Source organism: Petaurus breviceps, unplaced genomic scaffold, assembly GCF_028583685.1.
Source record: "Petaurus breviceps papuanus isolate PSGF00001 unplaced genomic scaffold, PetGlider_PUasm1.0 188, whole genome shotgun sequence".
Taxonomy (NCBI): domain Eukaryota; kingdom Metazoa; phylum Chordata; class Mammalia; order Diprotodontia; family Petauridae; genus Petaurus; species Petaurus breviceps.
In genome coordinates this window covers 41119223-41191311 of record NW_027185804.1, presented here as the reverse complement: position 1 = coordinate 41191311, position 72089 = coordinate 41119223, and the positions used below count along the sequence as shown (strand labels likewise).

Below are 72089 nucleotides of genomic sequence, written 5' to 3'. Positions count from 1 at the left end.
AGACTTTCCTTGGATACTGTTTACTGACTGAGAAATTGTAAATTTAATAGTGATCTAGGGGTGAAGGGTCTATGTATTTTCTAATGATTGAATAGTGAATAATGAGGGATGATTGATTGACTAAATAATTGTACTTAGTGATTGATGACTGAATAATTAGTTTGTAACCTAGTATGCCCCATGAGTGGAAAACTTAATGTAAGGTCAAGCACTAGCAGCTTTTCAGAAGAATGCTACTGTGAACAGCTTTTAAGGTTATGATTACACAGAATAGTGAACACTATTCCATAACGAATCAAAGCAAAACATTCACAGAAATCAAGGTACAGCATTCAGAACATTATAACTTATCACAGATAATCAAAACACAGCATTTGCCACAACTTATCACAGAAAATGGCCACATAGTGTCCACTACAGAGAACAATCATTTAGTAACTCAAGCATTCACAAAATCCTTAATTCAATCACAAAGTACAATAGTCAAAGTTTTCCAGAAGACAGAGATGCTTCCCTTAAGGGAAAAAGTCCTGAAGGTTCTATGGGGACAGGGGCTTGGGAAGGGAGAACGGAAGTTCCACTTCCTGTGAGAGAGTGACTGGGGGGTGCTGGCTGAACTAGATCAGACTGCAAGACTGGGGGATCTGGCTGGCAAGGGGGGAAAGCAGCTGCACCTGAGGAGTGGAAGAGGTCAAAAGAGGAGATACCTCTATGACTGCCTCAGGGGTAGGGCCTGAGGGCTGAGTGGGTATTGCCTAACCGCAGACTGCCTCAGTGACCTGAGCAGGAGTTGCTGAGAGAGGAGGGGCTGGGGCCAAAGCCATAGGAAAGGGATCATTTAATTGGTCCCTGTTGTCCCTCTGTGGAGGGGCTCTAGCTTCAAGTATCTCACAGTCTTTCCTGAGAACCTTGTTCTGAGAAAGTTCAACAAAAGCCATTAAGTAGGTAATTTCTATCCATCTTCCTTCTCTGCCACAGTATGATTCTAACTGTAAGAGAGAATTCTCTTTTAAAGTCCCCAAAACAGGCCATGATTCATCATCATTTAGGCTATACCTAGGCCAAACAGTGTTGGGGAAAAAAAAAAAACTTTTCCTTTTTAAGATCTCCAAAGAAACTAAATTTTTTCCAATGTTGTAAAAGATAACCCAAAGGCCAACATTTGGGAGCTACAGGCATAGGGCCTAGAAGTCCCTTCCTCCATAAAGGAAGATTTGAGAGTTAGCCTCGAAAAACAAACAAAAAACATCCCACAAAAAAGTACCTAAAGTTTTCCCAGTTCCTTATCACCGAGAGAATTAAAAGAATATGGCTTACACTTCTAGATGGGGTATCTGTCCTTATCTCCCATTCTTCAGAATCTGTGCACATGTCCATGTTCTCCAGAATAACCAGATAGGACCGACCAAAAACCTCAGGTCAGACTGGGCACAAGTCTAGCTTTCTCATCCCCTCCCTTCCCTTCCCCTCCCTTCCCCTCCCTTCCCCTCCCCTCCCCTCCCCTCCTCTTCTCTCTTCTCACCACATGGTGTGAGATGGGGTCTAATATACAGAAGGTTGTGGGAGGAATCTAGGAATGGTCTAGGGGAGGACTCTTCTGGAGGAGTTCCCAGAGCCTGTACCTCAAGGACTCAAGGAGAGCTCTAGGTGGCTCCCAGAGCCCATACCTCATCAGCTAGTAAGTGTCAAGTGTCTGAGGCTGCATTTGAGCTCAGGTCCTCCTGACTCCAGGGCCTGTGCCCTATTAACTGTAACAACTAGCTGCCCCAGTGATATCTGGATTTTGAAAAAGGAAAAAAAAGTTTGCCATTATGTCGCTTAGTGTTTGACAAACATAGTGGTTGATCTGCTTCCATATCAAGTTTATTTTTGTAGACTTGTTGTTTCAGGAAGGCCCACCTTTTGTTACTTTGTAAATAGGCAGTGGGTCATAAAGTTTGTGATATTCTCTGACCCTGGAGAAGGCTATATATACCTCTGAGGTGGTTTTTTTCTTTGTTGCTCATTTATGGGAAGAGTCTTGTGATTTGGCCAGATGAGATTCTGGGTAACCATTGAGCCACCATGCTTTGAAAACCCAGATGTTGGTGTTCTCTCACTGTAACTAACACTGTATGTATGAAATGGTCAGGCCACTAGAAACCCTGTCTGTTGGTCTGTTGAATTGTGTTATTTTCTCTGTCTTTTTTGGCTGCTTGTGAGTTTCTGGCTGCATTTCTGGTTATACTTTCTGAAGTTATGGGTGCTGCCTTTTCTCCTGAACTAAATGAATGATATTTATGTATGATTAAAGTACAATTGTTAACCCTTTTGAGTTGCTTCTTTTTAGAAAAGCAGATCAAAGAACCTATGCTAGCAGTCATCCGGGGTATGCTAGGGTGCTTGCTGTTTCAAGAGACAAAATGGAAAAGCTGGCACTTTAAACAAAGCTTATTCAAAGTAAAAGACATATTGTTAGTAAAAATACAATTTATTCATTAATCATCTATGATAAAAGTATTATATCCAAAATAAACAAACAATTGACACTCCTATAAGGTCAAGACAAATCCCTATATAGACAAGCAGTAAAGGAATAAGAATAAAATGTTTCTAAGAATAGAAACTAAATAAGAAAAAAGAAAATGCAATCTATAGTATCTCTTTATGCTTACCAAAATGTTAAAGACTGTTATGTGGAAATTTAAGTTTGGAAGGCAAATGCATTGATTTAACCATAAAATTATTCATCCCTTATGCAAAACATTTTGAATTAATGCAACAAAATTTTTATTTTTCATGTATCTTGAGCAAGTTATCCCACTAATGGATTATAGACTGAAAATGTAAGTGACAAGAAGAAAATTTTCACAAAAAATCATGGGTATTATTATTACACTTATTAAAAACATGTTTATTCTTATGTTTGGCTTTCAATGTTTATCAATTACTTTTCAATCTAGGTTATCCTTCTTGCTTGTTTAGATTCCTGGAACTTCTACCCCAAATCCTCTTTGTATGCCATGGTCATTGGTATTCTGGATAATATCCCACATTGCAAAAATATTTATCTGTTACTTAACTTTTCTATAATGCACTAATGATACAAGTATAAATATTGCTAAGCTCATATTATTCAAGCATCCAGACTCTTAGACTTACAATAGGGCTTTCCAGTATTCACAGAGGAAGTATTCAGCAGAGATGCATCTGGGAACCAAGGTCTCCTGATTCTATTCCCAGAGCTTTAAGAACATAACCAGTGAGTCCCAGGACTCCAAATGACTATATAATGTAATGATCTTTGACTCAAACTCATTTTTGGAAGCAGCCAAACTGTTTTTCATTAAAAATGAAAAGCGGCTTGGAGGAAAGCTTTTCTTTCAGATCAGAACAGGACAGGAATCATTTGTACCAAAAGAGTTCTAGTGGATTTGAAAAGAGTAAGCATTGTAGAAAGAAGCTGACATTATTGCCAGGGTCAGGTTATGGTGCAGAGGTTATTATTATAAATGGATATACCTATTTACTTTGATTTATTGTTTCAACAGTCTTCACCAAAGAAATATGATTAATTTATTTCCTCCCACCTGAGAAAGGTAAGCATGAAATATTTTACTGTTACAATCTAAACTTCTCTGGCATAGACAATGTTTGTTTGAGATCCAAGTGATCTCTCAGATCTTTGGCATTTCTAAAATCTTTGATTCTCTCAAGGGTTCAAAATTCAGAAAAGAGAAAATAAGCATTCACATAGCACCTTGGTTTGAATCTGCTTGATATGAAAAATAAAAATGTTTCTTTGCATATTTCATATTTAAATCACTCTAGTATAAATGAATATACCTACAATGCTCTCTGAAAAGTGGAAAGTCCTTTATGCATATCTAGGATTATTGTATTGATATGTCTGTGATTAAAGTTCACAGTTAATAATTGAGAATTTCTTTAAATAATTTTATCTTATCGAGTTCAAAGGAAAATATTTAAATGCAAAAATTAATGAAGTAAGTAAAAAGAAATCAGAATTTACTAAGAAAATTTAGACAACCTTCTTTCTTAAAGTTTACAACTTCCTGGTAGAGGAGAGGTCATTCCTAATTATTTTCCTGTTTGATTTTAATGATTCTTCTAATATAATTAAATTTTAAGAGATCGACTGCCTTAGTCTCACATGTAAAATTTAGCCCTAAGTGTTTTTGCCAACTTTACCTTAACCCTGAGAAATCTCAACAATAAGACCACAGCTTTCTTATAGATTCAGTAAGCTCCTATTGATTATGAGTCACTTGCTGGCATGCAATATCTCCCTATGTCTATCTGTCTGTCTGTCAACCATCTGTCCGTCTGTCTGCTGAAATCTAAAGGGATTCATAGAACAGAGAATATTGAAATGAGATGGGAATATAGAGATTATTAGTTCTAATTACCTAATTTTTATAAATGTAAGAAAGACCCAGATTTCAGAAATTAGAAAAGCTGAAACTGGAAAATAAGTATAAAAATTTACACTGAATATTTTTTTATATTTTTAATATTCACACATAATATTTTTAAAAATATATTGATGTACTCTTTATTTGATCTGAGAAAATCATGGCAAGGGACTTTTACCATCATATTTCATTAATGAGGAAACTATGGCACAGACAAGTTAGGAAATAAAGCTTAGGCTGCACAGATTATTACAGAGATAACATTAGCACTCAGGACTACTGATTCCCAGGTCATCAGGTCAATGTTCTATCCCCAATACAGGAGATATTGTATACATAGGGGAGGTTGGGGATACATAATTGCATGCATAAGCAAAGGACTTCTGTGGAATCAATCATTAATACAAAATCATGCTGAAGTGAGCCTATGTTTTGACCTTGCTTGATTTTGTCTTTGAGCAACCAACTTTCAGGAAAGTACCCAGGGGAGGGGATCCTGCAGGAATCTGCATTTGCACTAATAATATCTCCATAGCACTAAATCCATCTCCTCATAATGGCTACATGGCATACCAGATAATGAGCATGCTCACTAACCTGTCCCTCATCTAAACTGTGAACCAATCACAATATAAAGGAAGGAGGGGAGAAGGTAATGTCCCATCTCCCTTTTTAAAAATACCTATTAGTATCATCTTTCTATAATTACAAAAAAACATCAATAAGAGCTTTCTCCATTTGAATCCTGTGCTGATCTTCACTGATCAGCCCACCAATGTGTTTCTACCTCGGCATTTTAAAAATAACTTCTTGAATAATTTTCCCTGAGCTTTGCCTCTTTAATCAGGGTGAAGGCCTGAACACAGAATTTTCCTTTTAACAGACTCAAAGAAAGAAAGGGAAAAAGATAGTATGGAAATACTAGGTTAAAAACAAGAAAACCAACAATTTTTAATAAAAAAAAATATATGATTTTGTTTCCTTATTCATTACTCTTGATACTTTGTCATGCATTCAGGGACTTAAAAGACCCTCCTGCCACTCTAACTTCTTGGGTCATTTCACTGACAGGATATAACAATGGTTTCCCTCAAAAGTAATTTTCAAGGTATTACCTTCACCTTCCAAATCAATGCTTATCAGAACCTACCCACTTAATGTCCCATTCTCCCTGTGCGATTTGGCAGCCAATTTTGGGTTTTCCCAAATGACAACCAAACTCATTTAAATATTCTATGGGGTAAAAAGAGGGAAAATTAATCAGAATGTTATTGCTGATAATGAGCTTCAGTTGATGAAATAAAGTAATATTTTTGAATAGACAAACAGAGGTTAAATCATTTATTTTTATAGTTACAAAGCTAATAAGTGTCTTAAGTCAGTCTTGAACTCAGGTTTTCCTGAGTCCACAGTTAGTACTCTGTCACTTGGTTGCCTCTATAGAATACTATTGCTAAATGTGAAATTTTATATTCATGGGAACTTTCCCTCAAATAGGTTATATGTGTGCATACATACACATGTATATGTATGTGTTTGGGTGTGTATATATACACAAATGTTTGTATATATCTACATACACATACATACATATATATGTATAGACATACACACAGATGCATGCATGCATACACACACACATACATAGAGTTGCTGTGTGAAAGATAGCTGAGACTTATTCTATAGTGTTCCAGGGAAGTGAATTGAACTGCTTCAAAAGGGTAGAAATCACACATTCTAGCTGACGCAATGAATACACAATTTCAAGGGAGAGGAACTGCTTTTGTCCTTATCTTTTCTTTGAAGATATTTAACAAGCTGCCTTAAGGAGTTACTGGGTTCTCCTTCACTTAAGGGTTCTGAATTAGCTATAGTTTCTGGAATGAACACTTGTTAAAGTCAGATTGAGATTTTATGCATCTATAACCATTTATATGTTCAAAACATTCCCTTTTTTGGGCTTCTTTCATAATCCATGATTTTCTTTCAACCCAAATATATACGACTTGAGTCTAAGTGCTAACTTTGAAACTAATCCAATTATTGTCTCCATAAAAATCACAACAATAATAATTTATAATTCATACTTTGATACTTTCTTCTGTTCCTCAATCTCATTTATGTTTTGCTTCTCATGATCCATCTCTAATTCTCTCCAACAGGAATCATGTTGAGTCCAGAAAAGAATCAGAGTGGTGCAATTGTGTTCATCCTCTGGGGATTCTCTGATTACCCAGACCTCCAGGTGCCCCTCTTTTTACTGTTCCTCACCATCTATGCAGTTACTGTGATGGGGAATGTGGGCATGATTGTGATCATCAAGATCAATCCCAAACTCCACACCCCCATGTATGTTTTCCTTAAGCACTTGTCCTTTGTGGATTTCTGTTACTCCACTATAGCTACACCAAAACTGCTAGAAAACTTAGTTGTGGAAGACAGAAGTATCTCCATCAAAGCCTGCATCACCCAGTTTTTCTTTGGTCTCACCTGTGTGATAACAGAGATGGTCATGTTGGCAGTGATGGCCTATGACCGCTTTGTTGCTATATGTTATCCTTTGTTGTATACAGTTTCCATGTCCCCAAAACGCTGTGCCCTGCTCGTGACTGTGGCATATTCTTGGGGCATAGTTTCTTCTATTCTAGTCACCTACTCACTTCTTGTACTGTCATTTTGTGAGACCCAAATCATTAATAACTTTGTATGTGAATATTCTGTCTTCCTCTCTGCTTCCTGCTCTGATACACACTTCAGTGAGACAATGCTTTTTATCTTTCCAAATCTCAGTGCAGTTTGCACCCTCATTGTTATCCTTACATCCTATGTTTTTATTTTTGTCACGATCCTGAAAATGCATTCAGCCAGTGGCAGATACAAAGCTTTCTCCACTTGTGCCTCCCACTTCACAGCTGTTACCATCTTCTATGGGACCATCCTCTTCCTTTATTGTATCCCCAATTCCAAAAGCTCATGGCTTGTAGTCAAAGTGGGGTCTGTTTTTTATATTGTAGTCATTCCTATGTTAAATCCCTTAATATACAGTCTAAGGAATAATGACGTAAAGGAAACTTTCAGGAAACTAATGAATCTCAAAATCATTTCTCAATAAGATAATTACATGAACTCTATGACTGCTGGCTGAACTATTCTTTTTTTGTTTTAAAGCAGTCGGGGTTAAGTAACTTGCTCAAGGTTACACGGCCAGTTATTTCTGGGTGTGGTGCTGAGTATCTGAGCCTGGATTTGATCCAGGTCATCCCGACACTGGAACCGGTGCTCTTACTCCCTGAGCCACCTGGCCACCCCTGGCTGAACTATTCTAATGGAATTTATGGTGGTTTTTAATTAATTCTCTGAATCCTATTCAGTTACACCCTTCTCTGGTGGTCTCTCCTGCAGTTTCTACAACCATCAGAAAGGCAGTCAGAAAGTTCTTAGGCAAATGAAACAAGGATATTTGAAATGAGAAAAATCAATGCCAGAAAACAATTACAATATACTCCATGATGTAGCATGAGCTTCAGGACCTTTCACTGAAGCTCTTTTGACAATTTCTTGTAAAAACTAAATCTACTGATTCTACAAGAGTGGATGCATGTTTTCTTTTGCCTTTTTAATCTTCAAATTTTCACTACTTCATAGAAAAGAATGGAACAATAATCTAAGGTGGGAACTAATGGGATGAGCCTGTGACTTTTGTAGGCCTGCCAGTAGCAAACACCTTGATGAGTGACCATATTCACTATTGGAAAAGAATAATTGTCACTCACACCTGTAGCAACTCAATGGCATTCTAAAATTCTTACAAACCCCATTTTAGTCCTATACAGCCCCATGTACTTTTTTCCTCAATCACTTACCATTTTGTGGATTCATGTTACTCCACTTTAGTTGTACCCAATCTCTTAGAAAACCTAGTTGTGGAAGACAAAGATTTCTTTTGGAAACTGTATTGCATGGTATTTTTTTTCTTACTGCTACCAGTGTGTTGACAGAAGCTTAATAAGTGTTGCTTCATTGGTTCATTTTTAGTGTTTAGACAAAAATTCTTGGCTCCCCTGTCTTTTAACATGAGAAACTCATCATAGAAATTGGCTTCCAATTTATTTTATTTTATTTTTAAGCAATTGGGGTTAAGTAACTTGCTCAAGGTTACACGGACAGGTGTTTCTGGGTGGAAGCTAAGTTTCTGAGCCCGGATTCGATCCCCCAGGTCATCCCGACACTGGGGCTAGTGCTCTTACTCACTGTGCTTCCTGGCCGCCCCCAATTAATTTTTTAAATTTTTAATTAATGGAATAAAACAAGATTTTCTGTGACCTAGTATAATAAAATTATGATTGCACATGAAACTGGAAATCTATTATATACATCTTGTTATTCCGTTTTTATATATATTCAATTACCGTGTAATTTTTTTCTTTTTTCACCTTGAACTCCTGACCTAGATATACCTACCATTGAACACAAATATGTATACATATATATACACTTATATGTACATATACACATGATTTGTCTGTATATATAAAATCATTCTATTCATACTTCTAATTATCATTCTTCCTCTGAATATAGATAGTGTCTTCCTTCATATGTCCTCTGCAGTAATCTGGTTATTTTTAATAATCAAAATTAATTAGCTACTAAACTTTATTAAAATGATATCACTACTACTGAATACAATGTTTTCTTGGTTCCACTCATTTCAATTTTCATGATTTTATGCATGTTTATCCACATTAGAATTGCAAATTTATCAACCTCACTTTCTCCTCCAGAGTCAACAAAATCTAGTGACAAGAGAAAAGTCAAGATGACTGGTCATGGTTTGAGATTTGGTTGAATAAGAATAATTTTAAAGTAATTGATAAATGTTCGATACCAGTCAACATTAACAGTAGGAAAATGAAAGAGTTTAGAAAGCATCCATATAAAAAACAAGTAATAAAATAGAGGGTTCCTTGTTTTGAAGGCTGCTTTAGAAAAGTTAATATTTTTTCATCATATAAGAGGAAGAGATTGGAGAACATTTAATTTAAATTTCTGTTAAACGTCATTTCATGGAGCATTAGTTTACTATATAGTAAGATAATTTAAAAGAGGCACAGCATCTCTGTTTGCATGGGAGAATCCTGTATTCTTATATACTAGCACTACAAACAGAATACCGTCTTCAGATCTGAGTGCCTCTTAACAGGAAGGACATAAATAAGTAGGAAAGTGTGCATAGTTAGGAGATCTACATGAAGAAGATGCTCCAATTCTTGCCAAATAAAGATTCGTAAAAGAATTTTGGTATGAGCATGCTAGGAAAAGAAAAAAAACTTAAAGTCCTTACTAACTGTCTTTGTGAATCTGAAGGGTTAATAAATCAAGCATTCGAAAGCTATTATTATTTACCTACTAAGCAGTAGGTTCTTGGTTAGAAATTAGTTTTACTAAAACTAAAAAAGAAACCTTCCATGTCTTCACAGATGTTACCTTCTCTCTTGGAAATGACATTGGAGACATCTTGAAGACAACAAATACATATATGTATAACATAACTCCTAGAGTTGTGAAAGATGATTTTGGGGAGGGAAGGGGGTATTTGAGCTGACTTTATAAGGAACTAGAGCTCTCGAGATGTGAAAATGAAAACAGAATATGTTATGGCCCTGCAAGACAACCTAGGAAAAGGCCGTGAGATGGGCAATGAAGTGACATATGTGTGTAATAGCAAAAAGGTCAATTTGTACAGGTAATAGGGTTCATGAAAAGGAATAATGTAAAGTAAATCTACAAAGCAGGATGAAGTTTCAATGCAAAGATTGTTGAATTTAAATACGGCTGTTTCTTTTTTGATGCTGAAGATAACAAAGAGTTACTGGAATTATGGAATAAAATATCACATGATAGGATTATGCTTGAGGAAAATAGTACAGCAATTACAGAAGAGTGATTGTCACCTCTGGCTTTATGGGACCCCTTCTCTTTCTCTATTTTGTCCCCAGTTCTAAAATCTTATGGCTCATAGTTACAGTGATTTCTGTTGTTTACACAGTGATAATTCCTATGTTGAACCCCCTCATATACAGTCTGAGGAACAAAGATGTGAAAGAAGCTGTCAGGAACTAATGGACACTAGGATATTTTCTTTCCAAAACGATTTGTTGCTTTGGTAAATCTGGGATTAAGTTCTTGGTGACTCCAAAAACTCTGAAAGCCCCTAAGTTGTTGAGCAGTGGCTATTTTGCAATGGGAGAATGAGTTTAACTATTAGGGGATCTCTATAAACCTGTGAAATTCAAGGTCTGGCAAAGAGAGGTACAGAGTGATACACAGAGACAGAGAGAGACAAAGAGAGAAAGAGGCAGAGAGAAAGGCATAGCAATTGAAACACAGAAAATGAGACAGATAAATAGTCAGGGCTCAATCTACTTGTCAATCTCTTTCTCTCCTCTTTCTGTCTCTGTCTCTCTCTCCCCCTGTCTCTCTCTCTCTCTCTCTCTGTCTCTCTCTCTCTCTCTCTCTCTCTCTGTAATGAAATTTGAAAATTCCTTTGTTTTGCTAAGCTAGGAGTTACTTAGCACCTTGCTTTATGTTAAGCCTCTTTTAAAGAAAAAGACGCATGTACCCCTGTTGCTGATGTAACAGGAAGGGACCTATCAGGGAGGGCCTACACCAAATTTAAGGAACAGCACAAACTGTACAGTCAGAACTTCTTGGGAAGAGCACCTGAAGACTGGGTTGCTGCTGCTGGACTGGAACTTCCATGGAGAAAGTCATTTTGATTTTGAGAATGGGAGAAAGTGATTTTGATTTTGATAATGGTGCAGCTGAAGACTTCTGAGGGCCAGCTGGAGCTGCTGAGGACTTTCAAAGGACAGCTGGACCTGCTGAAGTCTGAGGAAGCATGACTGTGGTGCCAGTATTTTGTACAAATGTTGTTTTGCCTTTGTTAATGAGTATGACTATTATTGTGGCCTCATTAAGCCTTGTCTTCCTAGAAACAGACTGTGAAGGACTTGGGTGGACTGCATACTGTGAGCTCCAATGTGGTGCAGGAACTGCATGGAGAGCTTGACAAGGAGCTGGGAGCTGTCTACCTTTGAACTAAGGTGGCAATTGGTTTGATTTGGTCAGGAGCTGGGACAAAGGATGAGGAATCATGGAAGCTGAAAGCATGCTCTCTGTCAAGAAGAAAAGACCTCTCTGTGGGTACTGAGTAGTGATGAAATTGCAATTTACTTGTGACCAAGGGGTCAATAGCCTGTGTATTTTCCACTATCCCTTAAGAGGATAGTGACTGATGACTGAGTAGTGACTGATTTGTAACTTATTGTGCCCCATGTGTGGAGGACTTTGACCTTTTGTACTTTATGATTGAATGATTGACTTACTAAGTGATGGATCTACTAAATGTTTGTACTTTGTTCAAAATTATGTGACCACTATGGTGAAATCTATGTGGCCATTTTAGTGATAAGTTGTTGAGTTATGACATGGTGAATGCTGTATTTTGGTTTTCTGTGATAAGTTATAACATTCTGAAATATGTACCTTGATTTTCTGTGAAGGTTTTACTCTGATTTGTTGTTTAATAAATAGGGTTTTCAGTATACTATATAATTAGAACCTTGAAAGATGTTCACAAAAGTCATCCTCTGGAAACCTGGTTGTGCTTGGCTTTACACTCTTTCATTTAATTTTCTCTTGCCTCTTTATTACTAGAGCCCTCTGAGATTATCTTTCATTTATACTACATACTACAGTGTGTATGTGTGTGTGTGTGTTTATGTTTATACATAATAGACAGCTAGGTGACACAATTGATAGAGTGATGGCCCTGGAGTCAGGAAGACTTCTTTCTGAGTTCAAATATGATTGAAAACAATTACTAACTGTGTGACCCTGGACAAGTCACTTAATTAGGCATCTGTTTCCTCATCTGTAAAATGAACTGGAGAATGAAATAGCCAACCCCTCCAGTATCTTTGCCAAGAAGACTCCAAATATGATACAGAAGTTTTGATCATTACTGAATTGACTGAACAAAACAACAACAATATGTGTCTATAGATATTTTTATATGTCTGCAAATAGAAACTGACTGAATTTTGGCCTTTATTTACATTTTCAGTACTTAAGATGGGGTTCAGCATATTGTAAGAGCTTAATAAATATGTGTGGATGGACAATAACTTAAATAATGAATGAAGAAAAAAACGTATGAAATTTGGAGAAGAAAAAAATGAAGTTAAAGGAGCATGCAGGATTTTGGAAAACTTTCCTCTTCTCTCCTCTTCTCTCCCCTAATCTCCTATTTTCTCTCTCCAGCATGAGACCCTCTTATTTCCCCTTTTCCTCCTCCATTCCTTATTAATTTCTCACACAATTTGATTTGATTTGCATTTTAAATAAACAATTTCAAACATAAATTATTATCAGTATTATTATATCTAGATCACTAACTTCTTTGCTATAAATGGCTTAGTTTTTGAAATCAACTCTTCTAAAGTAGATTGGTATCTGAACTGTAACTTAAAATATTAAAGAGATTTCTAGACTACTAAGAGATTCAGTGGTTAATCCAAGGTCACAGAAGAGTATGTGTAAGAGACAAGGTATTCCTTCTGACTGATCTTTTATCTATTAAGAAACATTGCCTTTCATCAAGGGAACATTTAATTCCTTTAAATGACCTGTAATTGTCATAATTTAGGTAAACCTACCTTTGTTTCACTACCTATGTCCTTCTCATTGTACTATTCTGTTTTTCAGGATTTACTTAATTTTTTTTTAACTTTAGCCATGATGATCTGTGACAGAAATCAAGAGTGCTGCTGTCATATTCATTCTCTTGGGATTCTCAGACTACCCAGAATTCTTAATAGTTTTCTTTTTTGTTTGCTTGGCCATATATATGATCACTGCTATGGGGAGTCTTGGAATCACTGCAATCATTATAATGAATTCCAAATTATACACACAGAGATACACACATGCATGTATATATGTGTATATATGCACATGTATGTATGCATATGTATATATACTTGTATATATGTGTATATGTGTATATTATATATGCTATATATGCACACACATATATATTATATATGCTATATATGCACACACACACACATATATATATATATATATAAAATTTCATTTTCCTTAAACACTCATCCTTTGAGGATTTCTATTACTCCACTGCTGTTACACCAAAGCTTTTGGAAAACTGAATATTAGAAGATAGGACAATATCTAGCCCTACTTGCATCACAATTCTTCTTTACTACTAACTCTGTGCTTTGAATAACCCATTCATGCTTCCAGTGTAAGCCAAAAAAAAAAAAGAAAGAACAAATACAAAATCAAAAAGCTCACCTGGAAAATAGATCCCATAGAGAGAATATAAGGATTATTGGTCTACTGGAAAGCCATGATTTAAAAAAAAAGAGCCTGAAAAATGCCCTGAAGTCCTATAAACAGAGGGTAAAATAGTCATTGAAAGAATCCACTGATCACCACCTGAAAGGGATCCCAAATTGAAAAATACAAGGAACATTATAGCCGAATTACAGACTTATCAGGACAGGGAGAAAATACTGCAAGTAGCCAAAAAGAAACAATTTGAATATCACAGAACTACAGTCAGGATCACACAGGAATTGAAGCTTCTACATTAAAAGATCAGAGGGCTTGGAATATGATATATCTTAAAACAAAGAAATTTGGACTACATGCAAGGATCAACTACCCAGCAAAATTGAGCAACACCTTTCAGGCAAGGAGATGGGCATTCAATGAAATAGGCACTTCCAGACCTTCTTGATGAAAACACCAGAGATCAATGGAAAATTTGATTTTCAAATACAAGACTCAAGAGAGACATAAAAAGGTAAACAAGGAAACACACACACACATACACACATACACAAACTTGCTATTGAACAAGAGCTAACTGTTTACATCCCTATATGGGAGGATGATACCTCTTAATCTTGACAATTGCATAATCATTACAACATTTACAGGGGATATATGTAGATAGAGGGTGTGGTTATAAATTAACTGATATGATGTTAAAAACCTAATTAAGGTGTGCAAAAGTATTTTAATGGGAAAAGAGGAAAGGAGGAGTCAGAAAAGGATAAGTTACATCACATGAAGAGGCACAAAAACATATTAGAATAGAGGGAATGAAGGGAGGGAGATGAGCACTGTATGAGCTTTACTTTATTGGTTTTCATTCAAGGAGTGAAGAACAGTTAAGAATAGGAATCTAATGTGAAGAGACACAAAAAACTTTTTGTAGGAGAGGAAAGAGGGGAGGGAGAAGAGCATTTTTTGAAAATTACTCAAAAAAATTTTAAAAAAGAAAAAAAATTACTCTCATCTAATTTGGTTCAAGGAGGATTTACAATCGCCGTCGGCGATATGGATATTGTGTTGGTTCTAAATCATGATTCAATAAAAATTATATGTAATAAAGGGCCATGGAAAGATAATCTAATTTGTTAAATATAGAAATCTAACTTGCTGTATAAGCCATACAAGGGGAAAGGGGAAAGAAACAGGTGGGTAGTTAAGAGGGAGGGAAGAAGTAGTAAGGATAAAGTTAAGAAAATGGAGGGGAGCTGATAGGGAGGAAATATTGAAGGAGGTGATGGTCAGAAGCAAATCTCTTTTGAGGAGGGAAAGGAAGAAGGGAGAAATAAAAACATAAACAGGGGGAAAATTGGATGGAGAGAAAGACACAGATAGTAATTATAACTGTGAACATGAATGGAATGAACTGTGCCATAAAAGAGGCAGAAAGTAGAATGGATTAAAAACTATAATCCTAAAATATTTTGTTTGCACGAAACATAATTGAAATAGGGGGATACACACAGGGTAAAGGTAAAAGGCTAGAGTAGAATATATTATGCTTCAGAGGAAGTAAAAAAAAAAAAGCAGGGTAGCAATCCTAATCTCAAACAAAGCAAAAGGAAAAATTGATCCAATTAAAAGGGATAAGGAAGGAAATTCTATCCTACTAAAAGGCACCATTGACAATGAAGTAATATCATTACCAAACACACATACACCAAGTGGTATAGCATCCACATTCTTAGAAGAGAGGTTAAGGGAATAATAGGAAGAATCAGATAGCAAAACTATACTAGTGAGAGACCTCAACTTCCCCCTCTCCAAACTCAATAAATCTTACCTCAATATAAACAAGAAAGGAATTAAGGAGGAGAATAGAATTTTAGGGAAGGAAGATAAGAGAGACCTCCGGAGAAAACTGAATGGGAATTAAAAAGAATGCACCTTCTTCTCAGTGGTACATGGCACATACACAAAAATGTATGTACTAGCATATAAGAACCTCACAATCCAATGCAGAAAGGGAGAAATATTAAATGCATCTTTCTTTTTTTCAGTCATGTATAATGGTTATTGGAAGTTGATGATCTTCCCTGCCCCTTCATAAGCCTAAGGGAATTTGAAGACCTTCTTTGTTTCAAAGATTTTTCCTGTCCTCTAATATGCTGAATGTAATCACGTGGAGCCTGTGGTGGGAGAATTTTGCTGAAGGGTGGAACAGAGCCCACAAGAAGGTGGAAGTCAGAGCAGTAAGAGCTGGAGGAAGGAGAGGATGCATCCAAGGAAATAGCTAGGCTTGTGAGTGTTGGAAGGCTAAAGGATGATGTGGTTCTCTGCTGAGCTGTGAATTAACTTCTATGTGAATTCTGTGGTGTATTAACTTCTATATTGCTCTGATATATTCAGTTTCCTAGTGTTGGGATTTGGTTTTCTGATATCTGAATAAATGCTTTCCTTCTGTCTTCTATGTAGAGAGTCTGAAATATTTTGTGATTGAGAACTATGCCATCATATTTACAGTCATGATCAGGGCTATTGATATTGTGTTGGTGCTATTTCACGAAGCAATAAAAAAATTATGTAATGAAGGGCTATGGAAAGATAGAATAAAAACTAATTGGAAAATAAAAAAAATCTAATTTAAAAAAATTAGTGGGTCAAACAACAAATCATAGAAACAATAAAAATTTCATTCAAGAGAATGACAATAATGAGAAAATACACTAAAACATATGGGACGCAGTGGAAGTGACTCTTAGGAGAAGTTTTATATCTCTGAATGCTTACATGAATAGTAAGATAGAGAACAGGGTGATCTACTAATTGGGCATGCAATTGAAAAAGCTAGAAAAAGAATAAATTGAAAATCCCCAAATAAATACCAAATTAGAAATGTTGAAAACCAAAGGAAAGATCAATAAAATTGAAATTAAGAAGACTATTGAGCTAATAAATAATGCTAAGAATTGATGTTATGAAAAAACAAAAAAATGGATAAACCATTAGTCAATTTGATTTAAAAAAATAAAGAAAATCAAATTAACAGTATCAAAAATAAAAACTGTGAATTTACTTTCAATGAAGAGGAAATTATAATTAGGAATTACTCTGCCCAATTGTATGCCCAGAAATTTGACAATGTTACTGAAGTGGATGAATGTTTACAAAAATATAAATTGCCCAGATTAACAGAAGATGAAGTAAAATTTTGCATTCCCATTAGAGCTTGTAAGGACTAATGAAATAACCTACTAATTTCCTGCTTCCAGTCACTATCTCCTCAAACCAGCCTCTATCTGTCACATAATTTCCATAAACACATATTTGATCATGGCACTACCCAATATAGTAACCATCAGTCATTCTCTATTACTCCTAGGATCAAATATAAATTCCTCAGTTAAAACATTTGTGTTATGATTACAGAATACAAAAATACAGTGTGACTGTGTTCTTTGAAATTTTTTCAATGTTTTACATTCTTACAAGGAAAAAAAAATCAGTGGATAGGGAAAGTAGAAAGTTTGGGACTTTGAAAAAAGTTTTTTAAAATTAAAAGAAATATCATTAGCGGAAGATAACATATTTTCATTAATCATCTATAATAGAAGTATGATATCTAAAAGAAACTGACACTCCTATAAGGTTAAGGTAAATCCTTAAATAGACAAGAAGTAAAGGGATCTGAAGAAATTGTTTTCAAAAACAGAAATCAAATAAGAAAAAGGAAATGAAATATGTAGTATCTCTATTCTTACCAAAACGTTAAATTATATAGGAAGTGGAAATTTAAGATTGGAGATATTATAAGAAGGCAAATGTATTGATATGTCTGTAAAATCATTCACCCCTTCTGCAAAACATGTTGATTTAATTTAACAAAGGATTCAAATGTTCATATGCCTCAAACAAGCTATCTTACTATGGAATATGCACCTAAAATGCAAATAACAGGAAGAAAATTTTACCAAAATACATGGGGATCATTATTATTAAAAACATGTTTATTCTTATTTTTGGTTCTACATGTTTGTCAATTATTTTCCAATCTCCATTATCCTTCCTGCTTGTTTGGATTCTTGGAATTTCTACCCCAAATCCTTTTTTCTATCTCATGGTCATTGATACTCTGGATAATATCCCACATTACCAAAACCTAAATCTGTTACATAATTTTTCTAATAATTCTCTCAGGAGAAAGGATGTGTAAGCATCTTTAACTTCATATTATTCAAGCATCCAGATTGTTAGACTTACAATAGGACTTCCTAGTATTCACAAAGTTAATCTACAGTAAAGATGCATCTGGGATCCAAGGTCTCCTGATTCTATTCCCAGAGCTTTAATAACATCACCAGTGAGTCCCAGGACTCTAAATGACTACACAATATGATGATCTTTGACTTTGAACTCACTTTTGGAAATAAACTATTCTCTAATTAAAAAATTAAAAGTGGCCTGGAGGAAAGCTATTCTTTCTGATCAGAACAGGTCAGGAATCATTTGCACCTAAAGAGTTCCAGTGGATTTGAAAAGAGTCAACATCATTAGAAGTTGACATTATTACCAGGGTCAGCTTATGGTACAGAGGTAATTATTATAAATGCATATACATATTGCCTTTGATTTGTTGTTTCAACAATCTTCACAAAAGAAATGTGATAATATATTTCCTCCCACCTGAGAAAGGTAAGCATTAAATATTTTGCTGCTACAATATGAACTGCTCTGGCATGGACAATGTTTGTTTGAGATCCAAGAGATCTCAAAGATCTTTGGCATTTCTAAAATCTGTGATTCTCTCAAGGATTCAAAATTCAGAAAAGAGAAGATAATCATTCACATAGAACTTTGGCTTGAAACTTCATAGAAAAAAAAATTAAGATGTGCCTTGAATGGCTCTTTGTAGATTTCAAATTTGAATTACTCTCATATACGTTAACATATCTGCAAAGTTCTCTGAAAAGTGAAAAATCCTTCATACATATCTGGGATAATTGTATTGATATACCTATGATTAAAGTTAACAGTTAATAACTGAGAATTTGTTTAAATCATTCTTATCTTATTGATTCCAAAGGAAAATGTTGAAATCCAAAAATTAATGAAGTAAAGAGAAATCAGTATTTACTATGGAAACTTAGACATCCTTCTTTGTTTAAGTTTATAGTTTCCTGGTGAAGATGACATTTCTCATTATTTTCCATTCTGCTTTTAATGATTCTTCTAATATGATTAAATTCTAAGAGATGAACTGCCCAAGTCTCACATCTAAAATTGCGCCCGAAGAGCCTATTCCTAAGTGGTTTTTGGCATGGACCCTCAAGAACCTCATAGCAATCAGACCAAAGTGTTCTTACTGATTCAATTACATAGCCTAGTTCCTTTTGAGTATGAATCTCTTGATAGTAAGCAATATCTCCATCTGTCTATCTGTCCATCCATCCATCTGTCCATCTATCTTTGGATAAAACTGAGTATAAAATTTCTTTTTAAAATACAGTAGAACTTCGGTTTATGAATTTAATTTGTTCGTAGACTCTGTAAGTCATGTGATTTGTTCATTTTGCAAAGCAAATTTTCACATAGGAAACAATGTAAAGTGAGATGATCTGTACCACCTCCCCCAAAATATTCATAAAAAATTATTTATAATTTTAAGTAAGTTTTTGTCCCTAATGCACCTGAAATCCAATAACAATGATTAGTACACAATATAAACTGAAAATAAAACAAATTAACCTGTATTTTACCTTTGAGAAGAGTCGCTTGGCTGTCATGAGGGAGAAGACAGGGAGGCAGGGTGGGGGTAGGGGGAGGTGGGGTAGGGAACTGAAGGACTCCCAGACAGTGTTGAGGTCTGAGGACCGGGGTCAGAGGTTGTGGCTAATGACTGGGGTCAGGGGACCAGGGGTGGCCTTGGGCCTGGGATGGGGGAAGGGATTTTGCTTCTGCTGCTGCCACTCACAGCCACATTGGATAGCACCCTCCCTTGGGGTCCCTAGCCCAAGGTCACAGCCAGTCCTTGTAAACCACACTTCCCCCCCTCAAGGCCATAGGCATAGGTGGGGCCGCCTAGGATATCTAGCCACTGATTCTGAGTAGCAAGTATGTGAAGCTGAAAGTGAGGAGCTGGCTCCCTTACACCCCACTGCAGACCCTGACCAAGCAGGACCCCATACTCAGAGCTGTGCTCAGTGGCCGCATGGGGGGACTCACAGACACCAAAGACTGGGTGCTGACTGACAGGAGTGGGTATCATTTTGGGACACTGTTGAACTACCTTCTAGATAGGTCAGGACCTCTTGCAAAGATCTCTTGGGAGCTGGTGAGGCAGGATACCAGTTGGGGCAGGGGATAACTGAGGATTGCCAGTTGACTTTACAGAAAAAGAGTGAGAGCCTTTCCCCACTCTGCCTTCTTCGCATGGTGACATCTCAACAGGGAGAGCAGCAGCTTCTGGCTTGCACCTTGTCCAGGGAGGCATAGTAAACCAGGTTACTTGTAAACTGAGGCTCTACTGTTTATTGATGTACAGATTATTTTATCTGAGAAAATCAGGACAAGAACATTTTTTCTGCATATTTCCCTAAGGGGGGAACTATGGTACAGAGATGACATGAAATAACATTCATGTTTCACAGATTGTTACAGAGATAGCATTAGAACTCAGGACTACTGATTCCTGGGTCAGCACTTCAGTGTTTCATCCACAATACAGGAGACATTGTACACATAGAGTTGGTTGGGGATAGATGGTGACAAGCATAAGCAAGGGACTTCTGTAAAATCAGTCATTAATGAAACAATCATACTGAAGTGAGCCTATGTTTTGACCTTTCTTGACTTTGGCTTTGAGCAGCCAGCTTTTAGGGAAGTATCCAGAGGAGGGAACTACAGGAATCTGCATGTGCTCTAATCATACCTCCTTAGTACTAAATCCATCTCCTCATAATGGATATATGGAGTACCTGATAGCAGCTGAAAGGCATGCTCACTAACCTGTCCCTTGTCTGAATTGTGAACCAATCACAAGAAAACATCCCCTCCCCCTTTGCAAATAACTATTAGTATTGTCTTTCTCTTATTACAAAAACATCAATAAAAATTTTCTCCATTTGAATCCTGTGCTGATCTTCACTGATCAGCCCACCAATGTGTTTCTACCCTGGCATTTAAAAAATAACTTCTTTGAATAATTGTCTATGAGCTTTGCCTCTTTAATCAGGGTGAAGGCCTGAACGTAGAATTTTCCTTTTAACAAACTGAAAGATAAAGAGAGGGGAGAAGATGGTATGGAATAAATAAGTTTTGATGAAAATTCAAAAATTATATAGGATTTTATTCCCTCATTCATTACTCCTGGTGTTTTGTCATGCATACAGGGACTTAGGAGACCCTGCTGTCCCTCTAACTTCTTGGGTCATTTCACTGACAAGATATAGCAATGGCTTCCTTCACACAGAAATATTCAAGCTGTTACCCTCACCTTCCAAATTACTACTCATCAGAAGCTACCCACTTAGTGTCCCATGCTCCCAGTGAGATTTGGAAGCCAAATTTGGGCTTCCCCAAATGAGAACCATTCACATTTAAATATTCTATGTGGTGAAAAGAGGGAAAATTAATCAAAATCTAATTGCTAGTAGTGACCTTTCAGTTGATGAAATAAAGTGATATTTTTGAATAGAATGATTTTTCATCATAGGATCAGATTTTCACAGATGAAGGGGATCTTAAAGGACATCTTTTCCACCATTTCATTTTAAGGAAGAGGAAACTGAGACTTGGAGGTTAAATGATTTGTCCTCAGCCATTTAGAAAGTAAGTCATAAAGACATTCACTTCACCTTGCTGACTAGTGTCTGTCAAATTCTATCATCAGGACAATGAACTACAAGTATTAATAATCAAGAAACAATTATTAAGGATGACTACATTCTAGCTATTTAATCCTTATAAGGCATGGTCTTTACATTCTACACTTTAACACCTCATTGGAAGCCCAGGACAAGCTTTTACAGAATAGCAAGAATGTTACAAGACAGTACACTTTGAACAATGAATGTGTGAAACAGCACCAGGTCCTGTTGTAATGCAAAGAAGGTAGAGACTAATGTGGGTTTAGATAAAGTGGTGGTGGGGCGAGCTGGGAAGGGAGTCAGAGAAAGCTTCAAAAAAAATAATCTTGAACTTCTGGATTACTAGAGTTCTGAGAAGAGTAGAGAATACTTGAAAGCTTTCCAGATAAAGCAAATAGTGGAACCAAGTTTAAAAATCAGAAGAGCACATTCTTTATAAGATCACTCTAATTGATAGAACTATTGACATTTCCTCTTTACCTATACCGTGTCCTTCATTGAGTAAGTCACTCATATTGGGAAGGTGGGGGAAGAACAAGGGTTTTTTTTTTTCATTTATTATAGATCAGACATCATTCTAAATGCTTTAAAAATATTTTTATTTGATCTTCATAATAAGCCTCTGGGATAAGGGTATTAATATGCCCATTTTACACTGCAGGAAACTGAGGCACAGAGTAGTTAAGTTATTTACCCAGGATCAAACAACTAGGAAGTTGAGTAAGCCCAGTGCAGCGCTCTGTCCTTTGCCACCTAGATACCTTCCACAAGTTGTTAAAGGATCAGGACCAGAATTCCAAGCAAGTGGTTCCCAGGGGAGCAGACCAGGAAGCTAACTCAATAAAGAGCACATTGTATGCGTATAATTGAAGGGGGATGAAGAAAGGATTAAGGATTTGACCATGATAATAAGACTCAGAAAGAAGTAAGGTAAAGAACACTACATTAGGGGAGCAGAAAAATAAAACTGACTCCTTCAAATGACCCTGAATCTTATTTTGCTCCTCACTATGTTTAGGGCAGTGCTCTGGGGTCACCCAGGTGCCCTTCTGACTTTTCCTTGGGGAATACAATATTGAAACTATTTTCATAATAATGCTAAAATGATCAAATTTCCAGTATGGTTAAATATTGTAGATATAGTCCTAATTAAAAAAATAAAAATAAAAGGGTCCAGGTGGAAAAGTTTCTCAATAAATGTTAAGTATATGAAAGTGTCCTGAAAGGAAAGAGTTTGAGAATAATTGCCTGAGGGTACTTCGATGTTTGGTTCTTAAAGACATTTATAATCCTGTAACTGATGATATTATGATAATGATATAAGCATTGAGTTCATAAATACCACTTAGGATGATTTCTCAGTTTTCACTGAGAATCAATTCAAAATAAATGTCCTACAAAGAAACCAAATTTTAATTAAAGGAAACATTAAGACTAAAAAAAACTCACTTGTTAGACCTTGATTACAATAACTTCCATAGCAAACAATTCCTGTTTTAATCACCATAAGCTTTTTGATGGAGTTCAGTTATAAATGGTTTTAAAAGAAGTTGTTTTGAAACTAATTATTTACATGTAATATTTAGTGAATTGTTGTGAGCATTATTTTTTAAATTAGAACAAAAGATTATATGGAAATGTGAGCCAATCTTTAGTTTCATTTGAAGGATTTTGGGGAAAATCCTAGCAAATACAGATGGGAATAAAACATACTTCACAATTAATTAAAAAAATAACACTAGGTCTGTACAATATAGAAAGCTTTTTCTCATGGAAATTGAAAGTTATTAGCATTTTCTATGAGTGCCTTTATTAAAAAGTTATTCTTAAATAATAATTATTGGCATTATATCATTGCTATTATTATTGTTATTAGATAAATAGATTACGAGACAATGTGGTTGGTAATGGTTAGAAAACTGGATCTTTTAATCAGGAAGATAAGGACTCAAGTTTGACCTCTGATACATATTGACATTATGATCCTGAAGTAGTCACTAAACCCTTTAGACATATAGGAAACTCTCTGAGTATAATTTGCAGAGAAGGCACCAGTGGTATCATGGTTTTATACCATTTCACTAAAATGAATAGTAGATATAAATGGTTGTTTAATTGTTAAGTTGAAATAAGTTTATATAATAAAGAATGCCAGAGATAAGAGGGAACAAAGAGACCAACTAATTCCCTTTTTTTCATTTAAAGGAAAGGAAACAAAGTCACAGCTTAGGAAAGAATCTTCACTACCCCAAATTCACTGTTCCCCAAGATGGGAGGCACAGGCAACATGGAAATAACTAATGTGAGTGTTGTGGTTGAATTCATTCTTCTGGGATTTGGGGACCTTCTCAACTATCAAGGCTTTCTATTTAGTATTTTCTTACTCATCTATATAAGTATTCTGGTGGGAAATGGCCTCATCATTATAATTACCAAGGTAGATCCCACTCTCCAAACACCGATGTATTTTTTTCTCGGACACTTTTCCTTTATAGAAATCTGTTACACATCAGTGACACTTCCCAGGATGTTAAAAAACCTTTTGACTCAAAAGAGAAATATTTCTTTCTTAGGATGTGCCACACAACTTTGTTTCTTTATTATTTTGGGAGGCACTGAGTGCTTTCTTCTAGCTGTAATGGCTTATGACCGTTATATGGCCATCTGTAATCCTTTGAACTATCCTCTTATTATGAACCAAAAGGTGTGTGTCCGTTTGGTGGTTGGCTCCTGGATGAGTGCAATTCCTATTCCAATAGGACAAACTTACCAGATTTTCTCTCTGCCCTTCTGTGGTTCTAACCACCTTGATCATGTCTTTTGTGATGTTCCTCCATTACTAAATCTTGCCTGTGGGGACATGCTGGTGCTTTAGTGTCTGCTTTTGTTCCATTTCTAATGATACTTGTGTCCTACATCAAAATTATTGCCACAATCCAGAAGCTTCCATCAGCCATAGGGAGACAGAAAGCCTTCTCCACTTGCTCTTCACACCTCATAGTGGTTAGCCTGTTTTTTGGGTCAGGTCTTATTTCATATTGTTTACCAAATTCCATAAAATCAGCAGAAATAGACAAGGTTCTATCTCTTATCTACTCCACTGTGACCCCAATGTTCAACCCCCTGATATACTGTCTGAGAAATAAAGATGTTATTATGGCAGTGAAGAAATTCCTACCAAAGTGACTTAGGTCAGTGCTTCTTAAACCGTGGGTATGGGATCACATAACTGAATGTGAGGCTTGCAAAAAATCTGGCAACAGTAAAAGGTTTCTGAATGCGTAAGAACCAAAAATTATTTCAAAATCAAATACGTAATGAATCCAACAGGTTTCTGGTAGTCCTTGCCCATGTTGAATTGTGCAAGCTCACAGCAGCCTTGGTTCTGAACACACAACATGTGCTTTTTGCCCTGCACATACCATCACACCACACATGATGAGAAAGACTTCTGTTCAGATTCGAGACTATTATATGTTATTAAATGCAGTGTTTTTACTGTACACACAAAATGATTAAATGAATTTGACTTGGGATTAGGACAGGATTTCCAACAATTTCTTTTTATTTGTTACCACTTATTTCTACTTACTTCTTATGACATACTTCTGTCATTTTGTACTGTGTATTTATGTGAAGCAACATTCTCAGCATTGATGATTATAAAATCAAAATATCAATCAACTCTGAAAAATGTAGATGCTTTATGTCCTGTAGTAACAAAAATCTTCCAAGAGTTAATCCTCTATGTTAAAATAAACAAGAATAACCATATTATTAGTATTCAAATTGTTTTCATCTTTAATAATTAATAAAATTATATGTATATGAAATAATTGTTTTAAAATGATTTTTTTATCAGTAAATGTTTGATTTTTTGCCCATTTTTATATATCTCTATACCCTGGGTTACATAAAATATTCTCAGTCAAATAGGTTGCTGATGGAAAAAAAAATGTTTCAAAAGCCCTGACTTGGGTCATGAATCACAGAGGTGAACTGGCAGAATGCCATTTCTTCATTGTCTGTGTCCCATTTGCTGTAGGATTTTACACTCAAGCCTCTACTTTCTGATTTTGAAAATGTGTTATCTCCAGGGGAAAAAAATAAAGCTCAGATCTATACTATATCTTTTTTTTTTCCTATCACAGCTTGATTTCATCAGTTTCTTTGTGTCGTCAAGAGCATATTTAGTCCATCTACAATTATCTTCCCTTAAAATATCTCTTCTATCTTTAATGAAAGGTTCAACTAAAGATAATCTAGAACACACAGAGAAATGTTTAACGTTATCTAGTAATTCTCCTTAAAAAATGACCAACAAATACCTCATTTTCACCATTCTATTGCTTCAACTGAACTGTTTCATCACTTATGACCTTAAATTAAACATATTTTAACAAATTTCCTTAACTTGTATCTATTACACGAATCAATTAATTTTCAATTCTTTTTTCCCCTATGTGTGTTTCATACAGAGAGAAAGAAAGAGAGACAGAGAGAGGCACAGAGATAAAGAGGTGGAGACAGACACAAAGTACCTGTGTCTGTTTTGGTGTATATGAAAATTTTATAATTATTTTACCCAAAATTACTGAAGTAGAACATTTTAACTAGTTATTATTTTCACCCAAGGAGCACCAAAATTTTTTTTCAGAATTTATGTCAAAGAAGACATTGTTCTTGACTGCCTCAAAAATTCATCTTCTCCCAAACTTTTTCTATTTGCTTTGAAGATTATTTGCAAACATGCAGGCTTACCAGCTCACAGATTTTGATGGTTAGTCTCCTTATCCCCTAACAACAAAGCCACTTTCTGGGTTTCATAAGCTCAACTTTCACATTATCTCTCCTATCTATTTTTTCTCTACTCACTGCCTTTATTTTTGTTCCATTCCCCATCACCTCTTGCTAAGCCTATCAGAAATAGCATCCTAAGTTGACTATCATATGGCAACTAAGTGAAGCAGGGCAGGGCTTCTTAAAGCTTTCCTACTTATGATCCCTTTTCTTCTTTGGGGAGCATATGTTGGCATTGCATTGCCTGAGGGCATGGGTAGTACAAAGTTTGCATGTTTTGTTTTCAGAACCAAGGCTGCACTGAAGTTGCAGAATGCAATGTGGGTAAGTGATATAATTTTCCAGAATGGTTGGACCAGTTCACCACTCCACCAACAGTGCATTGATGTTTCATTTTTTTTTCACATCCCTCTGTCATTTGTAATTTTTTCTTATCACATTTCCCAATCTGATAGCTTTGTGGAGGTACTTCAGAGTTATCATTTTTTTTTGCAATTCTCTAATCATTAGTGATTTAGAGCATTTTTACATGACTATAGAAAGTTTTGATTTCCTCTTCTGAAAATTATATATTCATATCCTTTGACGCTTTATTATTTGGGGAATGTTTTTTTTTTTAATATTTGGGTCATCCCCCTATATGTTTGAGAAATGAGGCTTTTATCAGAAAAAAAAAAAACCAACTTGGTATTTACCACTGCCCACCCCCCCTCAAAAAAAAAATCCTGCTTTATTCTCAATCTTCACTACATTGGTTTTGGTTGTGCAAAAATATTTTAGTTTCATGTAATTAAAATTGTTCATTTTATTTCTTGTGACTTCCTGTAACTTCAGTTTGGTAATAAATTATTTCCTTACTCATAAAATTGATAGTTTTTTAATGTTCTGATAATTTTATTGGAATTTCAAGAAGAAAAAGTTATTTTAAATTTTCCATATTATTTTACCTAGCATTCTTGCTATTTGAAATGAATCCTAATGTCATTAAAAACAAATTTAAAATGAAATACATACCAAATGCTTATAGTGCAAAAATTTGTGATGTCAAAGAACTAGGGGGGAAAAGTCATGACATTGTGATTACTGAATGACTATAAATAGAGAACATGTTGGCTATTAAAGAGTGGGAAGAATAATAGAAATGAGGAAATCAAAGAAACACAGGAAGATTTATATGAACTGAAACAGAGTAAAGCAATAAGAACAAAAAGAATAATACATACTACTTTCCTCAAATAAATGAAAAGATCACAAAATATGAGCTCAATTATGATTAAGGAGGAAAAAAATAAAATGTTCTGTGGAAGATATAATCAACCATACTTCTTTATTTAAAGAAGAGGGATGGGAAACTACTCTTTATTGTTTATTTTTAGTTTTCAACATTCATTCTACAATATTTTGGTGCAGGAGTTCTAACTTAGCTGTCTTCCTCCTGTTACATGCTTTGAAACTTTTTGTCCCCAAAATAGGAGTCTAATATCGGATTACTCTTCTTTCTTTGCTTCCTCTGCTTGCTCATGTTGCCACTCAATTACTTGACTTTTGAGCTTTTTGCCAGAGTAGAACTCTGCTACCAGAGAGGGGTGTTTTATTCCATTTGATGGGGTTTTCTCAGCTACTGGAGCTATTAGTTGGGTGCCCTCTCTGAAGCTTCCACGTGGTCTGGCAAACTGGCCATGCACCCCAGGACCTCCATCCTATAAAGTGATCCAGATCCAAGCAGGTTAGAGCAAGAGTAATTATCCTCCTCAGACTGGTTACTCTGCCCCCTAATAGGCTGAATATGGTCACATGCCTGTGGCAGGAGGCTTGTTTTTACTTTGTGATTGGGCAGTGGGTCAAGAGGGTTGTAACATTCTCTCAACCTGAAGAAGGCTATATAAACCCTGATGTGAGGTTTTGCTTTGGGGCTCACTTTCAGAAGAGTTATGTGATTTGACTTGATGAGATGCTGGGAAGACGTTGAACGCCCTAGGCTTTGAAATGCCTAGACATTGGTGCTTCCCTCTCTGATAACTGTGACTAGGTATGGATGTAGTGGTCAGAAAGTTGGAAGCCTGTCTGCTGTTTGTAACTTGTTTGTATTTTGTTTGTATTCTCTGAAGTTCAGGGTGCTGACCTTTTCCCCACGAACTAGGCAAATGATATATGTTTGATTAAAGCCAAGATTGAGTTTGAGTTGCTTTCCTTTAGAAAAGCAGATCTAAGAACCTATGTTGGCAGCACCCTGGGTATGCTAGAGTGCTTGCTGTGGCAGGGTCACATGATGAAAAATGTTATCCACTTCCAGAGTGGGATCACCCTGATGAAGGTTGAATGCAGATGAAAACATATTATTTTTAAAATTTTCTATATATTTATGTTTTTTTGCCAATCTTTGCATCCTCCAGGTTTAGCACAGTGCTTGGAATATAGGAGGTGCTTAATAAATGCTTTTTGCTTAGAGATCAGAGACCAGGAAATATACGTGTTCAGGGAGATCTATTTGGACATATGGGACAATAGTCACATGATAGATACGTCCCCAAAGCCAAAGTTCATTCCCATTTAACACTAATTCCTAATTCTAATCCTGAGTTGAACTGGTAGGAAACAGGCATAATATTAACATATCCATAAGATGTTTTAATCTTTATTTATGCTATCCCCTTTGATTGTCATTACTATTCTGATAGGTAGGTGATAATGTTATCTTAAATTTGCAGATGAAGTAATAGAGGATTAGAGAAGAATATGTATCACACAGGCAGTCATTGTTGTAACCAATGTTGTAAGGTTTTTATGACTCCAAGTACAGTACTCCATTCTCGTTTCCATAATGTATTCCATGCATGGATCTTGTATTCTGTGTTCAGTTTGACTGGGAGATTCTGAGGTATATCCAGGGATCTCAGGAAGTTGTTAATGTCAAGGAGAGTATATTATGCTGCATTTGTGCATAAACACTTGTTGAATTCACTTTCTAATGGAAGATTGATCCCAAAGCTTTGTCACTGAAGAAAGAGTGCTGTTAAGTGTTGTAAATTCAGTTTAAGGCAATTTAAAGGACCAATACAATATGATTATTATGTTCTCTCAATTGTTTCAGCTAGATTTAAATCTACTGTCCCTATTATATTTTAGAGGCATCCATGTTGTACAGTGGACACAGTATTGAATCTGGATTCACCAAGCCCTTAGTTCAAATCTGGTCTCAGATACTTTATGGCTATATGAGGCAAGGAAAGTCACTTAACCTTTGCCTGCCTCCGTTTCTTCAATTGTAAAATGAGGATAAGAGTAGCAAATACCTCAAAGGGTAGTCTTGAGGATTAAATGAAATAATATATACAAAGTGTTTATCACTAAGCATAGTATATAGTAAGTGTTTAATAAATGTTTTCCCCCTCACTATTGCAGTGAGACAAAAGGAATCTTGGAACAACTTCTGCTATTCCATCTACAAGTTTCAACTGGGAATCATCAGGGAAAAAACCAAGCTTTGAGCTTGTGCTCAACCTTGTTTTTGTCTTGTTACATCACCATTAAGACTAGATTCTACATAATGTTATTTTCCCAATTTCAAATATTCATGGTAAACTGCTCATACTTTCCATTTGATAGCAGTGGCTGTATTGTAGATTTGCAGTGCACACTTGTCATTTGAAAAAGATGCCCAAGAGGACTTATTAATGTGTTCTGACTTTGCTCATTAATTTGAATCTAAAGAGAACTTTGAACAGAGGTCTATAGAGATTATTGGCACAAGTAATCATTACACTGCAATGAAATATTGTCAATAAATGTATTGCCAAGAAGAGACTGGGCTTCTTTTCCATTTCTGCTTTGAGTAATAAATCCCAAAGAACATTCTCTGACTACGTTTTTTCCCCTTCAAAATATGGAAACCTCTCTGGTGTTCTCATGTACAATTACATTATGTCCCACAGGCATCTGTGTAGAGAAAATAGTTAAGTTATTATCATAATATTTAGCAATGATTAACTTTTTCAAATGTTTCCTATGGAAGCAGAAGAACTCAAACACATGTATGTAAGTATCACAGAAGACTGGAACAAGGCATGGAGCCCTAGAGTTTCCTATTCTTTTTCCAAATATTTTTACCTGTCAGTTTCTAGGTATGTTGAAGAAATTATAAAAATGATTGCATTTTTAAAGGACAAATAAACATGAAATCTTTTGTTTAGTGGAAAAAGAAAATTTCCATGAAATCAGAACATTTTGAAAACTTTTAACTGTTGGATAATTTTAATGTATCGATAACATATTAAGTGTAAGAAAATAAATTTCTCTAACACCTTCAGTGTATTCCTTTGTCACAAAATTGTCGAAGTTATATTTGCCTCACCTTTATGTCCTTTCCCACTTTTAGTCACCTTTCCCTCTTGTCTTCATTCTACTATATAGCAAAAGAAAAATCACAAATGTCATTTCCTGTGCTATTGGATTAATTATTATTAGACTGGGTTTCCTTTACCAAGCAGTTGATTAATTTTTCATGATTTTCTTGTATCACTCTTATTTCTTTCCCAATTTCCCCTCTACTTCTCTTCCTTGATTTTTCAATTACTTTTTGACCTCTTTCATAGCCTACAACCAATTCATATTTTTCTCGAAGGCTTTGGATGTAGGAGCTTTGACTTTGCTGTCTTCTGAGTAGGTGTTTTGATCTGCCTTGTCACAATAGTAACTTTCTATAGTTTTATTTCATTTTTTTGCTCATTTTCCCAACCTATTATTTGACATTTTATACTTTGTTAAAGTAGAGCCCTGCTTTCTTGGTGGGGAGAGCAATGTCCCAAGCTTTAATAGTTTTGTGCAGCTGTTTTCACAGATATTTCTATGGACCTATAAGTTTTCAATTGTTCCAAAGTGGTATGATCTAAGGAGAGGTGTGTACTATTTGTCTGGGCTGTGCTATGGTCTGTGAGTGACAACAAACATTCTTTTCTGCCCTGGAAGTGTGTGAAGCCCCCCCTACACACACACACTACTGCAATCTATACTATGCTAGTGCTAATTCTTGCCCTGGGACTTCCATTCAGGACTGAAACCCACATCTAAGTATGGGCAAAGCAACAGAGTCCTGCCTCAGGGTGAGCAAAAAGACTCTGTAAGCTTCTTCTGACCAGCTATTCAGTCCCTTTGCCATCTGTGATTTGAGAGCTCTGAAAGTAGCTTTTACCATGACTGCTGCTGCTGCTGTTGCCTCTCATTCAGTCCCTCCCAGAGCCTGGTCCTGGTTTTCAGGGGCTGGAGCTATGCTAGCACTTCATGCAAGTTGAACTATGCTCCACTTTTACCCACGTGTGACAGATCTTTCTTGCTGATCTCAGTTGTTCTTGGCGTTTGTGGGTTGGAAGGTATGGAAACCACTACTGCTTCCAGTGGTTCAGTCTCCCTGGGGTCTTGTCTGTGTTTGCTGAGGACCAGTCTGAACTGGACTGTGCTCATTTCTCACCCTGTGCAACAGACCTTTTCTGCCTTCCAAGTTGTACTGGGCTGGAAATTTGTTCCACTACTTTTTGTGGGGTCTGCTGCTCTAGAATTTGTTTAGAATCATTTTAAGGGCATTTAGAGTAGTTTGGGGTTGAGCTAAGGCTTTAATTTACAACCTTGGCTCTGAAACTAATAAATGGATAATTTCAATTTCATTAAATTAAAAAGGTTATATATAAATAAAACAAATATAGCCAAATTTGGAAGGAAAGCAATAAAATTGAAGGAAAATGTATAGTTTATCGGATAAATGTCTCATATCAGAACTGTAGGAAGAGCTTTATCAAATCTGTAGGAATACAAGTCATTCTCCAATTGATAAACAGTCAAAGAATATGACCAAGTAGTTTTCCAATAAAGAAATCAAGACAATTTATTATCCTATGAAAAAATGTTCTAAATCATTATTGATTAGAGAAATAAAAAATAGAACAACTTCTAGATTTCATTTTACATGTACTGAATTTTCTAAAGTTATTGAAGGGGAAAGGTTCAAATATTGGAGAGAATGTGGAAAAATTCGGACACTAAGTGATGGTTGGAGGAATTTTTAACTCATCCAGCCATTTTGGAAAGCAATCTAGAATTATGCCCAAACATTTATTAACCTACCTATACCCTTTGATCCAGAAATTCCACTATTGACCTATTTCCCAAGATGGTTAGGGAAAAATCAAAGAACCTTTATCTTCTAAAATGTTCATAGACACACTTTTTTTGGTGACAAAGAATGCAAAATTGTGGAGATGCCCATCAATTGGGGGATGACCGAACAAGTATGGCATATTATTGTGATGGAATACTACTGTGCTATAGGAAATTATAAGTTCTATGATTTTTAAAGAATGGAAAGCATTGCATTCAATAATAAAGAGCAAAATTAACAGAATCAAAAGAAAATGGTATGTAGTAACAATGATGTAGTTTTAAGAACAAATTTGAATGAACCAGGTATTTTGACTTTTATAAATACTAAAATTAACTAGAAAAGACATATGAAGAAAGACACTACCTGCATTCAGAGAAAAAAACTAATAAATAGATGTATAGAATAATTTTGCATGTATGTACGTACATATATATTATATATAAATGTGTGCATGTGTTTATTTGCATCACATGGTAGCCATCTCTAAGGCAAGGTGGGGGGAAGGCAGAAAAAATAATTACATGACAATTATCATTGTATATTTGAAAGGAATTATAATTGTGCTTAGTAGATTTTCAGTTTCATGTATAATCATCCTTTTGTTGTATTGTTATAAAATCTTTGTTTTCTTGCATAAATATGTATTAATTTAATAAAATAAAGGGAAAAGTAATCATATTTAAAATGCTTAATTTAAAGACACTTTGCTAATTCTTGAGAATTCAACTACATGTATAAAGAAAATCTTTGTCCTCATGGAAATTGCCTTCTAATGGGTGAAGACAACACATAAAATGGAGGAGAAAAAAAGGGATTAGGAGGATAAAGTATAAGTGAGGGTGGGATGGATATGATGTTATCTATTGGAAATTACAATTACAAAGTTCAGGAGAATTAGAAATATAACCAGAAGGGAAATAAAATATGACTGACATGGACCTTTCCTAAAAATAGAGGCCACTTGAAAGAACTCAACCATCAAGGAATGGGCCAGCATGATAGCAGAATGTTCTTTAGTGAAAGGACCACAAGGTCTGGGCTCTACGGTAATTTCCCGGATAAGAAAGAAAAGGATTTATTCTATTCAATGTTGGAGATTTGGAAGCATAGCTGGAATGGGCATGTAATGCAGTTCCACTATTCAGGAAGAATGAAGTATTGCAGGGAGAAATAATAATAGTTCTTGAAAGATAAAACAAAGAAGGAAAATGCTAGAGAGAGTGCCAAAGGGATATTTCCCTTTTGTTGGTATTTGAGGACTAGAAGGCTATATAGCACAGACAAGTAAAGGACCAGCAAAAATTTTGAGTGATTTGATAGTTTTGACCTTCATTATGTGTAGAAGGGAAACTTGGTCCCTTTCTGTATGAAAGTTATTTGTGCTCCATTTAATGTGGATGAAGATCTTTAATAATGATCCAAAAGAAAAGGGTAGGTTTGTTTAACAGTACCCTAACTTTTTAACTAAAAAAATAAACGTAGTAGTTCTTTGTTTTGTGGGTCATATTCTTGGGATGTAATTAAGATCACAGAATTCCATAACTATAAGTGACTTTAACAGTCAACAAACAAGGAAAAGAATCACCATTACAATCCACCCCCTAAAATACACATGCACACGTGCACACGTCCATGCACACACACAAATATACACACAAACATGTGTGTATATTTGTGTGTATTAAAAAAAAAGATCTTTGCTTGAAGGCATCTAGCATGAGAGAATATCTGTCAATCATTTCCTTTTCAAATAAATCTAATTTTTGGATGATTTTTCCCCCTTATATTAAGAATATTTTTTTTTCTTTTTCTTTGGTTCCAAGTAGAACAAAATCAATTCCTCTTCCAAATGTCAGTTCTTGAAAAAATGGAATGCTACTATCATTACAAGCTTCCCTTCAGAACCATATCTATTCTAGGTTGAAAAGCACCAATTTCTTGATCTGAATTTTATAAGTCATGAATTTGTGACCCTTCACCATTCTAGTTCTTCTCTGGATATTAACCAGTCTATCAATATCCTTTCTAAAATGTGGTACTCCAAACTCAGTGTAATACTTTAGAGCACTAATTATGAATATTTTTTCTGCCATTAACCTCTTTGGCTGTTGATTTATCTAACTAAATTATAATATGTCAAATTTATTCTCCTTTAAAAGTGCATCATAAGATTCAATAGAGTTTTCTAGCATGTCAAAAGCACTTTGACATCATGACTCTCATGATTATCTCCCTTTATTGTTATGGTTGTTTGATTCTTTCAATCATATCCAACTCTTCATGACCACAATTGATTTTTTTTTGCAAAGATACTGGAATAGTTTCTTTTTTTTTAATTTCCTTCTTCAGATCATTTTATAGATAAGGAAATTGAGGCAAACAGCACTAAGTGACTTGCCCAGGGTCACTCAGCTAATAAGTATTTGAGGCCAGATTTGAATTTATGAAGATGAAGATTCCAGGCCCAGCACTCTATCCACTTTCTCACCTAGATGTCCACTAATGTTTTCTCCATATTTTTTGCTATCTACACATTTGTAAAGATATAATTTATGTCTATCTAAATCATTGAAAAAATTGAATAAAAATATGAAATTTGAAATTTGAAAATTGAATAAAAAATGAAAATATATACCCCAGGTTGAAGACTTCTGTTTTTATCCAATAATGGTGATACATCTCCAAGAACCTGCAAAAAGTTTTACCCATGTTTTCCATAGGATGTCTAAAATGGGAAATCCATTTATTTTCCCCATTTAAGCACAATCCTTTTTATTTAGCCAAAGGATACCTATCAGCTAACATTGGAACAGTAACATTATAATAAAATTAATTATAGATTAATTGATGCACTTTTGATAAAACCAAGTTCAGAGTATGTAGGAAAGATTAGTTTAATAACAAAAGCAATAGCATCAGTAGCAGGAATAATAATGGTTAGTATTTATATTGTGTTTCAAAGTTTTCAAATTTTTTCACATAGGCTATTTCATTCGATCCTCAAAACCACTCTGTGAGTAAAGTGATATCATTAAGCCCATTTTACAGAGGAGGAAACTGAAGTTGAGAGAGGTTAAATGATCCTTCCAGGGACAGAGCTACTAAGCATCTGAGGAAGAATTTGGACCTTGATCCTTCTGACTCTAATTCCAGCAGTCTTACCCACTGTGCCATTTAGCTGTCAAAAAAGCAAAAATAAATGTTTAATAATACAAATAGATTTTTTAAAGATTATTTTGGAGTTATACACTTATATAGAAATAAATATATTTCTTCATTGCTTAAAACTAATCATTTGACAAAGGGATTAAAATGTGCTTCAGTGAACTTCTGCAATGAAATAGAAAATCCTGTTTTCAACCATTTGTTAAAAGACATTGCAAAGTAAATAATTATGAGTTTTATTTCTCAGTGAAAATGGATGAGTAATATAAAAACAAAACAAAAAAAAGAGAAAGAAATCCAGTACAAGATTTTGATGACTTCCACTTCTAGAGTGAACCTCTGGGACCAGTCATAACCTAGCCCACCAACCGCAAACAAGTTTATTTTCTTTAAATAAGTAATGAAACCACTTATAAGACTTCAATTGAGCTGTCAGTGAAAGTATATCTGACTTCTTTGCAAAAAAAAAACATTCTAAAATTATAATGGTTTTAATGAAGTTAAATAATTAAGTAAAGTGCTCAGAAATGTTTTTTTTCAGCTACAGATACTAATCCTTGATTTCCTATATAGAGAATTGGCAAAGAAGAAAGATGTTGATCGAAAATATTTGGATATTGTTTTAATAAATTGAATGAAAAATACCTATCAATCTGCATTAATAATAACTGATGTTAGGAAGAAGAAAAAAACTTTTTCTCAAAGGCACTGTGACATTTTATTTCAATGAATGTATAAAGTATCCATTATTATCTCTATTAGTAGATGACATTTAAAGGTATGGCATCCTTCCATAAAATGATTTTTATTACAGCCCAAATGAGGCAAAAGCAATAGAATGCTCAGCAGAAAAAAAGCTCTTCAAAAACACAATTTCCCCATCAAATATCATTATTATTCATCTGGTCCTTCTGACATATTAATCATAAATTTAGAATGTGAAGGATATGTTATATCATATTATATACACATAGGAAGTAGTATAATCTAAAGAACCTTGCATCTAGAGATGAATATTTCTTTCCTTTATTTATACAATGGGATGAACCAACCCATACCAATATTAACCCAAAACATTTTTATATTATAATCAATTACAGTAAAACACAGTTGTAATATTGCGGGTGCAACTCAACCTAGGATATACCAGTTCGTTCTTACAAATGCTTTTCTTTTTTGTTTTCCTTAGTGAGTGGTTTGGGTGGAGTTATAAAAGCCAAATAAGGAAGAGAAACCCATAATAATATGGTGCAGTCGAAATAAAGTGGAAATTGCAGTCAGTAACCTATGTTTGAATCTATATACATTACTAGATGGGTGGTAGAGTACTGTATTCGGAGTCAGAAATACTTGAGTTCAAATCTTCACTGACACATGTCTCATACGTATATTGCAAATATTTCTTGTGGAATAGATGTATGTTTGTGAGCAAGTTCATTAACCTCCCAGACTTAGTTTCATCATCTATTAAGTAGGCATAATAATAGCAAAAGCTGAAAGGGCTGCTTAGAGATCAAATAAGCTTACTTGTTGATATAGTCATATCAATATATATATATATATACATACATATATGTGTGTATGTGTCTATATGAAGTGATTTGTAAAAATGAAAACACTATAGGGTGGCTAGGATACAGTGAATAGAGCACCAACCCTGTAGTCAGGATGACCTGAGTTCAAATCCAACCAGAGACACTTAACACTTACTAGACATGTGGCCTTGGGCAATTCACTTAACCCCAACTGCCCCATGTTGCCCCCTCCAAAAAATAAATATATAAATATATTAGAACACTACAAATTATCTATTATAATTATTTGTGTGAATTAGGGTAAGCCAATTAAACTTGCTCAGCCTCAGTTTCCTCGTCTGTAACAAAAAGGCATCAGGAAAAAAAAGACATCTGTCATTAGATTATCCTACAATACTAGAAACCAAGTTTACTTGATCTATAACATCATAGGATTCAAACTGAGAAGAGAATTAAAAAAAATGAGAGATGGGAAATTACTAGAAGAAAGTCATGTAGGTGACAAATAATATAGCTTGGATTTAGAGCCAAAGTATCTAATTCTAAATTCAGTGTGTTTGAAAATACATTCTAGTACTTATAAAATGACATTAACATTGATCATTCCTCCAAGAATACAGAGGGAGGGAAGGAGAAATCAGGACTTTTTCATTCCAAAGATAAAGAAGTGACACAGTAGAAGGTTGTTGATAAATCACATTTGACTTTCTTATTTCAATTAGTTGAAAAAAATCATTATTATTATCTTCATTAATACTAACTGATATATGAAAGACATTCCAGTTTTGACAAAATGTTTAATCATAACAACCCTGGGAACAAAGATAAACAAGCTTTATTTTACTGAAATGGAAACAATCTCAGAGAAGTTAATTGAATTGTCCAAGGCCACACAGTTTTCAAGCATCAGAGGCTGACTGCAGTTCTGTTTCTTGATTCCAGTCCCAGAGCCATTTTCATATGGCCACGTTGTCTCATTAAAAGTATGTTTACAACATTGGACTTAGGTCCTGAACACTTTGCCTCTCATTAAAAAGTTAAAAAAAAATGGCCTGGGAAGGGAGTTGTCTCTATAGAGTTGATCAGAGGAGAGATATTGTCTACTTAAAGAGATTTAAGCAGCTTTAACTCAAAGAATATTTTTTTTAGAAAGAGGTTGGTTGCTGTCTCATCAGAAAAAAATGGGGAAGGACTTTTAAAGAACAAGAAATCTGTATGTATACATCAATATTCTTTAATTATTTAATTCTTCTTAGGGAGCTTCAGGGAATGGAAAATTCCCATTAACATTACAGATACACAACCACTCTAAAACATAGACAGGGTTAACCCAAAGGTCTAAATGTCACACAGCCTCTATTTGTGTGAGAGAAAATATTTGAGGACAGAGTATCCTGACTACAAGGTCAATACTCCATCCTTTAAATCACACTCCATTCTCTGCAATAATGCATACATAAATGTGTACTCATATGTCCATATAGGCAAACTTATATATTAAAGTAAGAGCTGGATTTATCTCTAGTCAAGAAAGATTTGCAAAGTTATTTCACTGTCTCAGTTTTCTTAAGAACATTTAAGGATTAAATGACTTCTCAGAGTTCTTCCAAATTATGAGGGGAATGAGATTCCCTCAAAAGAATTTGTACATTTATATACATTTATGTGAAGACTCTACTGAACCAAAAAAGGAACACTCTTATTCAGGTGGGACTTATACTTTTCAGATATGAATCATGATTAACTCCCCAAAATCATGCCGAGGTATTTCTTTTTCAAAAGCATAAAATAACACAGAGAATGACATAGTTAATATGCACGTAATTGATCAGTTATGATTAATATACAATAAAAAGTTTACCTAATGAGGGAGGGAGATACAAGTCAACAATTCTTTATTAATTATCAAGGATTAATTAAACCATTAATATGTGACTTATTAGTGATGAAAGACAAGAATGAAACATGCATTGTTTTCAAGCTTTTATTATCTTTTTCTGGGAGAAAAAATGCGTGTGTGTGTGTGGGTGTGTGTGGGTGTGTGTGTGTGTGTGTGTGTATGAAGAATAGAATGATAGACCCAGAGTAAAAAGACCTCAATTCAAAAACAACCATGGATTAGCTCTGTTACCCTAGGCAAGTCACATAACTTCTATCTGCCTGTCTTCCTTAGTTTCCTCATTTTAAAAATGGAAACAAAAATAGCATTTATTTTTCAAGTATGTTTAGACCACAAAATAATAAACTATTTTTGAGGGGGCATGGGAGACTATTGAAGTTAAGTGACTTGCCCAAGGTCACACAGCTAGTAAGTGTCAAATGTCTGAGGTCCAGATTTGAACTCAGATCCTCCTGACTCCAGGGCTAATGCTCTATGTACTGTACCACCTAGCTGCCCTGAAATAATATTTTTAAGTTCTTTGGAAACCTTAAAGCACAATAGAAATGATAGCTACCATATATGCATATGTCAAATAATTGTGGCTATAAATAAAGTCTTTTGGGGAGAAAAAACAATTTTACAGCCAAGGGAATTTGCAGCTAAAGGAACAAAGTTCATTTGAAAGTGGTATTTGAGGGGACCCTCGAAAAGAAAACTGTAGAATCTAAGAGGTAACTGTGAAGAGAAGTTCACTCAGGAAATATCAAACTTCTATCCCAAAGGTATGGGGATAGGAGGTTTTTGTCCAAATGAAAAGCAGTAAGACACCCAATTTGGATTGATCATAGTTTGTGTAGAATAGGGAATTGTGTTATAAAGCTGGAAAAGGAGATTCAGATTGGGTTGAAAAGGGCTTTAAATGTCAAACAGGGTGGGGGGGTTCATATTTGATCACAGATATAAATGGGAACAGCTTTAATAAGTCTTGCCATGCTGGGATTGAAGAAAAGAATCATATTTTTAAAAATCTCATTGATAAGGACTCATCACTTATACGAACAAAGGAACATTTCTCTCTTTAAACTCAGAGTTTCTACTTTGAGAAAATTATAGATTATTAGCATAATTTTGCTTAGCTTTATTTCTCATCTATCTCATAATAGATTTTCCCCACTTCACCCCACCCCACTGGGAGATGACTGACTTGTTAAGGCCACACTCACAAGAGTAGTCAAAATCTTGAACTCCTCATCTGAAGAGTTCCAAGTATATCTGTGTTAAATCTAACAATCTAAAAAGGATTCATGCAAAATCTTCCTTCCAGCTAGAATTGATTTGATAAATATTTTGTCATCCACTCCCTTTTAAAAATAAGAGCCCTAGCAGCAGCAGATTGTTGGTTTAGAATTTGATTCATCCTTTGAGATATCTGGTCAACCAATTCACTTTACAGAGAAGGAAACTGGGACCTGAAGAGGGCGATTGATTTGCTCAAAGCTACACAACTTTTTAAGTGGGAGACTCAGAGCATTCTCATTGCATTACTCTCACTATAGGGACATAACCTGAGCAGGAATGAATGAACACCCATTGTGGGATGGTCTCTGATACTCTGGACATTTCAGGCCAGAAGAAAACAGAAATAATGGGATATAAGAATTAGATGATCTCTTGGTAAATAGAACCAAGAAAATAAGGGCTATAAGAAAATTCAAATGAGAAAAAAAGCTTTTGACAAAGTACAATACCCATTCTTATTAAAAATACAATAGAGCATAAGAATCAATGGAGTTTTCCTTAAAATGATAAGTAGGATCTATCTAAAACAATCAGGCAGCATTATATATATGGGGATAAGCTAGAAACATTTCCAATAAGATCAGGCATGAAAAAAAGGATATTTATCACCACTGTTATTCAGTATTGTGCTAAAAATGTTAGCTTTAGGTATAAGAAAAGCAAAAACAAGTTGAAGAAATTAGAATAGGAAAAGAAGAAACAAAGTTATCACTCTTTACAGATGACAGGATGGTATACAGAATCCAAAAGCATGAAGTAAAAACTACTTGAAATAATCAACAACTTTAGCAAAGTTGCAAGATATAAAATAAACTCCCATATATTATTGGCATCTCTATGTTACTAACAAAACCCAGCAGCAAGAGATAGAATGAGAAATTCCATTTAAAATAACTTTAGTCAATATAAAATATTTGGGAGTCTACCTGCCAAGGTGAACCAAAGAACTATATGAACATAGTTAAAAAACACTTTTCACACAAATAAAGTCAGATCTCCATAACTAAAAAAAAAAAATACTAGTTGCTCATGGGTACACCAAGCTATTATAATAAAAATGAGAATTCTACCTAAATCCATTTACTTTTTCAGTATCATACCAATCAAATTTCTAAAAATTTTATAGAGCCAGAAAAAATAATAAAATTAATTTGGAAGAACAAAAGGTCCAGAATATCAAACAAATTAATGAAAAGTAATGCAAGGGAAGGTGTCTTAGCCATACTATATCTAAAACTGTATTGTAAAACAGCAACCATAAAAAAAATTTTGGTACTGGCTAAGAAATAGAGTGGTGGTTTGGTGGAATAGGTTAGGTGCACAATTCACACTAATCAATGACTGTAGTAATCTACTGTTTAATAAACCCAAAAACTCTAGCTTCTGGCATAAGAACTCATTATTGAACAAAGACTGCTGAGAAAACTGGAAAATAATATGTCAGAAACTCTATCTCACATTGTATACCAAGATAAAGCTAAAATGGGTATATGGTTTAGATATAAAGGGTGATAACAAAAACAAATTAGGAAATGAAGGAATGACTTATCTGTCAGATCTATAGATAATGGAAGGATTTATGACCAAACAGGAGAGAGAACACTATGAAATGCAACCAAGATTAGTAGGGAATCAGAAAGCAAGGAAAGAATTTTTATGGCCAGTGTCTTAGATAAAGGACTCATTTCTAGAATATATAGAGAACTGAGTCAATTTCTAAGAACACAATTCATTCCCCAAATGGTAAATGATCAAAAGATATCATATCAATGGGCAGTTTTCAGATGAAGAAATTAAAGTTATCTATAGTCATATACAAATGCTCTAAACAATTTATTGATTAGAGAAATTCAAAGGACCACAACTCTGATGTGCTACCTTACCCCATCCTATTGGCTAATCTGACAAAAAAGGAAAATTATTAATGTTAGAGATGTGGGAAAATCAGAACCGTTATGCATTGTTGGTTGAGTTGTGAATTGATCCAACCATTCTCGAGAGCAATTTGGAACAACACACAAAGGACTATGAAACCATATGCATACACACACAACACATGTAAACATATATATGCCTATGTTTGTGTATATCGTACATACATATACACATGGATATGTGTGTATATATACATATATATGTATATACGTATACACATATCCATATATATGTATGTGTGTGTGTGTGTGTGTGTGTATATATATATATATATATATATATATATATATACTTTGATCCAACAATGTCACTTCTAGGTCTGTATTCGTAAGATATCATAAAAAAGGCAAAAGGATCCACATGTACAAAAAATATTTTAGCACTTCTTTCTGTGGTGACAAAGAATTGGAAATTGGGGACTTGGTCATCAGTTGCGGAATGGCTGAACAAGTCATGACCTATGAACGTAATGGAATACTGTTGTGCTATAAAAAATAACGAGCAGGTGTATTTCAGAAAAACCTATATGAACTCATGCTGAGTGAAGTGAACAAAACCAGAGGAACATTGTACACAGTAAAAACAACACTGTGCAATTATCGACTATGATAGACTTAGTTCTTCTCAGCAACACATGATCTAAGATAATTCCAAAAGACTTATGATGGAAAATGCTGTCCTCATCCAGAGAAAGAACTATGGAGTCTGTGAAGCTTGCTATTTTCTATTTTTTTTCTTTCTCATGGTTTTTTCCTTTCTTTCTGATTCCTCTTGCACAACATGACTAATATGGAAATGTACTTAATATGATTGTACATGTCTAGCCTATATCAGATTGCTTCTGCCTTGTGGAGGGAGGGAAGAAGGGAGACAAAAATTTCGAACTCCAAATATTATGAAAGCGATTATTGAATACTCTACATATAATTGGAAAAAATTAAATACTATTAAGTATGGGGGAAAAGAAAACTCATAAATGATCTACCACCACCCTTTTCTTTTATAGGGAATCCTGAGGCCCAAAAAGAAAGGAGGTGCTTTGCCCATCTGAATTCACATTTTCCAGGGATTTGATACTCAGAACAAATGGTAGAAGGAAATGTCTCTCTCATAATGGAATTCATACTCGTGGGATTTTCTGACCTTCCCAACCTTCAAGGTTTTCTATTTGGACTTTTCTTTATCATCTATACTGGTGTCCTGATAGGAAATGGACTTATCATTGTGATTACTAAGGTTGAGCCAGTGCTCCAAACCCCTATGTATTTTTTCCTTAGGAATTTTTCCTTTTTGGAAATCTGTTATACTTCAGTCATTCTTCCAAGGATACTGGCAAATCTATGGACACAGAAGATAAATATCTCTTTTATAGCCTGTGCGGCACAATTTTATGCTTTCTTTGTTATGGCAATCACTGAAAACTTCCTCCTGACTGTAATGGCCTATGATCGCTATGTTGCCATTTGTAAGCCTCTGAATTATCCTCTCATCATGAACCACAAGGTGTGTGTCTGTCTGGTGGCTGGTTCTTGGATCAGTGGGATTCCATTTCATCTATTGCTGACATACTTGATTTTCTCTTTACCTTTCTGTGGTTCTAATAAACTCGATCATATTTTTTGTGATATCCGCCCTTTACTGAAATTGGCCTGTGGGGACACCTCTGTGAATGAGTTTTCTTTTTATATTATTGTCTTGATAGTTGGTGTACTTCCATTTCTGTTGATAATGTGGTCATATGTGAAAATTATTACAACCATCTTGAAGGTTCCAGGAAACAAGGGGAGATCTAAAGCCTTTTCTACATGTTCCTCTCACCTCATTGTTGTGCTCTTATACTTGGGGTGTGGCATCATTACGTATTTACGACCCAGTTCTAGCCACTCAATAGAACTGGATAAAGTGTTCTCTATTATCTATACCACTGTGACCCCAGTGTTTAACCCCATCATATACAGTCTGCGCAACAAAGATGTTGTGTTTGCGTTAAAAAAGTTACTATTTAAGTGACTGGGATCATAAAGAAAAGACCTGAATTGTTCTTAGTTATAGTAGCCCCAAAGTTCCTATAGATATCATCTGTCCCTGAAACCTTTCCTTTCCTAGTAATATCAAGACTTTGAGACATCAACTTCAAATTATAAATTTGATGTTAACCTTGTCTATAATAATTTAAGAAAGAGTTCAGACTACCTTTAAAGTTCTATTACTAAAGAGCTGTCTATTTTCTTTAAAATCATCATATGCTGTTAAATATATTGGACAAATGTCAAGAATTTACATTTTTATTTCCAGACCCAGGCTGAGAGTTTGAGAAATGGAATAAAGTATCCAAAATGAGGACTCATTTTCCAAAATATTCTTGAATATCCCTAACATTAATATTACCTATATAAACATTAATTTCCTTGAAGATTACAGATTTACTTGTTTAGCAAAGAAATATACAAAATCTTTTTCTTTTTATATGTTTTTGTTTTATCTTTGTTTTATGCTAAGTAAAGGAAACCTTATTTTTTTAACCTATTTAAAATCCTGGGACAGTAAAACAAATAATGAATTTTGATCAATTACACTTATATACAAGAAATATCTGTCAAATTTAAAATATATGCATTGTAAGAGTTTTAAATGTTTAGAAGAAACAAATTGATATGGCCACTTTTAGCAGAATTGTGTACCCCTTAGTGGTTTGTGGCAGGTTGTAAAAAGAAGTGATTCATTAAGTGATACAATTCACATACAAGTGAAGTGGAGAATCTCCATTCTGTACTAAGAAGAAAAAAATAAACTGAGTGATGTACAAGATGATGGCTAAATGCTTACTGTTTCTCAATTATAACAATTCAAAAGGAACTTATAGTTGAAGGGTAGTAAGAAGAACTCTAAGCCAAACTGCACTAGAAGATTTTTTTTCCCCTGGAAAGTAGGTGGAATGACCAGGTCTATTTATCAGGGTGTTGAAATGTAGGGGGAAGTGATAACATTATCAATTTTATGGAAAAAAATGTAGAAAAATAAATAGAATGAATACATATGTATGTGAATGTACATGCATAAAAATCCACATAAACATATTTAAATATATGACAAATTTGCATATATATATATATATACACACACACATACATGGTTGTATGCATAGATATATACATACACATTTTTTTTGGTGATTTCTGTTGTTTGTTATTCTTTGTGACCCCTTCTGTATTTTCTTGGCAAAGATACTACAGTGGTTAGCCATTTCCTTCTCCGGCTCCTTTTACAGATGAGGAACCGAAGCAAACAGAGTTAAATAACCTGTCCACAGTCACACACAACTAATAAGTGTGTAAAACCAGATTTGAACTGATGAAGATGAGTCTTTCTGACTCCAGGCCCAGAAATCTATTCACTGTGCCACCTAGCTGCTTACATATATACATACAAATACAATACTCTCTTAGCCCCGAACTTTCAAGTTTCCCTTTCTGTTATCTCCCCCCATTATAAAGTAAACTCATTCAGGATATGGACCATCTTGATTGATTTTATTTTTATCTCTAGTATTGAGCACATTTCTTAGCACATAGTAAGCATATAATAAATATTCTATCAATAAAGATGTCAAATTACATACTTATATTTATATCTATAATTTGATCTATTGATTCTTCTATCTACCAAATTGAATGTCTCTTTGCCAAGCACATATACAATGCTCCTAATGAGCAAAAAAAAGCAAAATTGATTATAAAGTAGAAAAATTGTATAGATTTTTAAAAATTCATGGAAAATTTGCCAGGATACTCAAATGAGATGCTTATCATGATAGGACCATTTAAAGTTAGAAAATAAAAGGCAAAACCTAGAAAACTGTGGAATCTGTGGGATAATTTTAGCCAGGTTCTTTGTGATGGTGTGAGGGTGTTGATCTTATAAAGCTATTGCCTTTTCTATGCAATCTAAATGGAGGCCTTTACCTTTAGTTAATTGAGTTTACTTAAAGATAAGCACAAAACTGGATTCTCATATCCCACAGTTTTGGGAGCACATATTCCTACAGTCACCTTTGAATCTGTGAGAATAGTTTTAACTGAAAGGAACCAACTTTCTAAATTGGTAATTTCCAAGATGGGGAGAAGGACAGCTCTTGGAATGGTATCATCACCCAGGAAGGATGGATGTTAATCATATTTAATCTTGCAACTGAAAATATTTTACAACAATGCCATTATTAAATATTCACTACACACTTACTAAGTGTGCTGCGTGCCAGATACTGGATCAAGGTCTGGAATAGGAAAAGATGTGTGACAGAAATCATAGTCAGGAGGCTATGGCAATAATCCAGGTATGAGTCCAAACAATTTATTAATAAACCTGAAAAGTACAAAAACACAGGCAATGTGTTATATCTGTTGACTTCCTACCTCCATGAAGAGATGGGTTGAGGGTATCTTCAGCTATTAGTTTGAATCCTCTTTGATACTTATAATGCTGTTTTGTTCACTTTTAATTTTTTTTGTTATGCCATTTTTTTAAATTTACATTGTCGTCATTATTGGACTACCTGAAAATCATCATCAAATAAAAAGTCTAGACATCAAATTTCAAGAAATTAACAAGGACAATTGCCTCATATCTTAGGTCCAGAAATTAAATAGAAATTGAAAGAATCCACTTATTACCTCCTAAAAGAGATCCTAAAATAAAAATTCTCAGCATATCACAAAGTCCAGAGTCAAAGAAAAAATGCTTCAAGAAGCCAGAATAACAACAATAACAACAACAAAAGAAACAATTCAAATAGTGTATAGCCATAGGCAGGATCAAACAAGATTTAATGACCGCCGCGTCAAAGACTTGGAGGGCTTCTAACACGGTAATACAGGAGGCAAAAGAGCTAGATATACAATCAGGAGGTTTAAAAAATATAGGAATTTCAAGCATTCATGATGAAAGAAAACAGAGTTGAATAAGAAATTTGATATTCAAACTGAAGACTTAAAAAATTTAACTCATGGTTTAAGATTTTCATAAAACTAAATCAAAGCTGTAAGCAGTCACATAAAAATGCTCTAAATCACTACTGATCAGAGAAATGAAAATTAAAATATCAAATTGAGTAAAATGAAAGAAAAAGAAAATGAAATGTGCTGAAATGAATATGGAAAAGTTAGAAAACTAATGTCAGTGGAGTTGTGAACTATGCCAACCTCCTTTTCCATTAGGCCAATTCTGTTCTTTTGCCTTCTGTTTTCTTTTCCTTTTTTGGACTTAAGTGATTTGAGGATTCTTTTTTATTGGAATTTCATTGTGTATATTGCAAAGTTCTGGACAGTTCTCTTCTTCTTTATAATATTAAAGGTTTTTATCCTGTCATTTTCTTCTGAGATCAATTTATTTGTTTACATAATAAGTATATTTAATGTTAATATTTTTTAAACATTCTCTTCTTCTAGGTTGTTCTTCGCTTCTATATGTTTGCATTTTTATTCTATTTTTTTCTTTATCTAATTTCTTTGTTGAGGCTTGTCATAGCATATTCTAACCTTTTTTTAAAATTCTGCTCATTTTAATTTTCCTTAAGTGAAAGAAATTTTCTCCCCAAATTCTCAAATCAATTTTATATCACTTAGGAACAGCATGTTGTGGTTCCATGTTCTTCTCAAATTGCATAGGGAACCCTGTCTCATTAAGTGTGAATCATTTCCCCTAGTTTTGAAGTATTTATTCATTGTGTTGTGGTGTAGATGTTTTTATTGTTTTTTCCATTAACATCTAACTTCATGAATCTTCTTGGGGTTTTCTTGGCAGAAATACTGAAGTGGTTTGCCATTTTCTTCTCCAGTTTATTTTAAAGATGAGGAAATTGAGGCAAACAGGGTCACACAGCTAGCAACTGTCTGAAGTCATATTAGAACTCAGGAAGAAGGTATGTCATAGAGGTGTAATGGAACTCCATTGATATGGTGGGAAAATGTGACAGGACTTTTATTTCACAAATATATTGAAGAGGAGAGAGTGGCTTATCAAGGGTTTTATTGGTTGTTTTTCCAAACCATTAGACATTAACATAGTTATGAATGTTATAATCAAATGTCACAAGTTATTCTACTACCCATAACATTTTCTCTCCTAATAGCTCAGCAAGTAAGAACTAAAAGTCTTATTTTCCCCATTATTTATAGCGACAATTATTCTCAAAGATGAGAAATACATTCCACATGATCCCAAATGTCTTCAGCTAAAATGTCATGGATGTAACTAGGTTTTCTGACTCTGGGGACAGGTCTTTCTTCTGAATGTCAAGATATTCATTAAGCTATATTTAGAGTCTTGAAGTGGGAATATAAATGTCATAGATCTAATTTTCAAATGTGTCAAGGGAGAAGTGACATCTTTACAAAACAATACAGGTCAGGAATTATGTCTTAAGAATCTTAAAGATTTGTGACTGTTTAAAGAAAATAATTCTTCACAATGTGCTTGCTTCCTATTGGATAGGAAAATAAGAAAATTTTATGTTAAAATGTATGAAATAGAAAATAAATATATCATAGTAAATAGGATATATATGTATATATTATACATGTACATAATACATATTGTATACATGCATACATGTATATATATATTACACACATAAACATGTATACCACAGTAAATAGGATAGTGACAACATAATGGACATCACATTCTTGTTTTAAAATGTTTTATTTATCAGGCAATGTCTTTTAACCCAAATAATTAATTTACTTGAAATTTACAGTATCTCTCTGGGATAAGAATTACAAGGATTTTTCTTCTCATTTCACATATTAAGAATCAATATATCAGAGTACATATTTTTGTTTGTTCGTTGGGCCTTTCACAAGGTAACAGATCTTTTAGGGCAAGACTAGGATTTGTATTGATTGATTGCTACTATTTCCTCATTATCTGAAAAGATTGGAGTCAGGGAATGGAGAGAAATGAACAGTTTGAGCAAAAACATGCACTGTTCTGAGTAATGTATATTCTGGACTTGGTGAATAGAACAGTTGGGCTTTGGCTAGATCTTGACATGCGCAAAAGCCTGTGTGCATGTGTGTGTCTGTGTGTGTGTGCATGCACGTGCGTGCATGTGAGCACACTCACATATAGGCTGTTATAATCCCTTTTACACAAAATATATTCCCCAGCAATGCCATTGGAAGTATGATCCAGGGTCCTACAAGGCAACTGTGGATCCAGTAATACTAGAATGGGATTATAAAAATCAAAGTTTAAAAAGAAGCCAACATGAAAATATTCTCCAAAACATTTCCCCAAAAGAGTAAAATTATGAAGTAGTTACAATGACACCATTCCTCTGAGTAGATGATTCATAAACCAACTTGGTGGAGTATCTGTTATTCAGGTCTATAGCCTTCTGGGTCCCTGGGACTTGGACAATTTGGGAAAGAAGGGTTTTCCAGCTACCAGGAATGAGATTTCCCATCCCATCACTGCTGTCCCACACATTTTACTGACTCCAGGCCCAGGACTTTAACCACTGCACCAGCTAACTGTCCAATAAGCTATAAAAATCTAAATTTTTTTTAAAGTACAATTGATTAATAAGTAAGAATTGATAACTGGGGGAATCAACAGATTTTCAAAATCCTGGGAACAACTAGCAAGAATATGAAGCATAGATCTGGAAATAGAAAAGGATTCTCTGACATTTTTAAATTCTTTCCCCTCAGGTTACAAGGACACACACTATTTGATTTTAATTTAAAGTTATAATATTGATAATATAGAATAAAAATATTACTATTTTTTTACTTCCCCCAAATATATTTAGAAGATATCTCCTTACAGACATAGATGGTTCATACAATCCCAATGTTCTCTTTCACCAAGAAATACCTAGTTATTCTTTGCCAAATTATGAGGTTGCTATCCTACAATACTATGATTTGAAGAAAGTAGATACTTGATAAATTATCTATTCCAACATAGACTTTATAGATGATAAAGTTAAGGACAAAAGAAAAGTGACTTGTTTGAGTAGTAAGGTTTTCATTGGCAGAGCCAACAATTGAATGCCTATGTGTGTAGAAAGAATTCTCTTGCAACTGTACCAAGATGAATACATATAATCCAAGAATGTGAACAGGAGGGAGTACCATGCCATACTATTTTATGAAGCAAGAAATGCTGTCACGAAGAATGTAATAGTTGGTCAATTGTAATTTGGATTATTGTGCCAAATAATTCAACAAATATGTTTTTGTTATTATAAGCAGTAGTAACCTTAATTACCTTAACCTTAACCTACTAATAATTCCCATTTACACATAAGTATTATTATTGTTGCTGTTATTTTACAAAGCACTTTCCGTCTATCAACTCCGAAAGTTAGGGAGTGTAAGTGACTTAGCTCTCATTTTACATCTGGCTCTCAGATGGAGTAATTATTTCAATAGTTAGCAAGCAGTAGATCCAGTCCTGGAAACATGACCTCATGACTCTAATCCCAGGAAATTCTCTACTACATTACACTTTCTCATTAACAGATGTTTGATGTTCTGGATTTGGAAGAAGACACAATCTCTCATTAAATAAAATAGAAAGGTGACATGGGGGAGAAACTGTCCCCAAAGAGCAGGGCAGGGCAGGGATCTTTTCTACTTAACAAGTGCAAAACGCTTTGCACTGGTTGGGCATATTTTGAAAAAGCTTGGCCCCTCCTGCTTGGCTAGAGATGGTGACATTAAAATTCTAATTGATATGTGTACATCCATGAAGAATCATACATGTATATGTATATTTAAACTATATTCCTCAAAGAAAGCCCCTGAAGATTATTATTTCATTCCACCTAAGGAAGGTAAGCATACAGTTTACTATCATAGCTTCTATTTTTTCTCCATTGAGAGTTTTAAATTTTAACACTTAGATCAGATTTTAGAATTAATAGAAATGAAAAAAACCTAAAACAACTATGTTCTGAACTATGGGAAAACAAAAAGCATCCATTCACAGAGGTCACTCATAGTTTCAACATTGAAGTTTGAGCAGAACAAATAATATGATTAGGAAAAGCCTCTAGGATCCATTAGAGATATTTAGATTATTTCATATTTAGAAAAGTGCTATGCAATAATTAGCTGCAGGAGAACAAGGTACACATAATGAGCCAGAATTATGAAGAACTTAAACTATATAATCAGCCTTGATTTGCTGAATATAACTCTTGAAATAGATGCCATTTGAAAAATAAATCAGTGAATCAGACCCTCTACTTTCCATAGGAAAATAAAGAACTTTCTTTATCCTTCCTCATGGATTCCTGGTAGAGGGAATTGAAACTTCTACTCATTATGGTTGGTTTTAATGTTTCAACCAATACAAAGCATTTTTGCAGCTCCATAGTGGCTAATCTGCTCTAATCATATAGGAAAGGAAAGGGAGCTCAGATACACTCATCAAAAATGTTGAGCACAGCTCTTCACTGGCAAGCTGTCACTTAAAGTACTGAATTTGGCCAAAGGTTCTTTACACCTTGAATTATCCTCATGTGTTACTCAATAGTCCACTTTCCTTAAGAAAATATGGAGCAGAGGAACATACTTATGGATGCAGGGTTGAATTTAGGAGCTCACTGGGTTTTGGCTTAGGGTTCTCTCTGTCCATTCAGACAGAAAACAGACAAGAGAAGAAAAAATACACCCAGTAGATTGAACAGTGCCCATCAATTGATTTCAGCCTCGTTGCCTGGCTACTGATTGAACTGATTTCATAAGAAATATAGTGAACAGTAATGAGGGAACATGGAAGGGTCGATAGAGTACTGAGCATGTTAATTATGAAGACCTGGATTCTACTTATTGTTCAGAATTTTTTTTTTACTGTCAGAGTATGAGCAAGTCCCTTTATCTTTTCGTGACTCAGACAAATCCTTAGGGACAAACTCGGCTTTAACTTTTTTTTTTACATTTTAACATAAATTTAAAGGAAAAAGTGACCACATTAGCATTCTATAACACAGTCTATAGTTATCATTCAACCCACACATGTTTACATATGGGGGGAGTTTAAGACTTTAACTTGCCAAAGGTCACACTAAATTACTGAAGTGCTTCATGTTCACCAAATTTAATTTCATTATATTTTCTCCTATATTATATACTGTACTAGTATACTCATATACCATATGTTTCCCCCTGAAGTTTTCCCTGACAGAAATAATGAATGATTTCTCAATGGAAATGAAAATGCCTATCAAGGAGTGGAACAGCAGATCACAAAGAGGATGATAAACTGGAGTAAAGGGAAGCAGTTCCGTGATTTTTAGAGCGGCTCTAATTTCCACTTATGGAATCTATGGCAAAGGTTGATGTGTTTTTTTCTTTCTTTACTTGATACCAAGAAGTATGTGAAGTAATCATAAAATGTCAGTTCATAAGTGAACCTTATGACATATTCACCAGCAGTATTTGACCTTCCATCAAAAGCCCTGAATAGATGTCTTTAAGTATTGATTGATTTATAATTATCGATTTTTTTTACATGTTCATTTTCCAATGCATTGTCTCATTTGATATGAGACATAGTTCGTGGTTCACAGATAAAGTAACTGAGATTTGGTGAAGTAAAAGAGAGTCAGTCACCTAGTCACACAGTTTATGCAAGAGAGCCATGTGTAGACCTCATATAAATTGTTTCTTTTTAAACTGGACACAGAATATATGGACAGATACATACAGGTGAAATGAAAGAGATGTTGGGAATCTATAAAGAAATTCTAAGGAGAAGAAAGAGAATTTGGAACCTCAGAATAAGCTGGTCAAGTAAAAGAGGGAGTATTTTGAGGAAAAAAAGTCAACTTTTCATAAATAATACCATTAGCACAATGATCTTGCATTCCCTATGAAATCTGCTTTCACAATGTCATAGATTTAGATATGGTGATGACTTTAGTAACCAACAAGCGAAATCCCTTCATTTTACAAATAAGGAAAATAACTCAGTGAAAAGTTAAATTACATCCCCAGCATCGAACTGCTTAATGTCAGTCTTGATTTTTCAAATCCAACTCTTCCATAATTGCAACTATGATGTCCTATTCACTATACTATGTTTCATTAGCCTGACACTGCCATATTCCTTATCGTGAAAACTAGGTCACACTCTTAAGAAACAAAAGCCATGCTGAAACTCTGATTTCCTACAATATTATATGTTGCTATCCAGTTTTGTCCAACTCTTTGTAACCACATTTGGGGGTCTCTTGGCAAACTATTCTAGTATCTTTACCAAGAAAACTCCAAATGGGGTCAGGAAGAGTTGGATGTGAATGAAACAACTGAAAAACAGCAAAATGCCAAAGGTCACATAGAAAGGAAATATATTGTTTTAGTCATGTCCAACTCTCTGTGACCCCATATGAGATAATGTTGGCAAAAATATTGCAGTAGTTTGCCATTCACTTCTCCAGCTCATTTTAGAGATGGAAGAGTTGAGGCAATTTGATTTAAGGGTTTTGCCCATGGGTACATGGCTAGTAAGTGCCCGAGGCTAAATTTGAACTCAGGAAAATGGGTCTTTCTGATTCCAGGACTGGAACTGTATTCGGTACACTGCTGAAAGAAGTTACATAGGGCAATCTCTCTGCGGCTGTCTTCTGTGACAGTACTTTAGAACTAGACTCATTATATTTTACTTCCTGTAGAATTTGAACTTCCTTTATATTCCATTCTCTCAGCTTGTTGGCACATGGGAAAAGATCTGAAAGAATCCATACCTAACTGCTACTGATTCCTAGTGATCTGAAAAAAGTATTGTTGACAGAAAATCTTAGGTAGAAATTCTACTGAATTCAAAATGCTGGAATTTCAGTTAACACTGAATAGACATTATGTGGTATAAGGTATTCCTAATGACTCTATTGTTATATCATTATTATAGTCTAGTCTACTAATAATCAAATAACAAACATTGGTTAAGCTGCTAGCATATTTCAGCAACTGTGTTAGAGACTAGGAATGAAAAATTGGAAGTGGTTCTGCCCCTGTCCTCAACAGGATAGTATCATTTTTTTGGAGAGAATATATAGATAAATGTATGTTGACAAAATAAAGAACTGTAATTGTGAAGGAAGTGATTAAGCACAGTTGGAGCATTCAGGAAAGACTGTGTAGAAGGTCTCACTTGATCTGGGCTATAATGTAAATGAGGCATTCTTGTGGTGAATAAAAAGATGAAATGACTAAGAAATAAAACATTTCATCTTCTGAGAATATTGATTTATTAAGTAATTGTCCAACAAGGAGGGATCAGACCTTCCCAACTTAGTCTTGGACTCTGAAAATAGGGGAAGACACACTTTCATATTAAAAAAAAATAGGAAAATAAGGCCAATTACTTTTTTTTATAAAAGGCAATATAACATAAGTAATCTGATTTCTCATTGGAGGCTGAGCTGACTTCATTTTGGACCAGTTTATGTAAGTCCAGGATTTTTTTCTGAAAACATCCTCATCATCTTTTCTTACAATACAATAGTATTGCATCACAATCATATACCACAATTTATTCAGCCATTCCCCAATTGATGAGAATACTCTCAATTTCCAATTGTTCTCCACAAAAAGAAACTGCTATTAATATATTTTTTACAGCAGACAAAAATAGAAAACTCATAAGGAAGCAAAGAAAAGCTAGACACTTCTCAACACAATGAGTATTATTTATCATATATGTTTTCTTGAAATAAAAATATACCGCTACATATTTAGAATCATCTCATGCTCTGCTATGCACACAGCATGCTTTTTTTCCCTAACTTTGTATTTAAGGTCCAATATTTAAGTTTATGATAAAAAAATAAATAAGAGGTGAAAAAATAATTTTTGTATATAAAGGTTTTTTTCCTTTTTCTTTTATCTTTTTGTGATATAGATCTAGTAATGGTATTGCTGGGTCAAAGGGTATGCACATTTTTATAGCCTTTCAGTGTAGTTCCAAATTATTTTCAATAATTACTTAACCAGTTCACAGCTTGACCATTAGTGCATTCACATTAATATTAATAATAGGGAGCCTTTACCTTTATAGACTATTTCAACGTATGTGAAGTGTTTTATGAAAATCCTGGCAGGAAGATGGTATTATACACATTTTACATATATATTAAAAAAAAGAAACTGAGACAAGAAACAGGGAGGTGACTTGTCCATGATCACACAGCTAATAAGTTGTTGCAACTGGTTTTGAATTCACTTTTTCCTGACTCCAGTTCCACTGGTCTATCAACTGTGCCATCAATATCTATTCCATGGTTAAATAAAATGGAACTTAGGAAATACAGTTTAAAATTTATGAAGTGAACATTTGTTAAAAATAACTTAATCCAATCTTTTTTTTTTAATTTTACAGAAGATGAAGGTGAGTCCAAAATAAATGAAGTGAAATATATCCCCAAACTCATTATTTCCAAAGGTGGACTATGTAGAAAAAAATGTCAAAAGTAAATATTACATCTGCAGTCGAATTCTTTCTCCTCGGGTTTTCTGACCTTCCTAACCTTCAAGAGTTTCTCTTTGTGGTTTTCTTGGTAATTTACCTGAGTATCTTGACAGGGAATGGCCTCATCATAGTAATAACCACAGTAGAACCAAGTCTCCAAACTCCCATGTATTTTTTCCTAGGAAACTTCTCCTTTTTGGAGATTTGTTACACATCAGTCACTCTTCCCAGAATTCTAACAGACCTTTGGACACAGAAAAGGAATATTTCTTTTCTAGGCTGTGCTACACAGCTTTTCTTCATTCTTATTCTGGGAGTCACTGAATGCTTCCTCCTGTCTGTAATGGCATATGACCGTTATGTGGCAATTTGTAAGCCACTTTATTATTCTCTCATCATGAATCACAAGATGTGTGTTTGGCTGGTTATTGGCTCCTGGATCGTTGGAATCCCTATTCTGATAGGACTCACATACCAGATTTTCTCTCTGTCATTCTGTGGTTCAAACAAGCTTGAACATGTCTTCTGTGATATCCCACCATTACTGAAGCTGGCCTGTGGGGACATTTCTCTAGAAGAGTACAGTATTTATATTGATGCTGGACTATTTGGAATGTTTCCTTTTCTTTTCATATTTGGGTCATATGCCAAAATCATTGCCACCATTCTGAAGGTGCCATCAGCCAAGGGGAGACACAAAGCCTTTTTCACTTGTTCCTCCCACCTCATTGTCGTAACTTTATACTTTGGGTCTGCTGTCATTTCATATTTGATGCCTAAATCCAGTCGTTCATCAGCAACTGAAATAGTGTTGTCTCTTTTCTACACCATTGTGACCCCAATATTTAACCCCCTTATATATAGTCTGAGGAACAAGGATCTTATTGTTGCAATGAAAAAATTATTACCTAAATGTACAGGATTAGTAAGCATGTAGGTGAAGTTACAATTCCTGATAACTGAATCCTCCCCTTCACAATTCCTATGGAATATTCCTCCAGGCTTTCCCCGCCTCCCCCCCCAACAGTATCTGAAATCATCACCATTATTTTTTTCATAATACCAATAACTAAATATACAACTTTGAATTATGTTTTTATTCTTTATATGTTATCAGAGGTTAAAAATGTTATGCTCTATTATTCTAAAAGCAATATGGTGAAGTGTAATGTATCGAGATTTGACCTAAAAAAAATAAAACAACTGTATTAAAAGGCTATCTCTGGTAACTACTGGCTATATGACCTTGAGAAATTCTCTTAATTTCTGATTTTCTCAGGAAAATAAGTCTATAAAATTTAAAGTTATTAAACAATTGTCAATCTGCTTTTGTGTATGGTTTTTATTTTTTTTTATTTTTTAGCTTTTTAGTTTGTTGTTTCCTTTTTCAAATGCTTTAATAACTTCTGATTTACATTATAATTTCCGCCAGATTTTGAGTTACAAATTTTCTCCCCGGTTTTGCCCTATACCAACCGCCCCAAAATAGCAGTCCCACAAGATATCCCATCCTCCAATCTGCTCTCTCCCATATATTCTCCCATACCCCCTTCGACTTTTCCAGTAGGGCTTGGTGGATCTCTATGCCCCAGTGCCTGTACAACTTATTTCCCAATTACATGTAAAATAGTATTAATAAAAGTGCGTGTGTGTATGTATATATATATGTGTGTGTGTATATATGTATGTGTATATATATACATATATATATATGTATTTAAACATTTGATTTTAAAACTTTGAATTCCAGATTCATTCCTTCTTCCCTTGTCACCCGCCCTTAATGGGAAGATAAGCAATTCAGTATAGGTTGTACATGTGTAACTAATGCAAAACATTACCATAGTAGATATATTGTAAAAGACTGTGTTTCCCTCCCTCCTATCCCACCTCCCACTTGTTCTATTCTCTACTTTGATCCTGACCCTTTTCAAAAGTGGGTGCTCCCAACATCCCTCTCCCCCAGCCTGCCCTCCCTTCCATTATCCCCCCTCTTATTCCCTCCCCCACCTACTCTGTTGGAGGGTGAGATACCCTATTTAGTATGTATGTCATTCCCTCCCTGAGCCAAATTCAATGAGAATAAGGTTGACCATTGCCTTTTGCCTTCCTATTTTTCCCCTCCATTGTAGTCATTTTCCCAAGTCTCTTCTATATGAGATAATTTACCCCTTCTGTCTCTCCCCATCTCCTCTCATTATATTCCTCTCTCACTTCTTAATTTCACATTTTAAGTATCACCCCTTTCTAATAAATTGGTCCTGTGCACTCCATGTATATCTGTAAACATATATACATTCACATATGTATTACTACACCCATATACCCTCTGATATAGACATATATATGTATATTTCTATTCCCTTCAACTATTTTCATACTGAGAAAAGTTTCATCAGTTACAATTATCATTTTTTCCATGTAGGAAGGTTGATAATTCAATTTTGATAAATTCTTTATGATTTCTTTTCCTAGTTTAGTTTCTCTTGCTTCTTGTATCTGAATATCACATTTTCTGTTCAACTGGTTTCTTCATGAAGAATGCTTTAAAGTCCTCTATTCCACTGAAAGACCATATTTTCCCCTGAAACGTGATATTCAGATTTGCTGGGTAGGTGATTCTTGGTTTTATTCCTAGCTCCTTTGACCTCAAGAATATTATTTTCCAAGTCCTTTGATCCCTCAGTGTAGAAGCTGCCAGATCCTGAGTTCTCCTGATTGTGTTTCCACAATATTCAAATTCTTTCTTCCTGGCTGCTTGTAATATTCTCTCCTTGATCTGGGAATTTCAGAACCTGTCTATAATATTCCTAGGAATTTTGTTTTTGGGATCTTTTTCGAGGGTGATTGGTGGATTCTTTCAACCTCTATTTTGCCCTCTGGTTCTAAAACATCAGGGCAGTTTTCCTTGAAAATTTATTGGAGTATGATGTCTAGATTCTTTCTTTGATTGTGGCTTTCAGGTAGTCCAATAATTTTTAAATTATCTCTCCTGGATCTATTTTCCAGGTCAGTGTTTTTTCCAATGAGATATTTCACATTGCCTTCTATTCTTTCATTTGTTTGGATCTGTTTAACAGCATCTTGATTTCTTATAAAGTCATTAGCTTCCATTTGCTCCAATCTAATTCTGAAGGAATGATTCTCCTCAGTGAGCTTTTGGGATTCTTTTTCCATCTGGCAAATTTATCTTTTTAAGGCATTCTTCTAATTGCCTTTTTGAGCTTCTTTTGTCATTTGAATTAGTCTGTTTTTAAGGTGTTATTTTCCTCAGTCAGACTGTTGACTCTCATTTAATAATTTTATTGCATTGTTCTCATTCTTAAGGTCCTCTATGGCCTGTAACCAGCTCATATTTTTCTTGGAAGTTTTTAGTGCATTAGTTCTGACTTCACTGTCTTCCTCTTGTTCCATGCTTTGATCCTTTCTGTACCCAAAATAGGAGTCTAATGTTGGATTGCTTTGATTGGTTTGCTTCCTCTGCCTGGTCATTTTGCCACTCAATTACTTGACTTTTGGGCTTTTGGCCACAGTAAGACTCTGCCACCAGACGGGGGAGCTTCATTCCAAATGCTGGGGTTTTCTCAGCTGCCAAAGGTATTAGTTGGGTGTCCTCTCTGAAGCCTCTACATGCTCTGGTAAGCTGGTCGCACACCCTAGGACCTCCACCTTATACTGCAATCCAGATCCAAGCAGGTTAAAGCAAGAGTGATTACCCCCAAGACTGGTAGCTTGGTCCCCTACAATCTGCAGACCAGGAGCTGAAGCTGCCATGTGGTGGCTGTGCCACAGCTTTCAGCAGCTTCTTACCCCGGGGCAAAAGCTGACACACTCCCAGCTACTGGGTCCCAAAATCCTCCCTGCACTGACCTCTCACTTTGTTCCTTAGCATCTATGTGTTGCTAAATCTGGATAGCCACAGCTTCTGGTCATCTGGAGTCCCTTCAGCCAGGTGCTGGTCAGGCTTGCTCTGGGGCTAGAAACCTCAGTGTGGAGCTGGGCTTGGCTCCCAGAGCACTGCACAGTTATTTGAATGCAGTTTTTTTCCTGAGTTGACGATTCCTTCTTTTAACCGAATTTCTCACTCATGAGGGAAATCTATTTTAAGCCTCTGTTTGTAATTCTATTTAATTCTATTTTCAAATATTCATAAGATAAAAAAATTATAGAAGTGCTTGTCTCTTCATAGTCTATGAAAAACTGTAAAACGCTTTTTTAATAAAGTTTAGTTGATAGATTCATATATGTGAAAATAAAATGAATGAATGAGCAAAGCAAGTATCTTTTCTCAAAGATGATGGCTGGATTAATTTTGGACTATTATTTTATTATTATTAATTATATCATTACAAAATACTAAGAAGACAAGGAAGGGTGATCCGCCGCCCCCTCCTTGCCCTTTCTCCTCATCTCCCTCTCCCACTGCTCACCATTCCCCTTTTCCCCCTTCCTTATCCCCTTTCCCTTCCCTCTCCACTTTCCCCTCCCCCTCCCCATCCTTTCTCCTTCCTCCCTTCCCAGGCCTAGATGATGCCATGGTGGAGACGGCCGAGGAGGCCACTGAGCCCTCTGAGGCGGACGTCACGGGACTGTGCCAGAACATGTTCTCCAAAATGACCACCTACCTGACGGGTGAGCTGACAGCCACCAGTGAAGATTATAAATTTCTGGAAATATGAACAAACTGAGCAGCTTGAAGTATCTAGAAATGAAAGATATTGCAATAAACATAAGTAGAAACCCGAAGGACTTAAATATGCCGCCCTTCAGCCTTGTGTGGATCAGATCACTTTCATTGAGGAGCAAGTAGCCACTCTTGCGCAGGCAGCTTACAAGTTGGATGCATATTCAAAGAAGCTAGAAGCAAAGTGCAAGAAGCTAGAAAGGCGATGAAAGAATCCTTTAGCACAAAGGCTTAAACTACAAGAATGCCTTATAAGAAATATGTAGGGTGGGACATTGACGATAGTCTTCAGTTCCCAAAAGGAAGCGGCGCTGCTGATCCAAGGCGAATCCCAGCCCCGCCTCTGGCTGGAACCCTGGAACCTCGTCTTAGCGTGTGCTTCCTTGTGTGCCCTGGACCAAAGCTCAGAAATCAGAATCAACCCCGTCTGGAGCAGACACAGATGAGAGGCTCTCGGCCCCCTGGCTCCTCCCTTGCCCCACCCCCCTCATAACCTGTTCTTCTGCTTAAATAATAAATGCCAACATATGACCCTCTAAAAAGAAGAAGGAGGAGGAGGAGGAGAAGGAGAAGACAAGGAAGAAGGAAAGGAAAGGGGAGAAAGAAGAGAAAGTATAAGGAGCAGAAAGAAAATACAATGATGATCCTTGAAAGCAAATTTTAGAAATGACCTCAGGAGCTGTGTAAAACCGAAGTAAATTTGTAACTCATTGAATGCCTAGGCTGGATTCAAAGAATAAACAGTACTTCACCTAGTCAGAATAAGACTCATGAATTGATGATGGTTATATCATGCTTGATAGAAACAAGCTAGGTTAGAAGGAGAAACAATGAATTTTCAAAGATGCACATATTTGTGCATATTTAAAAGCAAGAGAAAGTAGTATTGGAGCATATGTGGATGAAGATCAATGGAAAATAACAGAAGAGACTGTCTCAGCACATTATACTATAAAACAGTTGTTTAGAAATGGGGGCCATTAAACCATATATTAGGATTCCTGTGAGTCACATATTGACTTAGACAATCACATATTCACATAATCTATGTTTTAGTTTATTCTTATTTATTATGTTATTTGCCAAATACATTTTTAAACTGTTTAGCCCATACCCTAGAGTGTTTTCATGGCATATTATATACAAGTCAGTATTTCTTAATAGAGTTTGTGATGGAAAAAAATAAATGATAGTAAATGATGTAATGAGGGGTATAATGTGTATTGAAAGGAAAAACAGACAATTTGTTATGGTATAAAATTTTATAGTTAAATTATCTGAACATAAATGGAAAATGTTCAGCAACAGAATTTTTAAGATATAAAAAGATTTATTATTTTTGAGAAAAAAATAAGAATTCTGAAGAGAAGGATTGTATAGAAAACTGACCAAATCAGTTTCTTGAGAGGAAATATACAAAATGTTAAATAAAATTTATGTTGCAAAAGGGTGAATTATTAGACATGAGAGGATGTCATAAGAATAATTTTAATTGTACTAGAACTCAGAATGGTCTGAATTTGAATTTGATCACTAACTCTCCACACAAATATGTCATCTTTTTTTCCCCCTGCGTTTTCTCTGAAAGTCCCAAAATTACAGAGGAACTATGATGGCTTGGACACTGAGCAATCAGGGATAGTATTTCTCAGAATTTCACTGGGACCTCCATGACTCCCACCTCCCATAGTTTGTTGCTAGCAGTTGTCTAAATGAAGCTAAATGTTGCTCTTTCAAAAGATCTTGAAATGGAGTTCATTTTCTTCTGATTTCAGGTGTGTGTGGAGAATCTTAATAGTGGTTACTGTGGGGCCCTCTCTGGCCCTTACCTATCTATGCATGTTTCTGGCATCTTTGTGTTACTTACAGGGCATTGGGGCTTTGTTTGTAGAATGAGGGGAGGAGGGAAATGTTAATAAGTCTAACCTGTGGATATGTAGACTGAAAACCTTCATTAGTCCAAACTCTTTCAATACAAATGGTTATCAGTAATATTTCCATCAAGCTGATTTCTACATACTAGATACATTTTGAGTTTTGTTTTGTTTTCTTTCTTTTTCTGTTCTTTTCTTCATTTAAGTAAAGTATATTTTTGAATTTAGTAAATTAATGATGAAGGCTTTACTTTTAATGAGTTTTCTGAGTTTTGGAGTGAGGGAAGGAAAGGGAAAGGGAAGGTAGGCACAGAGTCAAAGGACTCTGTGAAGTACCACTGGACACAACTCAAGGGTTAAGTTTTATTGTGAAAATTTGGGTGGATGTTGACTGCCCTTTGGGTGGGAAAAGGAGAAGGAGGGAGGAGGTTCTCTTTGCTTTTGTTTTCTAAAGGACCCTTAGAAAATTCTGCAAATGAACAAGACGTATATATATATATATATATATATATATATATATACATATATATATATACACACACATGCATGTGGGTGTGTGTATGACATTGTGCATGTGTATATGTATTGAGGACATTTATTTAAAATGACTGCCTTCTTTGGTTTTCTGAAGGAAGGAGTTGGGTGGTGGATTGATCCATAATACTTGTTCCCATCTAGAGTCTTCTTCACCTTCTGCAGTCCCATCTACAAACTATTCTGTCCTGGTAATACTATGAAATAAAATCTTTTAAAAAATGGAGCTTGTGAGAATCAAATTATATGAATATACTTTATGCTTTTTAAAACTTAAAAATACTAAACAATTATTACTATTATTTTAATTATCATTATTATTATAATTGTTATGTTTTGACATTATCATTACAATATCTAATGAGTGCTTTTGAGCATCTATCCTTAACAGAAACTTAACTATTATTAAATTAAATTCTAAAATAGGAACCGCATGTTTGGGACTCAAAAATTTATCCTGTGAATATCTTACCATTCTTATAATCCTTTTTTAAACCTTGATTAATATTTTTCATATAAGTATTATTTTAATTATTTCCCTCTATTACAAGTAAACATTTTTATTTTTATTTATTATTATTTTTTTAAAGCAATTGGGGCTAAGTAACTTGCTCAAGGTTACACGTCCAGGTGTTTCTGGGTGGGTGCTAAGTGTCTGAGCCCAGATTCGATCCCCAGGTCATCCCGACACTGGGGCTAGTGCTCTCACTTGCTGTGCTACCTGGCTGCCCCATAAACATATTTTTAAACATTCACTTAAAAAAATGAGTTCAAGGTTCTCTCCCTCCACTTAGCCCTGCTTGAAAACGCAAGACATTTGATATAGATTATACATCTTCAGTCATGAAAAACATTTTCATATTAGCTGTGTTGCAAAAGGAAACAGACTAAAAGCAAAACAAAACTCAAATATAATATAGCTTTGTTTTGTTTTGTTTTGTTTTAGTATGCCTGCATTTGCATTCAGACTTCATAAGTTCGTTTAGGTTTTTTTTTTTTTTTCTGGAAAGAGATAGCCTTTTTTTCTTCACATTTCCTTCATAGTTGTCTTGAATCATTGTATTTCTAATAATAGCCAAGTCATTCACAGTTGATCATCATATAATACTGCTGTCACTGTGTACAATATTCTGTTTTTGTTCATTTCACTGTATATCAGTTCATATTTCTTCCCCAGTATTTCTGAAAACAAACTGCTCACCATTTATTAAAGCAAAATGATATATTACAATCATATACCACAACTTGTTTGGCAATAATATAAGTAATGGGCACCCCTTCACTCTCATATTAATAGCCCAGACTGTTGTGAGCAAGGATACTAGGTCGTATTTGATAACTTTGCCCCAAGGTGGATTGTTCTGGAATACCATTCTGGGTCTTAGTGACACAAATTACTAAGAAACTCCTGGAAAGCTTTTGTGCTGATTTTTAAAAACCTTATTCTTGTAGCTTTTCTGTTCCAAAATTATTTCAACTTCTTTGGAACTACTTTGACTATGAAGTATTTGAAAATGAATGTTCTTCAAAAATAAGGGGAACAAAGGTAATTTCTATTTTATGTAATGAATCTTCAGATATTTGAAAACAGTTACCTTATTGTTCATCAAGAAAATTCTGGGGCTCCATGCAATAAAGAAAAAAAGTGCACTTTGTTTGAGTTAATAAATTTTCATAATTCTTTAAGTAAAATCATCCCCTGCATTACTATGATCTTTAGAGAAACAGGCAGAGAGATAGAGGTAGATAGATGGGGGGGGGGAGAGGAAGGAAAAGAGAAAAAGAGAGAGAAGGGAGGGAGAGGGAGAATCACAGAGACCCCTTTAAGCTAAAAAGAAGGAAAAAAAATACCTAATGAGAAATGTAAATCAGTGAAACAACTCGTGAGTTGTAGCAGGTTATTTTCTTCTGTGTATGACTTAGGCTGGTCCAAGTTGGGAGTGGGGGTGTCCATGAACATCTGCCTAATTTAGATAATAATATTCTAGCATAATTAATTCATTAATAATCATATACATTTGTTGCACTTAAATATGAGAATGTGTTTACAGTATTAACAAAACTGCCAATGGGATACATTACTCAGAAGAGTTGGACAATTCCTGGATTAATCTTGAATTCCTTTCCAAATCTGAAGGTCTGTCATTCTGGAATGACCTGGCCATTGTTTAGGAAATTTAGTAACTTTTCTCAGAAAATTGCATCTATTTTTCAGAATGGTTAGAAAAACAGCTGTATCTCCACAAATAGTAGGTTGATGTCCCTGTCCCTTCACATTCCCATCACTCCTTTCCTTCCTTTTTAAATCAATTGCAATATCAACAGTATCAGTATTCAATTTCAATGATTTATTGGTTCTAAGATGAAAGCTCTGGACTATTTTAAGTTATATAACATTCACTTTTATTGAAATAGGTCTGTTTTTACATGGTCATTAGTAGTCTATGATTTTCCTGAAAACTGTTAATTATCCTTGACTACTAATCAATAAAGGAAATATTTTTGTGTATGTATGCTTATGTGAATAACATATTCAAATAGAGCATATATAGGCACACATACATATATACATGCATGTGTGTAAATGTGCATGGATATATATAGTATGTATGGCATATGCATATAACTTGTATGAATGTGCCCATCTATGTATATCTATCTGCCTCTCTCTACAAAAGCATATGTATATATACATATCATGTGCATGTGCATACTTATGCAGAATACACACACACAAACACACACATATACTTAGAGAGACAAACAGGCAGAGGCACATATAGGCACACATTCATAATATGGGTCAAATTCCCACACATAGTACATATCAGCAAGATTTGATGAGAGGAATTGCTACAAAAGATTTTATGTACTCAGTTAGTGAAAAATTAAGATCATGATATGACAATAATAATGCAGGAATTTTTCAGTTGGAAAGAAAATCAAAATATGATCATATGATAAGAAGTAGAAAGGCAATCCATGTTTGGAAGGGGTCATTAAATTTCTATTTTTCCTTTCCTATACCACATACACCTCTTGGTCTCAATCATATTCATTGAAAACTGAAATGTTATATGTGGATAGTACTGCTTTTATGTATTGTATGTTTTATTATATTTTGTCTAGATTTTAACTATTTTATAATAGGCTGGATGGTTTACTTTTGAGGCCAAATGTTTTAAAATTTTGAAGTAATATATTTAAAGAACAATGTAGTTTTATTAAATAGTGTAAAGAACACCAGCTAACTCTAGGAACCTAATTTCGCCTTTTAAGTATCACACCTTCTTACCAAATTGGTTCTCTGCCCTCTTTCTATATATACCTGTACACATATGTACACATACTCACATATGCAATCATATGCCCATATACGCTCCTATATAGACATACACACATATATTCCCTTCAACTATTCTCATACTGAGAAATGTTTCATAAGTTGCACTTATTTTTCCATGTAGGAATATAAATAGGTCAACTTTAATAAGTTCCTTATGATTTCTTTTCCCTGTTTATGTTCTCATGCTTGTCTTGCTTCTTGTATCTGAATGTCAAATTTCTATTCAACTCTGGTTTTTTCATCAAGAATGCTTGAAAGTCCTCTATTCCATTGGATGACCATATTTTCCCCTGAAACATATACTCAGTTTTGCAGGGTAGGTGATTCTTAGTTTCATTCCCAGCTCTTTTGACCTTGGGAATATCATATTCCAAGGCTTGCAATGCCTCACTGTAGAAGCTGCCAGATCCTGTGTTATCTTGATTGTGTTGCCAGAATATTCAAATTGTTTTTTTTCCTGGCTCCTTGTAATATTTTCTCCTTGATCCAAGAACTCCAGATCCTGGCTATAATATTCCTCGGAGTTTTCTTTTGGGGATCTTTTTCAGGAGGTAACAGATGGATTACTTCAACCTCTATTTTGCCCTCTAGTTCTAAAACACCAGGAATATTTTTCTTGAGAAGTTCTTGAAGGATGTTTTCCAAGTTCTTTTTTTGATCATGACATTCAGGTAGTCCAATAAATTTAAAATTATCTCTCCTGCATATATTTTCCAGTTCAGTGGTTTTTTTTCCAGCGAGATATTTCACATTCAAATTTTTTTAAATTTAAATTAAATAATCACCACAGCTGTTGGTGATCTTAAGCCCCTGCAGCCTGTGGCTGGTTGTGGCCACCCTGAGGCAAAAACCTCAGGCTCATAGGGGGCTTGGCTCCCAGAGAGCACTGTGATGGCCCCTTCCTGCTGGCCTACCAGGCTATCTTCAGTGGGAAGTTAGCTTCTCTGTGTCATTTTATGGGTTCTGTAGCTCCAAAGTTAGTTTAGAATCATTTTTTTACATGAGTTGAAGGTGGGGGGAGTGGGAGCAGTGCAGAAGTCTTGTTTCTACTCCACCATCTTCTACCCCTCTCTCTAAGACTTTTCCCCTATTATTTGGTTCATTAATCCATTTATTGCTTCCCACCCTCTATAGTTGTTGTTTCTATCAATGAAAGAAAGAGCATTTATTAATTTCTTTCTATGTGCTGGTCCCTGGTAGAATACAAATAATTCAGACCAAATAAACAAACAAAAAAGAGACAACTGGCCCTTGCACTTAATGAGGTTACAATGAGGGAACTTAAAATAGTACAGAATCTACTCAGGAAGTATTCTAACACACTCATCTTTCACTATAATACTGGATCCCTAGATCACAGATATTATACATCTCCTCTAGTTTCTAGTGGCATGCCTAAGACACTTACTTTGTGAATGTCTAATGTTATAACTCATAAGCCTTAACAATGTGTTTCCTCACATGATTTATCATTAGAAGACTTAGATAGCTGTAAAATTAATTTAAAAAATAGTTTGCCATAGTGAGTTAGCAGCTAAAGGGATCTCAAAAGGCTTCAAATGTAAAGAAGCACTTGCATTGAGCCTTAAAGAAAATCATGGAATCCAAGAGTCAGAGATGGGAGGGAGTTCATACCAGCCACGGGCAGAATGATCACAAAGACTCATAGGTACATGATGAAACATTGGGTCTACAAAAAAAATCAGTATAGCTATACTGAAATTTTCGATAATTTTAAGATTTACCTTCTCATCTTTTATCTGAACATATTACCAAATCTCCATTATTCTCAATGACAACCTTGTCACATGCTTTTCTGCCTCATCATATCCAAGAGATTCCTCTATTTCACTTCACTTACAAATTAACATAGCTATGTTTTATTATCTTTATAGATATGAATTATATGACCTCTAACATAAAGAATTTTTAAATTATTTTCTCACTGGTTTCTTATCTCTCGTCTTATATAAAGACAAATCTAAGACCTATCACATTGGTTTGTAAAATAAGTTATTTTAAATTATAAAATGAACACATAGATAATGAAATTGGACCTACTTAATTTCTGTGTATACATTAATACACTACTATGCATTTTAGGCTTGTCACACAGGTATAAGTTTTATTAACTTAACAAAATGCTTCTTTTAGTAACTGCTATCATAAAATGAAAAAAAAATCAAACCTCATGTATTCCCTCTATGCTCCAGAACATATGTCTTACAAGATAATTTTAATTGATGTAGAAATTTGAACTCTGATGACTAGGCCTTAATATGAATATATATATATGTATATATATATAGAGAGAGAGATTTTGTCTAATATTTTCCCTTAATGAATAAAAAAAGTAGTCACAGTTTCAAAATTTTAATTTCTACTTTCATAGGAAGTAAATTTGAATTTTCTCCTTAGAAGGAAGGGAATTGATCTCACCATGTGATTAAACTCCAAATTAGTAAAACTATGGAAAATAAACACTGACCCTGTTGGTCATAACTCTCATCCCTTCAGGAAATAGGAAAAACACTTAGAGAAGATCTGATTTGTTATTCTAAATTTAGTTAATCAATTTCAGACATTTTTTTCTAATATTTTTAGTAAAATTCAAAAGAAATTATTTATCATGGTTCCATATGACTACAGACCTATTCAAATCACTAAAATTCTTTATTTTCCACAAAATTTTGGACCTTTGGATTCATAAAAACACTATATTACTATGATCATTTCATACTGTCCATTATGTACCTAATCTATTCTATTTATCAACCACTCTATTTTTAGGTCAGGATCAGATTGTTTTGATAAATACTGCTTAATAACATAGTTCAAAATTAGATACTGCTAGATTGCTTTCCTTCATTTTTAATGATTCCCTTAATATTATTGATGTTTTGTTCTTCCAAAGGAATTTTGTTATTATTTTTCTAGCTCTATAAAATAATCTTTCATTAGTTTGATTTTTACTCTCTTTAATATAATCTATAATTTCATCCCCTGACTCGATGAGTTCTTCAACTTTCATATGTTTTCTTTTAATCAGTTTTCTTACAGGGGGTTTGTTTTATCATTCTCTCTATCTTATAGCTATACTCCACAGAGGCACAGAGATAAACTCATTAAATAGGTCATAATTATATATAATCTTGATCTTTCACTTCACACACACATACTCACATCATACACACATCCCTATTAAATGAGGGACTTGAAGGAGGCAGATTCTAGATGGATCTGAAGAAGAAAATCTAGAAACCAAGAAATACATTTGTAGGCTAAATCCAAAAACCTTGCTTGGAATGAAGAAGCCCTGGATTAGATCAGTGGGAAATGGAAGGAAAGAACATTTTCACAAGGATAGTTCAAGGACTTTCTCGAAGTCTAGAATGGTTGTCTCTGAAAACACCAAAGAAAAGCTTTCTCTGAATTTTACAATTTGAGGAACATTCATAGGCATTTCTTTGCAATATGATGTTAGCCCATGCTGTCTCCTAAATTAAGCACAAACTGCTTCCAATCCTCTTGTAGAGGGCCCATTGCCCTTCCTTGAAATGCTCTTCCTTTTAACAACTCTATTGACACATTTCCCTTTCTGGAATCCATCTCTAGGATCCCTTTCTGACTTTTTTATAAAGTACTTGTGCATAAATAATCTTGATCAGATAATCATGGATTTCAATATTACCATGTTACATAAAAGGTGACTGTTACTACTTTTTAGCATGTTTGCCCTTCCATGAAATGGTGGTAAATCCTGTGGTAAAGGCAAAACTACAATTGCAGTCACTTGACTCTAAACCTAGTCCTTTTTCCATTACCCCACTATGCTGTCTCACTCTACTTTTACTTTTTACATTCTACTTTTATATAATTGATGCCCTATACTTGATGCCAGAAAACTTTTCACATCATTTTTTTTTTGTTTGAAAATTGACATGGGAAGAGATCTGCCCCTATGGAGATAAGCAGGGCGCTAATCATTTTTTTCTATTTAAAGTCTCTATCTTGATGTCAGAGGCTGTTCTCTTTTGCAAGGTTTGATGAAGTATGATTGAAGGAATATAGAGCAAAAGAAGTTTTAAAGTTTAATGAAGGGCACTGAGTTGCAGTGAAAAAAAATCAGTGACCTGTGAGTCAACAGGGCATTGGGTTTGTATTACAAATTTGATAATTGATACTCAGTTACTTCAGTCAAGCCCTTTAACTTGCTAATAACCTGACTTTAGCCGAATCATTGATTTTATTTATCTAAAGGTTTCTCATCTGTAAAATCAATATGATGGTATTTGGAGGCCTTAAATTAATGCTGCTATAATGAAACAGATGAATTCATTTATGTAAAAAAAAGTGTTGCAAACCATTAAGTGTTAGGTGAATTCAGTTATTATATTTATATTTTATCTTCAATATCTACATTAATACAGGAAGAACCTGGATATAGTTCTATCCCATCCAAGAAAAGTAAGTATGAATGAATTAATGGTATGAGCTTCAACTTCTGCAAGTTGAGGGATATTTGTGAGTAGATGACAACTAAGTTCTCTGTCATATCTAAACCATATTATCCTATCTTCACATTAGCTGGATATATTTTCATAAAAGCATCTCCTAACATTCAAAAGATCCACCCTCACTCAGATGAAAATTATAATATTCAAGCTAGAAACATCATTAATAAAGGAAAAGCATGACTAAAGAACTAGGATAGTTATAAATATTTTAGCAATACAGAGACTGTGGTAATAGTCTTCATATCAGTAGAAAAGTCATTGGTAATAAAACAAAAGGGCAGCTATTATTCTTTGCAATAAAAACAATATAAAGTACGGGATAGATAATCAATCGCAGATATTGAAGATTATGCTAGAATTCATTCATCTTACAGAAAAGTAAAGTCAATCACTTAGCATTCCCATGGTCTCAAAGAATGAAAGTTGTAGATTTTCATCGGAGTAAGGAAGTATTCTATCTGAAAATTGCTTACACTAGAGAAACTGCAAGTCGGTACCCTTTTCTCATCCCTATCTCTGAAAATCTTTAAATAATTTGTGATTTTCTGATAATGGAAAAAATTGCAGCTGAAACTTAATGAAGTGAATGAAAAAAGCATTGAGTTAATTGTGGGAAGCCAGTCACATTTCCTTCTTTTTGCATATCTACCACAGGCAAAGGAGGAAAACAATTTTCTGTGTACTTTTTACTATGCTTTCGAATTCTTATTCTGAGTATATTAAGTTATTAATAAGAGAAAGAGAGAAGATTCCTGACTACTTTCAACTTCCTTTCTTCTTTCTCCTCTCAACTAGAAAGTTTCGAGCAACTCTTCACAACTTTTTTGAAACATTACAAGTTTGAATTTGAGATTTTCCAAGCAATTGGTCTAACTGCATTTATGGGAAACATCAGATACCCTATGTCTGCACATTTGGTATTCTTATAGAATGATCCTATATGAATCCTATATATATATATATATATATATGTATATATATATGAATCCTATATAGAATGATCCTATATGAATAGTATGCAATGTGCATTCAAAATAATCTAAAACTGCTGAGAAAAGCAAAAAGACAATAATCAGATTAAAATAATAATGTTGAAAGAAGACTAGGAAGGACTACATATAGAACTTCTGATATAATTGGATAAGAATGTGGGAGAGACTATATAGCTCATCCATGCTTCTTTTTTTCTTTTTTTTATGTCAAGGAGAATCATCTCTGTACTAAGGAAGAAAGAACATCTGT

General features: G+C 34.7%; 2 protein-coding genes and 2 pseudogenes across 2 annotated transcripts; all 4 read left to right on the top strand.

The window, feature by feature from the left end:
• The first annotated feature begins 6582 nt into the window (after positions 1 to 6582).
• Positions 6583 to 7527, top strand: LOC138163559 (olfactory receptor 1165-like). The gene has a single exon (XM_069091007.1). It carries the CDS (start codon positions 6583 to 6585, stop codon positions 7525 to 7527), a length of 945 nt encoding a protein of 314 aa, XP_068947108.1.
• Positions 7528 to 23930: 16403 nt separating this feature from the next.
• On the top strand, positions 23931 to 24829 carry LOC138163558 (olfactory receptor 10AG1-like; annotated as a pseudogene).
• Positions 24830 to 43484: 18655 nt separating this feature from the next.
• On the top strand, positions 43485 to 44420 carry LOC138163557 (olfactory receptor 10AG1-like). The gene has a single exon (XM_069091005.1). It carries the CDS (start codon positions 43497 to 43499, stop codon positions 44418 to 44420), a length of 924 nt encoding a protein of 307 aa, XP_068947106.1. The 5' UTR covers positions 43485 to 43496.
• An 11452-nt stretch (positions 44421 to 55872) lies between these two features.
• LOC138163349 (olfactory receptor 10AG1-like) lies at positions 55873 to 56829 on the top strand (annotated as a pseudogene).
• Positions 56830 to 72089: the final 15260 nt, after the last annotated feature.

Coding starts and splice junctions, on each gene's coding strand:
- LOC138163557 (XM_069091005.1), top strand. CDS start 43,497: ATGGTAGAAGGAAATGTCTCTCTCATAATGGAATTCATACTCGTGGGA.
- LOC138163559 (XM_069091007.1), top strand. CDS start 6,583: ATGTTGAGTCCAGAAAAGAATCAGAGTGGTGCAATTGTGTTCATCCTC.